The sequence below is a fragment of the Rattus norvegicus genome, chromosome 5 (genome assembly GCF_036323735.1).
Source record: "Rattus norvegicus strain BN/NHsdMcwi chromosome 5, GRCr8, whole genome shotgun sequence".
Taxonomy (NCBI): domain Eukaryota; kingdom Metazoa; phylum Chordata; class Mammalia; order Rodentia; family Muridae; genus Rattus; species Rattus norvegicus.
This window is the reverse complement of record NC_086023.1, coordinates 1099198-1171286: the sequence shown is the minus strand read 5'-3', so window position 1 is coordinate 1171286 and position 72089 is coordinate 1099198.

Genomic DNA, 72089 nt, shown 5'->3' with positions numbered 1-72089 from the left:
TTCTCGAATGGAATCAAAATTTCTAGGCGAATTCAGTGAGTCCCAATGGGACATGCTTGTATGAGTGTGCTTCTCCGTATATAGCAACATTTGAAGGAAAGGAATCTAAGTATCATGTTGAATTCAGTAGGTTCCCAATAGGATTCGCATGTAATAAGCTTGTTAATCTAGGTAGAGCAACGTTTTAACGAACTGAAACCCTGTTTCTTTCTGAATTCAATTAGTTCCCAGTAGCAGGCTCTTGTGATATGTGTCCTTTTAAAGATTTATCAAAATTTACTGAGCCGAATATCAGTAACTTGGTGAATTCGGTTAGTTCCCAATAGGCCGCAGTAGTAATAAGTGGACTGGTCGGGATATAGAAAAATTTTCACGAATGGAATCAAAATTTCTAGGCGAATTCAATGAGTTCCCAATATGATGTGCTTGTCTGAGTGTGCATTTCAATATATAGCAACATTTTAAGGAACGGAATCTAAGTATCATGGTGAATTCAGTAGGTTCCCAATAGGATTCGCATGTAATAAGCTTGTTATTCAAGATAGAGGAACGTTTTAACGAACCGAAAAACTGTTTCTTTCTGAATTCAGTGAGTTCCCAGTAGCAGGCTCTTGTAATATGTGTACTTTTAAAGATTTATGAAAATTTGGTGTGCCGAATCTCAGTAACTTGTTGAATTCGGTTAGTTCCCAATAGGCCGCAGTAGTAATAAGTGGACTGTTCGGGATATAGAAAAATTTTCTCGAATGGAATCAAAATTTCTAGGCGAATTCAGTGAGTTCCCAATGGGACATGCTTGTATGAGTGTGCTTCTCCGTATATAGCAACATTTGAAGGAACGGAATCTAAGTATCATGGTGAATTCAGTAGGTTCCCAATAGGATTCGCATGTTATAAGCATGTTGTCAAGATAGAGCAACGTTTTAACGAACTGAAACAACGTTTCTTTGTGAATTCAGTGAGTTCCCAGTAGCAGGCTCTTCTAATATGTGTACTTTTAAAGATTTATCAAAATTTGGTGATCCGAATCTCAGTAACTTGGTGAAATCGATTAGTTCCCAACAGGCCGCAGTAGTAATAAGCGGACTGTTCGGGATATAGAAAAATTATCACGAATGGAATCAAAATTCCTAGGAGAATTCAGTGAGTTCCCAATGGGACATGCTTGTATGAGTGTGCTTTTCAATATATAGCAACATTTGAAGGAACGGAATCTAAGTATCATGGTGAATTCAGTAAGTTCCCAATAGGATTCGCATGTAATAAGCATGTTGTTCAAGATAGAGCAACGTTTTAACGAATTGAAACACTGTTTCCTTGTGAATTCAGTTAGTTGTTAGTAGCAGGCTCTTGTAATATGTGTATTTTTAAAGATTTATCAAAATTTGTTGAGCCGAATCTGAGTAACATGGGGAATTCGGTTAGTTCCAAATAGGCCGCAGTCGTAATTAGTGGACTGTTCGGGGTATAGAAAAATTTTAACGAATGGAATCAAAATTTCTAGGCGAATTCAGTGAGTTTGCAATGGGACATGCTTGTATGAGTGTGCTTTTCCGTATATAGCAACAATTTTAGAAACAGAATCTAAGTTTCATGGTGAATTCAGTAGGTTCCCAATAGGATTCGCATGTAATAAGCTTGTTAATCTATATAGAGCATCGTTTTAACGAACTGAAACCCTGTTTCTTTGTGAATTCAATTAGTTCCCAGTAGCAGGCTCTTGTGATATGTGTCCTTTTAAAGATTTATCAAAATTTCCTGAGCCGAATCTCAGTAACTTGGTGAATTCGGTTAGTTCCCAATAGGCCGCAGTAGAAATAAGTGGACTGGTCGGGATATAGAAAAATTTTCTCGAATGGAATCAAAATTTCTAGGCGAATTCCATGAGTTCCCAATATGATGTGCTTGTCTGAGTGTGCATTTCAATATATAGCAACATTTTAAGGAACGGAATCTAAGTATCATGGTTAATTCAGTAGGTTCCCAATAGGATTCGCAAGTAATAAGCTCTTTTTTAAGATAGAGCAAAGTTTTAATGAACTGAAACACTGTTTCTTTGTGAATTCAGTTAGTTGCCAGTAGCAGGCTCTTGTAATATGTGTACTTTTAAAGATTTATCAAAATTTGTTTTGCCGAATCTCAGTTACTTGTTGAATTCGGCTGGATCCCAATAGGCCACAGAAGTAATAAGTGGACTGTTCTGGATATAGAAAAATTTTCACGAATGGAGTCAAAATATCTAGATGATTTCAGAGAGTTCCCAATGGGACATGCTTGTATGAGTGTGCATTTCAATATATAGCAACATTTAAAGAACTGAATCTAAGTATCACTGTGAATTCAGTAGGTCCCCAATAGGATTCGCATGTAATAAGCTTGTTATTCAAGATAGAGCATCGTTTTAACGAACTGAAACACTGTTTCTTTGTGAATTCAGTTAGTTCCCAGTAGCAGGCTCTTGTAATATGTGTACTTTTAAATATTTATCAAAATTTGGTGAGCCGAATCTCAGTAACTTGGTGAATTCGGTTAGTTCCCAATAGGCCATAGTAGTAATAAGTGGACTGTTCGGGATATAGAAAAATTATCACGAATGGAATCAAAATTTCTAGGAGAATTCAGTGAGTTCCCAATGGGACATGCTTGTATGAGTGTGCTTTTCAATATATAGCGTCACTTGAAGGAACGGAATCTAAGTTTCATGGTGAATTCACTAGGTTCCCAATAGGATTCGCATGTAATAAGCTTGTTGTTCAAGATAGAGCAACGTTTTAACGAACTGAAACACTGTTTCTTTGTGAATTCAGTTAGTTCCCAGTAGCAGGCTCTTGTGATATGAGTACTTTTAAAGATTTATCAAAATTTGGTGACTCGAATCTCAGTAAATTTGTGAAATCGGTTAGTTCCCAATAGGCCGCAGTAGTAATAAGTGGACTCTTCGGGATATAGAAAAATTTTCACGAATGGAATCAAAATTTCTAGGCGAATTCAGTGAGTTCCCAATGGGACATGCTTGTTTGAGTTTGCTTTTCAAAATAGAGCAACATTTTAAGGAACGGAATCTAAGTATCATGGTGAATTCAGTAGGTTCCCAATAGGATTCGCATGTAATAAGCATGTTGTTCAAGATAGAGCAAAGTTTTAACGAATTGAAACACTGTTTCCTTGTGAATTCAGTTAGTTGTTAGTAGCAGTCTCTTGTAATATGTGTATTTTTAAAGATTTATCAAAATTTGTTGATCCAATGTGAGTTACATGGGGAATTCGGTTAGTTCCAAATAGGCCGCAGTCGTAATAAGTGGACTGTTCGGGGTATAGAAAAATTTTAACGAATGGAATGAAAATTTCTAGGCGAATTCAGTGAGTTCCCAATGGGACATGCTTGTATGAGTGTGCTTTTCCGTATATAGCAACAATTTTAGAAAGGGAATCTAAGTATCATGGTGAATTCAGTAGGTTCCCAATAGGATTAGCATGTAATAAGCTTGTTAATCTATATAGAGCAACGTTTTAACGAACTGAAACCCTGTTTCTTTGTGAATTCAATTAGTTCCCAATAGCAGGCTCTTGTGATATGTGTCCTTTTAAAGATTTATCAAAATTTCCTGAGCCGAATCTCAGTAACTTGGTGAATTTAGTTCCCAATAGGCCGCAGTAGTAATAAGTGGACTGGTCGGGATATAGAAAAATTTTCACGAATGGAATCAAAATTTCTAGGCGAATCCATGTGTTCCCAATATGATGTGCTTGTCTGAGTGTGCATTTCAATATATAGCAACATTTTAAGGAACGGAATCTAAGAATCATGGTTAATTCAGTAGCTTCCCAATAGGATTCGCATGTAATAAGCTCGTTTGTCAAGATAGAGCAAAGTTTTAATGAACTGAAACACTGTTTCTTTGTGAATTCAGTTAGTTGCCAGTAGCAGGCTCTTGTAATATGTGTACTTTTAATGATTTATCAAAATTTGGTGAGCCGAATCTCAGTAACTTGTTGAATTCGGTTAGATCCCAATAGGCCACAGAAGTAATACGTGGACTGTTCCGGATATAGAAAAATTTTCACGAATGGAGTCAAAATTTCTAGATGATTTCAGAGAGTTCCCAATGGGACATGCTTGTATGAGTGTGCATTTCAATATATAACAACATTTTAAAGAACGGAATCTAAGTATCACTGTGAATTCACAAGGTCCCCAGTAGGATTCGCATGTAATAAGCTTGTTAATCTAGATAGAGCAACATTTTCACGAAGTGAAACCCTGTTTCTTTGTGAATTCAATTAGTTCCCAGGAGCAGGCTCTTGTTATATGTGTCCTTTTAAAGATTTATCAAAATTTCCTGAGCCGAATCTCAGTAACTTGGTGAATTCGGTTAGTTTCCCATAGGCCGCAGTAGTAATAATTATACTCTTCGGGATATAGAAAAATTATCACGAATGGAATCAAAATTTCTAGGAGAATACAGTGAGTTCCCAATGGGACATGCTTGTATGAGTGTGCTTTTCAATATATAGCAACATTTGAAGGAACGGAATCTAAGTATCATGGTGAATTCAGTAGGTTCCCAATAGGATTCGCATGTAATAAGCATGTTGTTCAAGATAGAGCAACGTTTTAAGGAACTGAAACACTGTTTCTTTGTGAATTCAGTTAGTGTTAGTAGCAGGCTCTTGTAATATGTGTATTTTTAAAGATATATCAAAATTTGTTGAGCCGAATCTGAGTAACATTGTGAAATCCGTTAGTTCCAAATAGGCCGCAGTCCTAATAAGTGGACTGTTCGGGGTATAGAAAAATTTTCTCGAATGGAATCAAAATTTCTAGGCGAATTCAGTGAGTCCCAATGGGACATGCTTGTATGAGTGTGCTTCTCCGTATATAGCAACATTTGAAGGAAAGGAATCTAAGTATCATGTTGAATTCAGTAGGTTCCCAATTGGATTCGCATGTAATAAGCTTGTTAATCTAGGTAGAGCAACGTTTTAACGAACTGAAACCCTGTTTCTTTCTGAATTCAATTAGTTCCCAGTAGCAGGCTCTTGTGATATGTGTCCTTTTAAAGATTTATCAAAATTTACTGAGCCGAATATCAGTAACTTGGTGAATTCGGTTAGTTCCCAATAGGCCGCAGTAGTAATAAGTGGACTGGTCGGGATATAGAAAAATTTTCACGAATGGAATCAAAATTTCTAGGCGAATTCAATGAGTTCCCAATATGATGTGCTTGTCTGAGTGTGCATTTCAATATATAGCAACATTTTAAGGAACGGAATCTAAGTATCATGGTGAATTCAGTAGGTTCCCAATAGGATTCGCATGTAATAAGCTTGTTATTCAAGATAGAGGAACGTTTTCACGAACCGAAAAACTGTTTCTTTCTGAATTCAGTGAGTTCCCAGTAGCAGGCTCTTGTAATATGTGTACTTTTAAAGATTTATGAAAATTTGGTGTGCCGAATCTCAGTAACTTGTTGAATTCGGTTAGTTCCCAATAGGCCGCAGTAGTAATAAGTGGACTGTTCGGGATATAGAAAAATTTTCTCGAATGGAATCAAAATTTCTAGGCGAATTCAGTGAGTTCCCAATGGGACATGCTTGTATGAGTGTGCTTCTCCGTATATAGCAACATTTGAAGGAACGGAATCTAAGTATCATGGTGAATTCAGTAGGTTCCCAATAGGATTCGCATGTTATAAGCATGTTGTCAAGATAGAGCAACGTTTTAACGAACTGAAACACCGTTTCTTTGTGAATTCAGTGAGTTCCCAGTAGCAGGCTCTTCTAATATGTGTACTTTTAAAGATTTATCAAAATTTGGTGATCCGAATCTCAGTAACTTGGTGAAATCGATTAGTTCCCAACAGGCCGCAGTAGTAATAAGCGGACTGTTCGGGATATAGAAAAATTATCACGAATGGAATCAAAATTCCTAGGAGATATCAGTGAGTTCCCAATGGGACATGCTTGTATGAGTGTGCTTTTCAATATATAGCAACATTTGAAGGAACGGAATCTAAGTATCATGGTGAATTCAGTAAGTTCCCAATAGGATTCGCATGTAATAAGCATGTTGTTCAAGATAGAGCAACGTTTTAACGAACTGAAACACTGTTTCCTTGTGAATTCAGTTAGTTGTTAGTAGCAGGCTCTTGTAATATGTGTATTTTTAAAGATTTATCAAAATTTGTTGAGCCGAATCTGAGTAACATGGGGAATTCGGTTAGTTCCAAATAGGCCGCAGTCGTAATTAGTGGACTGTTCGGGGTATAGAAAAATTTTAACGAATGGAATCAAAATTTCTAGGCGAATTCAGTGAGTTTGCAATGGGACATGCTTGTATGAGTGTGCTTTTCCGTATATAGCAACAATTTTAGAAACAGAATCTAAGTTTCATGGTGAATTCAGTAGGTTCCCAATAGGATTCGCATGTAATAAGCTTGTTAATCTATATAGAGCATCGTTTTAACGAACTGAAACCCTGTTTCTTTGTGAATTCAATTAGTTCCCAGTAGCAGGCTCTTGTGATATGTGTCCTTTTAAAGATTTATCAAAATTTCCTGAGCCGAATCTCAGTAACTTGGTGAATTCGGTTAGTTCCCAATAGGCCGCAGTAGAAATAAGTGGACTGGTCGGGATATAGAAAAATTTTCTCGAATGGAATCAAAATTTCTAGGCGAATTCCATGAGTTCCCAATATGATGTGCTTGTCTGAGTGTGCATTTCAATATATAGCAACATTTTAAGGAACGGAATCTAAGTATCATGGTTAATTCAGTAGGTTCCCAATAGGATTCGCAAGTAATAAGCTCTTTTTTAAGATAGAGCAAAGTTTTAATGAACTGAAACACTGTTTCTTTGTGAATTCAGTTAGTTGCCAGTAGCAGGCTCTTGTAATATGTGTACTTTTAAAGATTTATCAAAATTTGTTTTGCCGAATCTCAGTTACTTGTTGAATTCGGCTGGATCCCAATAGGCCACAGAAGTAATAAGTGGACTGTTCTGGATATAGAAAAATTTTCACGAATGGAGTCAAAATATCTAGATGATTTCAGAGAGTTCCCAATGGGACATGCTTGTATGAGTGTGCATTTCAATATATAGCAACATTTAAAGAACTGAATCTAAGTATCACTGTGAATTCAGTAGGTCCCCAATAGGATTCGCATGTAATAAGCTTGTTATTCAAGATAGAGCATCGTTTTAACGAACTGAAACACTGTTTCTTTGTGAATTCAGTTAGTTCCCAGTAGCAGGCTCTTGTAATATGTGTACTTTTAAATATTTATCAAAATTTGGTGAGCCGAATCTCAGTAACTTGGTGAATTCGGTTAGTTCCCAATAGGCCATAGTAGTAATAAGTGGACTGTTCGGGATATAGAAAAATTATCACGAATGGAATCAAAATTTCTAGGAGAATTCAGTGAGTTCCCAATGGGACATGCTTGTATGAGTGTGCTTTTCAATATATAGCGTCACTTGAAGGAACGGAATCTAAGTTTCATGGTGAATTCACTAGGTTCCCAATAGGATTCGCATGTAATAAGCTTGTTGTTCAAGATAGAGCAACGTTTTAACGAACTGAAACACTGTTTCTTTGTGAATTCAGTTAGTTCCCAGTAGCAGGCTCTTGTGATATGAGTACTTTTAAAGATTTATCAAAATTTGGTGACTCGAATCTCAGTAAATTTGTGAAATCGGTTAGTTCCCAATAGGCCGCAGTAGTAATAAGTGGACTCTTCGGGATATAGAAAAATTTTCACGAATGGAATCAAAATTTCTAGGCGAATTCAGTGAGTTCCCAATGGGACATGCTTGTTTGAGTTTGCTTTTCAAAATAGAGCAACATTTTAAGGAACGGAATCTAAGTATCATGGTGAATTCAGTAGGTTCCCAATAGGATTCGCATGTAATAAGCATGTTGTTCAAGATAGAGCAAAGTTTTAACGAATTGAAACACTGTTTCCTTGTGAATTCAGTTAGTTGTTAGTAGCAGTCTCTTGTAATATGTGTATTTTTAAAGATTTATCAAAATTTGTTGATCCAATGTGAGTTACATGGGGAATTCGGTTAGTTCCAAATAGGCCGCAGTCGTAATAAGTGGACTGTTCGGGGTATAGAAAAATTTTAACGAATGGAATGAAAATTTCTAGGCGAATTCAGTGAGTTCCCAATGGGACATGCTTGTATGAGTGTGCTTTTCCGTATATAGCAACAATTTTAGAAAGGGAATCTAAGTATCATGGTGAATTCAGTAGGTTCCCAATAGGATTAGCATGTAATAAGCTTGTTAATCTATATAGAGCAACGTTTTAACGAACTGAAACCCTGTTTCTTTGTGAATTCAATTAGTTCCCAATAGCAGGCTCTTGTGATATGTGTCCTTTTAAAGATTTATCAAAATTTCCTGAGCCGAATCTCAGTAACTTGGTGAATTTAGTTCCCAATAGGCCGCAGTAGTAATAAGTGGACTGGTCGGGATATAGAAAAATTTTCATGAATGGAATCAAAATTTCTAGGCGAATCCATGTGTTCCCAATATGATGTGCTTGTCTGAGTGTGCATTTCAATATATAGCAACATTTTAAGGAACGGAATCTAAGAATCATGGTTAATTCAGTAGCTTCCCAATAGGATTCGCATGTAATAAGCTCGTTTGTCAAGATAGAGCAAAGTTTTAATGAACTGAAACACTGTTTCTTTGTGAATTCAGTTAGTTGCCAGTAGCAGGCTCTTGTAATATGTGTACTTTTAATGATTTATCAAAATTTGGTGAGCCGAATCTCAGTAACTTGTTGAATTCGGTTAGATCCCAATAGGCCACAGAAGTAATACGTGGACTGTTCCGGATATAGAAAAATTTTCACGAATGGAGTCAAAATTTCTAGATGATTTCAGAGAGTTCCCAATGGGACATGCTTGTATGAGTGTGCATTTCAATATATAACAACATTTTAAAGAACGGAATCTAAGTATCACTGTGAATTCACAAGGTCCCCAGTAGGATTCGCATGTAATAAGCTTGTTAATCTAGATAGAGCAACATTTTCACGAAGTGAAACCCTGTTTCTTTGTGAATTCAATTAGTTCCCAGGAGCAGGCTCTTGTTATATGTGTCCTTTTAAAGATTTATCAAAATTTCCTGAGCCGAATCTCAGTAACTTGGTGAATTCGGTTAGTTTCCCATAGGCCGCAGTAGTAATAATTATACTCTTCGGGATATAGAAAAATTATCACGAATGGAATCAAAATTTCTAGGAGAATACAGTGAGTTCCCAATGGGACATGCTTGTATGAGTGTGCTTTTCAATATATAGCAACATTTGAAGGAACGGAATCTAAGTATCATGGTGAATTCAGTAGGTTCCCAATAGGATTCGCATGTAATAAGCATGTTGTTCAAGATAGAGCAACGTTTTAAGGAACTGAAACACTGTTTCTTTGTGAATTCAGTTAGTGTTAGTAGCAGGCTCTTGTAATATGTGTATTTTTAAAGATATATCAAAATTTGTTGAGCCGAATCTGAGTAACATGGTGAAATCCGTTAGTTCCAAATAGGCCGCAGTCCTAATAAGTGGACTGTTCGGGGTATAGAAAAATTTTCTCGAATGGAATCAAAATTTCTAGGCGAATTCAGTGAGTCCCAATGGGACATGCTTGTATGAGTGTGCTTTTCCGTATATAGCAACATTTGAAGGAAAGGAATCTAAGTATCATGTTGAATTCAGTAGGTTCCCAATAGGATTCGCATGTAATAAGCTTGTTAATCTAGGTAGAGCAACGTTTTAACGAACTGAAACCCTGTTTCTTTCTGAATTCAATTAGTTCCCAGTAGCAGGCTCTTGTGATATGTGTCCTTTTAAAGATTTATCAAAATTTACTGAGCCGAATATCAGTAACTTGGTGAATTCGGTTAGTTCCCAATAGGCCGCAGTAGTAATAAGTGGACTGTTCGGGATATAGAAAAATTTTCTCGAATGGAATCAAAATTTCTAGGCGAATTCAGTGAGTTCCCAATGGGACATGCTTGTATGAGTGTGCTTCTCCGTATATAGCAACATTTGAAGGAACGGAATCTAAGTATCATGGTGAATTCAGTAGGTTCCCAATAGGATTCGCATGTTATAAGCATGTTGTCAAGATAGAGCAACGTTTTAACGAACTGAAACACCGTTTCTTTGTGAATTCAGTGAGTTCCCAGTAGCAGGCTCTTCTAATATGTGTACTTTTAAAGATTTATCAAAATTTGGTGAGCCGAATCTCAGTAACATGGTGAATTCGGTTAGTTCCAAATAGGCCGAGTAGTAATAAGTGGACTGTTCGGGGTATAGCAAAATTTTTACGAATGGAATCAAAGTTTCTCGGCGAATTCAGTCAGTTCCCAATGGGACATGCTTGGATGAGTGTGCTTTTCAATATATAGCAACGTTTTAAGAAACGGAATCTAAGTATCATGGTGAATTCACTAGGTCCCAATAGGATTCACATGTAATAAGCATGTTATTCAAGATAGAGCAAAGTTTTAACGAACTGAAACACTGTTTCTTTGTGAATTCAGTTAGTTCCCAGTAGCAGGCTCTTGTAATATGTGTACTTTTAAAGATTTATGAAAATTTGGTGTGCCGAATCTCAGTAAATTGTTGAATTCGGGGAGTTCCCAATAGGCGACAGAAGTAATAAGTGGTCTGTTCCGGATATAGAAAAATTTTCACGAATGGAGTCAAAATTTCTAGCCGATTTCAGAGAGTTCCCAATGGGACATGCTTGTATGAGTGTGCATTTCAATATAAAGCAACATTTTAAAGAACGGAATCTAAGTGTCTCGGTGAATTCAGTAGGTCCCCAATAGGATTCGCATGTAATAAGCATGTTATTCAAGATAGAGCAAAGTTTTAACGACATGAAACTGTTTCTTTGTGAATTCAGTTAGTTCCCAGTAGCAGGCTCTTGTAATATGTGTACTTTTAAATATTTATCAAAATTTGGTGATCCGAATCTCAGTAACTTGGTGAATTCGATTAGTTCCCAACAGGCCGCAGTAGTAATAAGCGGACTGTTCGGGATATAGAAAAATTATCACGAATGGAATCAAAATTCCTAGGAGAATTCAGTGAGTTCCCAATGGGACATGCTTGTATGAGTGTGCTTTTCAATATATAGCAACATTTGAAGGAACGGAATCTAAGTATCATGGTGAATTCAGTAAGTTCCCAATAGGATTCGCATGTAATAAGCATGTTGTTCAAGATAGAGCAACGTTTTAATGAACTGAAACACTGTTTCTTTATGAATTCAGTTAGTTGTTAGTAGCAGGCTCTTGTAATACGTGTATTTTTAAAGATTTATCAAAATTTGTTGAGCCGAATCTGAGTAACAAGGGGAATTCGGTTAGTTCCAAATAGGCCGCAGTCGTAATAAGTGGACTGTTCGGGGTATAGAAAAATTTTAACGAATGGAATCAAAATTTCTAGGCGAATTCAGTGAGATCCCAATGGGACATGCTTGTATGAGTGTGCTTTTCCGTATATAGCAACAATTTTAGAAACGGAATCTAAGTATCATGGTGAACTCAGTAGGTTCCCAATAGGATTCGCATGTAATAAGCTTGTTAATCTATATAGAGCAACGTTTTAACGAACTGAAACCTTGTTTCTTTGTGAATTCAATTAGTTCCCAGTAGCAGGCTCTTGTGATATGTGTCCTTTTAAAGGTTTATCAAAATATCCTGAGTCGAATCTCAGTTACTTGGTGAATTCGGTTAATTCCCAATAGCCCGCTGTAGTAATAAGTGGACTGGTCCGGATATAGAAAAATTTTCACGAATGGAATCAAAATTTCTAGGCGAATTCCATGAGTTCCCAATATGATGTGCTTGTCTGAGTGTGCATTTCAATTTATAGCAACATTTTAAGGAACGGAATCTAAGTATCATGGTTAATTCAGTAGGTTCCCAATAGGATTCGCATGTAATAAGCTCGTTTTTCAAGATAGAGCAAAGTTTTAATGAACTGAAACACTGTTTCTTTGTGAATTCAGTTAGTTGCAAGTAGAAGGCTCTTGTAATATGTGTACTTTTAAAGATTTATCAAACTTTGGTGAGCCGAATCTCAGTAACTTGTTGAATTCGGTTAGTTCCCAATAGGCCACAGAAGTAATAAGTGGACAGTTCCGGATATAGAAAAATTTTCACGAATTGAGACAAAATTTCTAGATTATTTCAGAGAGTTCCCAATGGGACATGCTTGTATGAGTGTGCATTTCAATATATAGCAACATTTTAAAGAACGGATTCTAAGTATCACTGTGAATTCAGTAGGTCCCCAACAGGATTCGCATGTAATAAGCTTGTTATTCAAGATAGAGCATCGTTTTAACGAACTGAAACACTGTTTCTTTGTGAATTCAGTTAGTTCCCAGTAGCAGGCACTTGTAATATGTGTACTTTTAAATATTTATCAAAATTTGGTGAGCCGAATCTCAGAAAATTGGTGAATTCGGTTAGTTCCCAATAGGCCGCAGTAGTATTAAGTGGAGTGTTCGGGATAAAGAAAAATTTTCACGAATGGAATCAAAATTTCTAGGCGAATCCAGTGAGTTCCCAATGGGACATGATTGTATGCGTGAGCTTTTCAATATATACCAAAATTTTAGGTTCAGAATCTAAGTATCATGGTGAATTCAGTAGGTTCGCATTAGGATTCGCATGTAATAAGCTTGTTATTCAAGATGGAGCAACGTTTTAACGGACTGAAACACTGTTTCTTTGTGAATTCAGTTAGTTGCTAGTAGCAGGCTCTTGTAATATGTGTACTTTTAAAGATTTATCAAAATTTGATGAGCCGTCTCTGAGTAACATGGTGAATTCGGTTTGTTCCAAATAGGCCTCAGTAGTAATAAGGGGACTGTTCGGGGTATAGAAAAATTTTAACGAATGGAATCTAAATTTCTAGGCTTAAATTCAGTGAGTTCCCATGGGACATGCTTGTATGAGAGTGCTTTTCCGTATTAGCAACATTTTAAGGAACGGAATCTAAGTATCATGGTGAATTCAGTAGGTTCCCAATAGGATTCGCATATAATAAGAATTTTCTTCAAGATAGAGCAACGTTTTAACGACTGAAACACTGTTTCTTTGTGAATTCAATGAGTTCCCAGTAGCAGGCTCTTGTAATATGTGTACTTTTAAAGATTTATCAAAATTTGTTGTGCAGAATCTCAGTAACATGGTGAATTCGGTTTGTTACAAATAGGCCTCAGTAGTAATAATTGGACTGTTCGGGGTATAGAAAAATTTTTACGAATGGAATCAAAATTTGTTGGCGAATTCAGTGAGTTCGCAATGGGACATGCTTGCATGAGTGTGCTTTTCAATATATAACAACATTTTAAGGAACGGAATCTAAGTATCATGGTGAATTCAGTAGGTTCCCAATAGGATTCGCATGTAATAAGCTTGTTATTCAAGATAGAGCAACGTTTTAACGAACTGAAACACTGTTTCTTTGTGAATTCAGCTAGTTGCCAGTAGCAGGCTCTTGTAATATGTGTACTTTTAAAGATTTATCAAAATTTGGTGTGCCGTATCTCAGTAACTTGTTGAATACGGTTAGTTCCCAGTAGGCCACACAATTAATAAGTGGTCTGTTCGGGATATAGAAAAATTTTCACGAATGGAGTCAAAATTTCTAGACGATTTCAGAGAGTTCCCAATGGGACATGCTTGTATGAGTGTGCATTTCAATATAAAGCAATATTTTAAAGAACGGAATCTAAGTGTCATGGTGAATTCAGTAGGTCCCCTATAGGATTCGCATGTAATAAGCTTGTTATTCAAGATAGAGCAAAGTTTTAACGAACTGAAACACTGTTTCTTTGTGAATTCAGTTAGTTCCCAGTAGCAGGCTCTTGTAATATGTGTACTTTTAAAGATTTATCAAAATTGGTGAGCCGAATCTTAGTAACTTGGTGAATTCGATTAGTTCCCAATTGGCCGCAGTAGTAATAAGTGGAAGGTCGGGATATAGAAAAATTTGCACGAATGGAATCAAAATTTCTAGGAGAATTCAGTGACTTCCCAATGGGACATGCTTGTAGGAGTGTGCTTTTCAATATATAGCAACATTTGAAGGAACGGAATCTAAGTATCATGGTGAATTCAGTAGGTTCCCAATAGGATTCCCATGTAATAAGCATGTTGTTCAAGATAGAGCAACGTTTTAACGAATTGAAACACTGTTTCTTTGTGAATTCAGTTAGTTGTTAGTAGCAGGCTCTTGTAATATGTGTATTTTTAAAGATTTATCAAAATTTGTTGAGCCGTACCTGAGTAACATGGGGAATTCGGTTAGTTCCAAATAGGCCGCAGTCGTAGTAAGTGGACTGTTCGGGGTATAGAAAAATTTTAATGAATGGAATCAAATTTTCTAGGCGAATTCAGTGAGTTCCCAATGGGACATGCTTGTATGAGTGTGCTTTTCCGTATATAGCAACAATTTTAGAAACGGAATCTAAGTATCATGGTGAATTCAGTAGGTTCCCAATAGGATTCGCATGTAATAAGCTAGTTAATCTAGATAGAGCAACGTTTTAATGAACTGAAACACTGTTTCTTTGTGAATTCAGTTAGTTCCCAGTAGCAGGCTCTTGTGATATGTGTCCTTTTAAAGATTTATCAAAATTTCCTGAGCCGAATCTCAGTAACTTGGTGATTTCGGTTAGTTCCCAATAGGCCGCAGTAGTAATAAGTGGACTGGTCAGGATATAGAAAAATTTTCACGAATGGAATCAAAATTTCTAGGCGAATTCCTTGAGTGCCCAATATGATGTGCTTGTCTGAGTGTGCATTTCAATATATAGCAACATTTTAAAGAACGGAATCTAAGTATTATGGTTAATTCAGTAGGTTCCCAATATGATTCGCATGTAATAAGCTCGTTTTTCAAGATAGAGCAAAGTTTTAATGAACTGAAACACTGTTTCTTTGTGAATACAGTTAGTTGCCAGTAGCAGGCTCTTGTAATATGTGTACTTTTAAAGACTTATCAAAATTTGGTGAGCCGAATCTCAGTAACTTGTTGAATTCGGTTAGTTCCCAATAGGCCACAGAAGTAATAAGTGGACTGTTCCGGATATAGAAAAATTTTCACAAATGGAATCAAATTTTCTAGGCGATTTCAGTGAGTTCCCAATGGGACATGCTTGTATGAGTGTGCATTTCAATATATAGCAACATTTTAAAGAACGGAATCTAAGTATCACGGTGAATTCAGTAGGTCCCCAATAGGATTCGCATGTAATAAGCTTGTTATTCAAGATAGAGCATCGTTTTAACGAACTGAAACACCGTTTCTTTGTGAATTCAGTTAGTTCCCAGTAGCAGGCTCTTGTAATATGTGTACTTTTAAAGATTTATCAAAATTTGGTGAGCAGAAACTCAGAAAATTGGTGAATTCAGTTAGTTCCCAATAGGCCGCAGTAGTAATAAGTGGAGTGTTCGGGATATAGAAAAATTTTCACGAATTGAATCAAAATTTCTAGGCGAATTCAGTGAGTTCCCAATGGGACATGCTTGTATGAGTGAGCTTTTCAATATATAGCAACATTTTAGGAACAGAATCTAAGTATCATGGTGAATTCAGTAGGTTCCCAATAGGATTTGCATGTAATAAGCTTGTTATTCAAGATAGAGCAACGTTTTAACGAACTGAAACACTCTTTCTTTGTGAATTCAGTTAGTTGCTAGTAGCAGGCTCTTGTAATATGTGTACTTTTAAAGATTTATCAAAATTTGGTGAGCCGAATCTGAGTAACATGGTGAATTCGGTTAGTTCCAAATAGGCCGCAGTAGTAATAATTGGACTCTTCGGGGTATAGAAAAATTTTTACGAATGGAATCAAAATATCTTGGCGAATTCAGTCAGTTCCCAATGGGACATACTTTTATGAGTGTGCTTTTCAATATATAGCAAAATTTTAAGGAAAGGAATCTAAGTATCATGGTGAATTCAGTAGGTTCCCAATAGGATTCACATGTAATAAGCATGTTGTTCAACATAGAGCAACGTTTTAACGAACTGAAACACTGATTCTTTTGAATTCAGTTATTTCCCAGTAGCAGGCTCTTGTCATGTGTGTACTTTTAAAGATTTATCAAAATTTGGTGTGCCGAATATCAGTAACTTTTTGAATTCGGTTAGTTCCCAATAGGCCACAGAAGTAATAAGTGGTCTGTTCGGGATATAGAAAAATTTTCATGAATGGAGTCAAAATTTCTAGACGATTTCAGAGAGTTCCCAATGGGACATGCTTCTATGAGTGTGCATTTCAATATATAGCAACATTTTAAAGAACGGAATCTAGTTTCATGGTGAATTCTGTAGGTTCCCAATAGGATTCGCATGTAATAAGCATGTTGTTCAAGATAGAGCAACGTTTTAACGAACTGAAACACCGTTTCTTTGTGAAATAAGGGAGTTCCCAGTTGCAGGCTCTTGTAATATGTGTACATTTAAATATTTATCAAAATTTTGTCAGCCGAATCTCAGTAAATTGGTGAATTCGGTTAGTTCCCAAAAGTCCGCAGTCGTAGTAAGTGGAGTGTTCGGGATATCAAAAAATTTTCACGATGGAATCAAAATTTCTAGGCGAATTCAGTGAATTCCCAATGAGACATGATTGTATGAGTGAGCTTTTCAATATATAGCAACATTTTAGGAACAGAATCTAAGTATCATGGTGAATTCAGTAGGTTCCCAATAGGATTGGCATGTAATAAGCATGTTGTTCAAGATAGAGCAACGTTTTAACGAACTGAAACACTGTTTCTTTGTGAATTCAGTGTGTTCCCAGTAGCAGGCTCTTGTGATATGTGTACTTTTAAAGATTTATCAAAATTTGGTGAGCCGAATCTCAGTAAATTGGGGAATTCGGTTACTTCCCAATAGACCCCAGTAGTAATAAGTGGAGTGTTCGAGATATAGAAAAATTTTCACGAATGGAATCAAAATTTCTAGACGAATACAGTGAGTTCCCAATGGGACATGATTGTATGAGTGAGCTTTTCAATATATAGCAACATTTTAGGAACAGAATCTAAGTATCATGGTGTTTTCAGTAGGTTCCCAGTAGGATTCACATGTAATAAGCTTGTTGTTCAAGATAGAGCAAGGTTTTAACGAACTGAAACACTATTTCTTTGTGAATTCAGTGAGTTCCCAGTAGCAGGCTCTAGTGATATGTGTACTTTTAAAGATTTATCAAAATTTGGTGAGCCAAATCTCAGTAAATTTGTGAATTCGGTTAGTTCCCAATAGGCCGCAGTAGTAATAAGTGGAGTGTTCGGGATATAGAAAAATTTTCGCGAATATAATCAATATTTCTAGACGAATTCAGTAAGTTTCCAATGGGACATGATTGTATGAGTGAGCTTTTCAATATATAGCAACATTTTAGGAACAGAATCTAAGTATCATGGTGTATTCAGTAGTTTCCCAATAGGATTTGCATGTAATAAGCTTGTTATTCAAGATAGAGCCACGTTTTAACGAACTGAAACACTGTTTCTATTTGAATTCAGTTAGTTGCTAGTAGCAGGCTCTTGTAATATGTGTACTTTTAAAGATTTATCAATATTTGGTGAGCCGAATCTGAGTAACTTGGTGAATTCGGTTAGTTCCAACTAGACCGCAGTAGTAATTAGGGTACTCTTCGGGGTATAGAAAAATTTTAACAAATGGAATCAAAATATCTAGGGGAATTCAGTGAGTTCGCAAAGGGACATGCTCGTATGAGTGTGCTTTTCCGTATTAGCAACATTTTAAGGAACGGAATCTAAGTATCATGGTGAATTCAGTAGGTTCCCATTAGGATTCGCATATAATAAGCATGTTGTTCAAGATAGAGCAAAGTTTTAACGAACTGAAACACTGTTAATTTGTGAATTCAGTGAGTTCCCAGTAGCAGGCTCTTGTAATATGTGTACCTTTAATGATTTATCAAAATTTGGTGTGCAGAATCTCAGTAACATGGTGAATTCGGTTAGTTCCAAATAGGCCGCAGTAGTAATAATTGGACTCTTCGGGGTATAGAAAATTTTTACGAATGGAATCAAAATTTCTTGTCGAATTCAGTCAGTTCCCAATGGGACATACTTATATGAGTGTGCTTTTCAATATATAGCAAAATTTTAAGGAACGGAATCTAAGTATCTTGTTGAATTCAGTAGTTTCCCAATAGGATTCGCATGTAATAAGCTTGTTATTCAAGATAGAGCAACGTTTTAACGAACTAAAACCCTGTTTCTTTGTGAATTCAGTTATTTCCCAGTAGCTGGCTCTTGTAATATGTGTACTTTTAAAGATTTATCAAAATTTGGTGTGCAGAATCTCAGTAACATGGTGAATTCGGTTAGGTCCAAATAGGCCGCAGTAGTAATAATTGGACTCTTCGGGGTATAGAAAAATTTTTACGAATGGAATCAAAATTTCTTGGAGAATTCAGTCACTTCCCAATGGGACATACTTCTATGAGTGTGCTTTTCAATATATAGCAAAATTTTAAGGAACGGAATCTAAGTATCTTGGTGACTTCAGTAGGTTCCCAATAGGATTCGCATGTAATAAGCTTGTTATTCAAGATAGAGCAACGTTTTAACGAACTGAAACCCTGTTTCTTTGTGAATTCAGTTATTTCCCAGTAGCAGGCTCTGGTAATATGTGTACTTTTAAAGATTTATCAAAATTTGGTGTGCCGAATCTCAGTAACTTGTTGAATTCGGTTAGTTCCAAATAGGCCACAGAAGTAATAAGTGGTCTGTTCGGGGTATAGAAAAATATTCACCAATGGAGTCAAAATTTCTAGACGATTTCAGAGAGTTCCCAATGGGACATGCTTCTATGAGTATGCATTTCAATATATAGCAACATTTTAAAGAACGGAATCTAGTATCATTGTGAATTCAGTAGGTTCCCAATAGGATTCGCATGTAATAAGCATGTTGTGCAAGATAGAGCAACGTTTTAACGAACTGAAACACCGTTTCTTTGTGAATTCAGTGAGTTCCCAGTAGCAGGCTCTTGTAATATGTGTACTTTTAAAGATTTATCAAAATTTGGTCAGCCGAATCTCAATAAATTGGTGAATTCGGTTAGTTCCCAAAAGTCCGCAGTCGTAGTAAGTGGAGTGTTCGGGATATCAAAAAATTTTCACGAATGGAATCAAAATTTCTTGGCGAATTCAGTGAGTTCCCAATGGGACATGATTGTATGAGTGAACTTTTCAATATATAGCAACATTTTAGGAACAGAATCTAAGTATCATGGTGAATTCAGTAGGTTCCCAATAGGATTGGCATGTAATAAGCATGTTGTTCAAGATGGAGCAACGTTTTGACGAACTGAAACACTGTTTCTATTTGAATTCAGTTAGTTGCTAGTAGCAGGCTCTTGTAATATGTGTACTTTTAAAGATTTATCAATATTTGGTGAGCCGAATCTGAGTAACTTGGTGAATTCGGTTAGTTCCAACTAGACCGCAGTAGTAATTAGGGTACTCTTCGGGGTATAGAAAAATTTTAACAAATGGAATCAAAATATCTAGGGGAATTCAGTGAGTTCGCAAAGGGACATGCTTGTATGAGTGTGCTTTTCCGTATTAGCAACATTTTAAGGAACGGAATCTAAGTATCATGGTGAATTCAGTAGGTTCCCATTAGGATTCGCATATAATAAGCATGTTGTTCAAGATAGAGCAAAGTTTTAACGAACTGAAACACTGTTAATTTGTGAATTCAGTGAGTTCCCAGTAGCAGGCTCTTGTAATATGTGTACTTTTAATGATTTATCAAAATTTGGTGTGCAGAATCTCAGTAACATGGTGAATTCGGTTAGTTCCAAATAGGCCGCAGTAGTAATAATTGGACTCTTCGGGGTATAGAAAATTTTTACGAATGGAATCAAAATTTCTTGTCGAATTCAGTCAGTTCCCAATGGGACATACTTATATGAGTGTGCTTTTCAATATATAGCAAAATTTTAAGGAACGGAATCTAAGTATCTTGTTGAATTCAGTAGTTTCCCAATAGGATTCGCATGTAATAAGCTTGTTATTCAAGATAGAGCAACGTTTTAACGAACTAAAACCCTGTTTCTTTGTGAATTCAGTTATTTCCCAGTAGCTGGCTCTTGTAATATGTGTACTTTTAAAGATTTATCAAAATTTGGTGTGCAGAATCTCAGTAACATGGTGAATTCGGTTAGTTCCAAATAGGCCGCAGTAGTAATAATTGGACTCTTCGGGGTATAGAAAAATTTTTACGAATGGAATCAAAATTTCTTGGAGAATTCAGTCACTTCCCAATGGGACATACTTCTATGAGTGTGCTTTTCAATATATAGCAAAATTTTAAGGAACGGAATCTAAGTATCTTGGTGACTTCAGTAGGTTCCCAATAGGATTCGCATGTAATAAACTTGTTATTCAAGATAGAGCAACGTTTTAACGAACTGAAACCCTGTTTCTTTGTGAATTCAGTTATTTCCCAGTAGCAGGCTCTGGTAATATGTGTACTTTTAAAGATTTATCAAAATTTGGTGTGCCGAATCTCAGTAACTTGTTGAATTCGGTTAGTTCCAAATAGGCCACAGAAGTAATAAGTGGTCTGTTCGGGGTATAGAAAAATATTCACCAATGGAGTCAAAATTTCTAGACGATTTCAGAGAGTTCCCAATGGGACATGCTTCTATGAGTATGCATTTCAATATATAGCAACATTTTAAAGAACGGAATCTAGTATCATTGTGAATTCAGTAGGTTCCCAATAGGATTCGCATGTAATAAGCATGTTGTGCAAGATAGAGCAACGTTTTAACGAACTGAAACACCGTTTCTTTGTGAATTCAGTGAGTTCCCAGTAGCAGGCTCTTGTAATATGTGTACTTTTAAAGATTTATCAAAATTTGGTCAGCCGAATCTCAATAAATTGGTGAATTCGGTTAGTTCCCAAAAGTCCGCAGTCGTAGTAAGTGGAGTGTTCGGGATATCAAAAAATTTTCACGAATGGAATCAAAATTTCTTGGCGAATTCAGTGAGTTCCCAATGGGAAATGATTGTATGAGTGAACTTTTCAATATATAGCAACATTTTAGGAACAGAATCTAAGTATCATGGTGAATTCAGTAGGTTCCCAATAGGATTGGCATGTAATAAGAATGTTGTTCAAGATGGAGCAACGTTTTGACGAACTGAAACACTGTTTCTTTGTGAATTCAGTGAGTTCCCAGTAGCAGGCTCTTGTGATATGTGTACTTTTAAAGATTTATCAAAATTTCTTGAGCCGAATCTCAGTAAATTGGTGAATTCGGTTAGTTCCAACTAGACCGCAGTAGTAATTAGGGTACTCTTCGGGGTATAGAAAAATTTTAACAAATGGAATCAAAATATCTAGGGGAATTCAGTGAGTTCGCAAAGGGACATCCTTGTATGCGTGTGATTTTCCGTATTAGCAACATTTTAAGGAACGGAATCTAAGTATCATGGTGAATTCAGTAGGTTCCCATTAGGATTCGCATATAATAAGCATGTTGTTCAAGATAGAGCAAAGTTTTAACGAACTGAAACACTGTTAATTTGTGAATTCAGTGAGTTCCCAGTAGCAGGCTCTTGTAATATGTGTACTTTTAATGATTTATCAAAATTTGGTGTGCAGAATCTCAGTAACATGGTGAATTCGGTTAGTTCCAAATAGGCCGCAGTAGTAATAATTGGACTCTTCGGGGTATAGAAAATTTTTACGAATGGAATCAAAATTTCTTGTCGAATTCAGTCAGTTCCCAATGGGACATACTTATATGAGTGTGCTTTTCAATATATAGCAAAATTTTAAGGAACGGAATCTAAGTATCTTGTTGAATTCAGTAGTTTCCCAATAGGATTCGCATGTAATAAGCTTGTTATTCAAGATAGAGCAACGTTTTAACGAACTAAAACCCTGTTTCTTTGTGAATTCAGTTATTTCCCAGTAGCTGGCTCTTGTAATATGTGTACTTTTAAAGATTTATCAAAATTTGGTGTGCAGAATCTCAGTAACATGGTGAATTCGGTTAGTTCCAAATAGGCCGCAGTAGTAATAATTGGACTCTTCGGGGTATAGAAAAATTTTTACGAATGGAATCAAAATTTCTTGGAGAATTCAGTCACTTCCCAATGGGACATACTTCTATGAGTGTGCTTTTCAATATATAGCAAAATTTTAAGGAACGGAATCTAAGTATCTTGGTGACTTCAGTAGGTTCCCAATAGGATTCGCATGTAATAAACTTGTTATTCAAGATAGAGCAACGTTTTAACGAACTGAAACCCTGTTTCTTTGTGAATTCAGTTATTTCCCAGTAGCAGGCTCTTGTAATATGTGTACTTTTAAAGATTTATCAAAATTTGGTGTGCCGAATCTCAGTAACTTGTTGAATTCGGTTAGTTCCAAATAGGCCACAGAAGTAATAAGTGGTCTGTTCGGGGTATAGAAAAATATTCACCAATGGAGACAAAATTTCTAGACGATTTCAGAGAGTTCCCAATGGGACATGCTTCTATGAGTATGCATTTCAATATATAGCAACATTTTAAAGAACGGAATCTAGTACCATTGTGAATTCAGTAGGTTCCCAATAGGATTCGCATGTAATAAGCATGTTGTGCAAGATAGAGCAACGTTTTAACGAACTGAAACACCGTTTCTTTGTGAATTCAGTGAGTTCCCAGTAGCAGGCTCTTGTAATATGTGTACTTTTAAAGATTTATCAAAATTTGGTCAGCCGAATCTCAATAAATTGGTGAATTCGGTTAGTTCCCAAAAGTCCGCAGTCGTAGTAAGTGGAGTGTTCGGGATATCAAAAAATTTTCACGAATGGAATCAAAATTTCTTGGCGAATTCAGTGAGTTCCCAATGGGACATGATTGTATGAGTGAACTTTTCAATATATAGCAACATTTTAGGAACAGAATCTAAGTATCATGGTGAATTCAGTAGGTTCCCAATAGGATTGGCATGTAATAAGCATGTTGTTCAAGATGGAGCAACGTTTTGACGAACTGAAACACTGTTTCTTTGTGAATTCAGTGAGTTCCCAGTAGCAGGCTCTTGTGATATGTGTACTTTTAAAGATTTATCAAAATTTCTTGAGCCGAATCTCAGTAAATTGGTGAATTCGGTTACTTCCCAATAGGCCGCAGTAGTAATAAGAGGAGTGTTCGGGGTATAGAAAAATTTTAACGAATGGAATCCAAATTTCTAGGCGAATTCATTGAGTTCACAATGGGACATGCTTGTATGAATGTGCTTTTCCGTATTAGCAACATTTTAAGGAACACAATCTAAGTATCATGGTGAATTCAGTGGGTTCCCTATAGGATTCACATGTAATAATCTTGTTATTCAAGATAGAGCAACGTTTTAACGAACTGAAGCACTGTTTCTTTGTGAATTCAGTTATTTGCCAGTAGCAGGCTCTTGTAATATGTGTACTTTTAAAGATTTATCAAAATTTGGTGTGCCGAATCTCAGTAACTTGTTGAATTCGGTTAGTTCCCAATAGGCCAAAGAAGTAATAAGTGGTCTGTTCCGGATATAAAAAAATTTTCACGAATGGAGTCAAAATTTCTAGACGATTTCAGAGAGTTCCCAATGGGACATGCTTCTATGAGTGTGCATTTCTATGTATCGCAACATTTTAAAGAACGGAATCTAGTATCATGTTGATTTCAGTAGGTTCCCAATAGGATTCGCATGTAATATGCATGTTGTTCAAGATAGAGCAACGTTTTAACGAACTGAAACACCGTTTCTTTGTGAATTCAGTGAGTTCCCAGTAGCAGGCTCTTGTAATATGTGTACTTTTAAAGATTTATCAAAATTGGTGAGCCGAATCTGTGTAACATGGTGAATTCGGTTAGTTCCAAATAGGCCGCAGTAGTAATTAGGGGACTGTTCGGGGTATAGAAAAATTTTACGAATGGAATCAAAATTTCTAGGCGAATTTAGAGTTCCCAATGGGACATGCTTCTATGAGTGTGCATTTCAATATATAGCAACATTTTAAAGAACGGAATCTAGTGTCATGGTGAATTCAGTAGGTTCCCAATAGGATTCGCATGTAATATGCATGTAGTTCAAGATAGAGCAACGTTTTAACGAACTGAAACACCGGTTCTTTGTGAATTCAGTGAGTTCCCAGTAGCAGGCTCTTGTAATATGTGTACTTTTAAAGATTTATCGAAATTTGGTGAGCCGAATCTCAGGAATTTGGTGAATTCGGTTACCTCCCAATAGGCCGCAGTAGTAATAAGTGGAGTGTTCGGGATATAGAAAAATTTTCACGAATGGAATCAAAATTTCTAGACGAATTTAGTGAGTTCCCAATGGGACATGATTGTATGAGTGAGCTTTTCAATATATAGCAACATTTTAGGAACAGAATCTAGGTATTATGGTGAATTCAGTAGGTTCCCAATAGGATTCGCATGTAATAAGCTTGTTGTTCAAGATAGAGCAAGGTTTTGACGAACTGAAACACTGTTTATTTGTGAATTCAGTGAGTTCCCAGTAGCAGGCTCTTGTGATAGGTGTACTTTTAAAGATTTATCAAAATTTGGTGTGCCGAATCTCAGTAACTTTTTGAATTCGGTTAGTTCCCAATAGGCCACAGAAGTAATAAGTGGTCTGTTCCGGATATAGAAAAATTTTCACGAATGGAGTCAAATTTTCTAGACGATTTCAGAGAGTTCTGAATGGGACATGCTTCTATGAATATGCATCTCAATATATAGCAACATTTTAAAGAACGGAATCTAGGTATCATGGTGAATTCAGTAGGTCCCCAATAGGATTCGCATGTAATAAGCTTGTTATTCAAGATAGAGCATCGTTTTAACGAACTGAAACACTATTTCTTTGTGAATTCAGTTAGTTCCCAGTAGCAGACTCTTGTAATATGTGTACTTTAAAATATTTATCAAAATTTGGTGAGCCGAATCTCAGTAACTTGGTGAATTCAATTAGTTCACAATAGGCCACAGTAGTAATAAGTGGACTGTTCGGGATATAGAAAAATTTGCACGTTGGAATCAAAATTTCTAGGCGAAGTCACTGAGTTCCCAATGGGACATGCTTGTATGAGTGTGCTTTTCCGTATATAGCAACATTTGAAGGAACGGAATCTAAGTATCATGGTGAATTTAGTAGTTTCCCAATAGGATTCGCATGTAATAAGCTTGTTGTTCAAGATAGAGCAACGTTTTAACGAACTGAAACCCTGTTTCTTTGTGAATTCAGTGAGTTCCCAGTAGCAGGCTCTTGTGATATGTGTACTTTTAAAGATTTATCAAAATTTGGTGTGCCGAATCTCAGTAACTTGTTGAATACGGTTAGTTCCCAATAGGCCGCAGTAGTAATAAGTGGAGTGTTCGGGATATAGAAAAATTTTCACGAATGGAATCAAAATTTCTAGACGAATTCAGTGAGTTTCCAATGGGACATGATTGTATGAGTGAGCTTTTCAATATATAGCAACATTTTAGGAACACAATCTAAGTATCATGGTGAATTCAGTAGGTTCCCAATAGTATTGGCATGTAATAAGCATGTTGTACAAAATGGAGCAACGTTTTAACGAACTGAAACACTGTTTCTTTGTGAATTCAGTGAGTTCCCAGTAGCAGGCTCTTGTGATATGTGTACTTTTAACGATTTATCAAAATTTGGTGAGCCGAATCTCAGTAAATTGGTGAATTCGGTTACTTCCAAATAGGCCGCAGTAGTAATAAGTGGAGTGTTCGGGATATAGAAAAATTTTCATGAATCGAACCAAAATTTCTAGACGAATTCAGTGAGTTCCCAATGGGACATCATTGTATGAGTGAGCTTTTCTATATATAGCAACACTTTAGGAACAGATTCTAGGTACTATGTTGAATTCAGTAGGTTCCCAATAGGATTCGCATGTAATAAGCTTGTTGTTCAAGATAGAGCAAGGTTTTAACGAACTGAAACACTGTTTCTTTGTGAATTCATTTATTCCTAGTAGCAGGCTCTTGTAATATGTGTACTTCGGAAGATTTATCATAATTTCCTGAGCCGAATCTCAGTAACTTGGTGAATTCGATTAGTTCCCAATAGGGCGTAGTAGTAATAAGTGGACTGTTCGGGATATAGAAAAATTTTCACGAATGGAATCAAAATTTCTAGACGAATTCTGTGAGTTCCCAATGGGACATGATTGTATGAGTGAGCTTTTCAATATATAGCAACATTTTAGGAACAGAATCTAAGTATCATGGTGAATTCAGTAGGTTCCCAATAGGATTTGCTTGGAATAACCTTGTTATTCAAGATAGAGCAACGTTTTAACGAACTGAAACACTGTTTCTATTTGAATTCAGTTAGTTGCTAGTAGCAGGCTCTTGTAATATGTGTACTTCTAAAGATTTATCAAAATTTGGTGAGCCGAATCTGAGTAACATGGTGAATTCGGTTAGTTCCAAATAGGCCGCAGTAGTAATTAGAGGACTGTTTGGGGTATAGAAAAATTTTAACGAATGGAATCAAAATTTCTTGGCGAATTCGGTGAGTTCGCAATGGGACATGCTTGCATGAGTGTGCTTTTCCGTATTAGCACATTTTAAGGATCGGAATCTAAGTATCATGGTGAATTCAGTAGGTTCCCAATAGGATTCGCATGTAATAAGCATGTTGTTCTAGATAGAGCAAAGTTTTAACGAACTGAAATACTGGTTCTTTGTGAATTCAGTGAGTTCCCAGTAGCAGGCTCTTGTAATATGTGTACTTTTAAAGATTTATCAAAATTTTGTGTGCAGAATCTCAGTAACATGGTGAATGCGGTTAGTTCCAAATAGGCCGCAGTAGTAATAATTGGACTCTTAGGGGTATAGAAAAATTTTTACTAATGGAATCAAAATTTCTTGGCGAATTCAGTCAGTTCCCAATGGGACATACTTGTATGAGTGTGCTTTTCAATATATAGCAAAATTTTAAGGAACGGAATCTAAGTATCATGGTGAATTCAGTAGGTTCCCACTAGGATTCGCATGTAATAAGCTTGTTATTCAAGATAGAGCAACGTTTTAACGAATTGAAACCCTGTTTCTTTGTGAATTCAGTTATTTCCCAGTAGCAGGCTCTTGTAATATGTGTACTTTTAAAGATTTATCAAAATTTGGTGTGCCGAATCTCAGTAACTTGTTGAATTCGGTTAGTTCACAATAGGCCACAGTAGTAATAAGTGGTCTGTTCGGAATATAGAAAAATTTTCACGAATGGAGTCAAAATTTCTAGACGATTTCAGAGAGTTCCCAATGGGACATGCTTCTATGAGTGTGCATTTCAATATATAGCAACATTTTAGGAACAGAATCTAAGTATCATGGTGAATTCAGTAGGTTCCCAATAGGATTCGCATGTAATAAGCTTGTTGTTCAAGATAGAGCAAGGTTTTAACGAACTGAAACACTGTTTCTTTGTGCATTCAGTGAGTTCCCAGTAGCAGGCTCTTGTGATATGTGTACTTTTAAAGATTTATCAAAATTTGGTGAGCCGAATCTCAGTAAATTGGTGAATTCGGTTAGTTCCCAATAGGCCGCAGTAGTAATAAGTGGAGTGTTCGGGATATAGAAAAATTTTCACGAATGGAATCAAAATTTCTAGGCGAATTCAGTGAGTTCCCAATGGGACATGATTGTATGAGTGAGCTTTTCAATATATAGCAACATTTTAGGAACAGAATCTAAGTATAATGGTGAATTCTTTAGGTTCCCAATAGGATTTGCTTGTAATAAGCTTGTTATTCAAGATAGAGCAACGTTTTAACGAACTGAAACATTGTTTCTTTGAGAATTCAGTTACTTCCCAGTAGCCTGCTCTTGTAATATGTGTACTTTTAAAGATTTATCTAAATTTGGTGAGGTGAATCTGAGTAACATGGTGAATTCCGTTAGTTCCCAATAGGCCGCAGTAGTAATAAGTGGAGTGTTCGGGATATAGAAAAATTTTCACGAATGGAGTCAAAATTTCTAGACGATTTCAGAGAGTTTTCAATGGGACATGCTTCTATGAGTGGGCATTTCAATATATACCATCATTTTAAAGAACGGAATCTAGTATCATGGTGAATTCTGTAGGTTACCAATAGGATTCGCATGTAATAAGCATGTTGTTCAAGATAGATCAACGTGTTAACGAATTGAAACACCGTTTCTTTGTGAATTCAGTGAGTTCTCAGTAGCAGGCTCTTGTAATATGTGTACTTTTAAATATTTATCAAAGTTTGGTCAGCCGAATCTCAGTAAATTGGTGAATTCGGTTGGTTCCCAATAGGCCGTAGTAGTAATAAGTTGAGGGTTCGGGATATAGAAAAATTTTCACGAATGGAATCAAAATTGCTAGGCGAATTCAGTGAGTTTCCAATGGGACATGATTGTATGAGTGAGCTTTTCAATATATAGCAACATTTTAGGAACAGAGTCTAGGTATTATGGTGAATTCAGTAGGTTCCCAATAGGATTCGCATGTAATAAGCTTGTTATTCAAGATAGAGCAAAGTTTTAACGAACTGAAACACTGTTTCTTTGTGAATTCAGTTAGTTGCTAGTAGCAGGCTCTTGTAATATGTGTACTTTTAAAGATTTATGAAAATTTGGTGAGCCGAATCTGAGTAACTTGTTGAATTCGGTTAGTTCCCAATAGGCCACAGAAGTAATAAGTGGTCTGTTCGGGATATAGAAAAATTTTCATGAATGGAGTCAAAATTTCTAGACGATTTCAGAGATTTCCCAATGGGACATGCTTCTATGAGTGTGCATTTCAATATATAGCAACATTTTAAAGAACGGAATCTAGTATCATGGTGAATTCATTAGGTTCCCAATAGGAATCGCATGTAATAAGCATGTTGTTCAAGAAAGAGCAACATTTTAACGAACTGAAACACCGTTTCTTTGTGAATTCAGTGAGTTCCCAGTAGCAGGCTCTTGTAATATGTGTACTTTTAAAGATTTATCAAAATTTGGTTAGCCGAATCTCAGTAAATTGGTGAAATCGGTTAGTTCCCAAAAGTCCGCAGTCGTAGTAAGTGGAGTGTTCGGGATATCAAAAAATTTTCACGAATGGAATCAAAATTTCTAGGCGAATTCAGTGAGTTCGCAATGGGACATGCTTGTATGAGTGTGCTTTTCCGTATTAGCAACATTTTAAGGAATGGAATATAAGTATCATGGTGAATTCAGTAGGTTCCCAATAGGATTCACATGTAATAAGCTTGTGATTCAAGATAGAGCAACGTTTTAATGAACTGAAGCACTGTTTCTTTGTGAATTCAGTTATTTCCCAGTAGCAGGCTCTTGTAATATGTGTACTTTTAAAGATTTATCAAAATTTGGTGTGCCGAATCTCATTAACTTGTTGAATTCGGTTAGTTCCCAATAGGCCAAAGAAGTAATAAGTGGTCTGTTCCGGATATAGAAAAATTTTCACGAATGGTGTCAAAATTTCTAGACGATTTCAGAGAGTTCCCAATTGGACATGCTTCTATGAGTGTGCATTTCAAAATATAGCAACATTTTAGGAACACAATCTAAGTATCATGGTGAATTCAATAGGTTCCCAATAGGATTCGCATGTAATAAGCTTGTTGTTCAAGATAGAGCAAGGTTTTAACGAACTGAAACACTTTTTCTTTCTGAATTCAGTCATTTCCCAGTAGCAGGCTCTTGTGATATGTGTACTTTTAAAGATTTATCAAAATTTGGTGAGCCGAATCTCAGTAAATTGGTGAATTCGGTTAGTTCCCAATAGGCCGCAGTAGTAATAAGTGGATTGTTCGGGATATAGAAAAATTTTCACGAATGGAATCAAAATTTCTAGGCGAATTCAGTGAGTTCCCAATGGGACATGATTGTATGAGTGAGCTTTTCAATATATAGCAACATTTTAGGAACAGAATCTAAGTATCATGGTGAATTCAGTAGGTTACCAATAGGATTTGCTTGTAATAAGCTTGTTATTCAAGATAGAGCAACGTTTTAACGAACTGAAACACTGTTTCTTTGTGAATTCAGTTACTTCCCAGTAGCCTGCCCTTGTCATATGTGTACTTTTAAAGATTTATCTAAATTTGGTGAGGTGAATCTGAGTAACATGGTGAATTCCGTTAGTTCCCAATAGGCCGCAGTAGTAATATGTGGAGTGTTCGGGATATAGAAAAATTTTCACGAATGGAGTCAAAATTTCTAGACGAATTCAGAGAGTTCCCAATGGGACATGCTTCTATGAGTGTGCATTTCAATATAAAGCATCATTTTAAAGAACGGAATCTAGTATCATGGTGAATTCAGTAGGTTCCCAATAGGATTCGCATGTAATAAGCATGTTGTTCAAGATAGATCAACGTTTTAACGAATTGAAACACCGTTTCTTTGTGAATTCAGTGAGTTCTCAGTAGCAGGCTCTTGTAATATGTGTACTTTTAAAGATTTATCAAAATTTGGTCAGCCGAATCTCCGTAAATTGGTGAATTCGGTTAGTTCCCAAAAGTCCGCAGTCATAGTAAGTGGATTGTTCGGGATATCAGAAAATTTTCACGAATTGAATCAAAATTTCTAGGCGAATTCAGTGAGTTCCCAATGGGACATGCTTGTATGAGTGTGCTTTTCCGTATTAGCAACATTTTAAGGAACGGAATATAAGTATCATGGTGAATTCAGTAGGTTACCAATAGGATTCGCATGTACTAAGCTTGTTATTCAAGATAGGGCAAAGTTTTAACGAACTGAAGCACTGTTTCTTTGTGAATTCAGTTATTTCCCAGTAGCAGGCTCTTGTAATATGTGTACTTTTAAAGATTTATCAAAATTTGGTGAGCCGAATCTCAGTAACTTGTTGAATTCGGTTAGTTCCCAATAGGCCACAGAAGTATTAAGTGGTCTGTTCTGGATATAGAAAAATTTTCACGAATGGTGTCAAAATTTCTAGACGATTTAAGAGAGTTCCCAATGGGACATGCTTCTATGAGGGTGCATTTCAATATATAGCAACATTTTAGGAACACAATCTAAGTATCATGGTGAATTCAGTACGTTCCCAATAGGATTCGCATGTAATAAACTTGTTGTTCAAGATAGAGCAACGTTTTAACGAACTGAAACACTGTTTCTTTGTGCATTCAGTGAGTTCCCAGTAGCAGGCTCTAGTGATATGTGTACTTTTAAAGATTTATCAAAATTTGGTGAGCCAAAACTCAGTAAATTGGTGAATTCGGTTTGTTCCCACTAGGCCGCAGTAGTAATAAGTGGAGTGTTCGGGATATAGAAAAATTTTCATGAATGGAATCAAAATCTAGACGAATTCAGTGAGTTCACAGTGGGATATGATTGTATGAGTGAGCTTTTCAATATATAGCAACATTTTAGGAACAGAATCTAAGTATCATGGTGAACTCAGTAGGTTCCCAATAGGATTTGCATGTAATAAGCTTGTTGTTCAAGATAGAGCAAGGTTTTAACGAACTGAAACACTGTTTCTTTGTGAATTCAGTGAGTTCCCAGTAGCAGGCTCTTATGATATGTGTACTTTTAAAAATTTATCAAAATTTGGTCAGCCGAATCTCAGTAAATTGGTGAATTTGGTTACTTCCCAATAGGCCGCAGTAGTAATAAGTGGAGTGTTCGGGATATAGAAAAATTTTCACGAATGTAATCAAAATTTCTAGGCGAATTCAGTGAGTTCCCAATGGGACATAATTGTATGAGTGAGCTTTTCAATATATAGCAACATTTCAGGAACAGAATCTAAGTATCATGGTGAATTCAGAAAGTTCCCAATTGGATTCGCATGTAATAAGCTTGTTATTCAAGATAGAGCAACGTTTTAACGAACTGAAACACTGTTTCTATTTGAAATCTGTTAGTTGCTAGTCGCAGGCTCTTGTAATATGTGTACTTTTAAAGATTTATCAAAATTTGGTGAGCCGAATCTGAGTAACATGGTGAATTCGGTTATGTCCAAATAGGCCGCAGTAGTAATTAGGGGACAGTTCGGGGTATAGAAAAATTTTCACGAATGCAATCAAAATTTCTCGGCGAATTCAGTGAGTTCGCAATGGGACATGCTTGTATAAGTGTGCTTTTCCGTACTAGCAACATTTTGTGGAACGGAATCTAAGTATCAAGGTGAATTCAGTAGGTTCCCAATAGGATTCGCATATAATAAGCATGTTGTTCAAGATAGAGCAAAGTTTTAATGAACTGAAACACTGTTTCTTTGTGAATTCAGTGAGTTCCCAGTAGCAGGCTCTTGTAATATGTGTACTTTTAAAGATTTATCAAAATTTGGTGTGCAGAATCTCAGTAAATGGCGAATTCGGTTAGTTCCAAATAGGCCGCACTAGTAATAATTGAACTCTTCGGGGTATAGAAAAATTTTTAGGAATGGAATAAAAATTTCTTGTCAATTCAGTCAGTTCCCAATGGGACATTCTTGTATGAGTGTGCTTTTCAATATATAGCAAAATTTTAAGGAATGGAATCTAAGTATCTTGGTGAATTCAGTAGGTTCCCAATAGGATTTGCATGTAATAAGCTTTTTATTCAAGATAGAGCAACGTTTTAACGAACTGAAACACTGTTTCTTTGTGAATTCAGTTATTTCCCAGTAGCAGGCACTTGTGATATGTGTACTTTTAAAGATTTATCATAATTTGGTTAGCCGAATCTCAGTAAATTGGTGAATTCGGTTAGTTCCCAATAGGCCACAGTAGTAATAAGTGGAGTGTTCGGGATATAGAAAAATTTTCACGATTGGAATCAAAATTTCTAGACGATTTCAGAGAGTTCCCAATGGGACATGCTTCTATGAGTGTGCATTTCAATATATAGCAACATTTTAAAGAACGGAATCTAGTATCATGGTGATTTCAGTAGGTTCCCAATAGGATTCGCATGTAATAAGCATGTTGTTCAAGATAGAGCAACGTTTTAACGAACTGAAACACCGTATCTTTGTGAATTCAGTGAGTTCCCAATAGCAGGCTCTTGTAATATGTGTACTTTTAAAGATTTATCAAAATTTGGTCAGCCGAATCTCAGTAAATTGGTGAATTCGGTTAGTTCCCAAAAGTCCGCAGTCGTAGTAAGTGGAGTGTTCGGGATATAGAAAAATTTTCACGAATGGAATCAAAATTTCTAGGCGAATTCAGGGAGTTCCCAATGGGACATGATTGTATGAGTGAGCTTTTCAATATATAGCAACATTTTAGGAACAGAATCTAGGTATTATGGTGAATTCAGTAGGTTCCCAATAGGATTCGAATGTTATAAGCTTGTTATTCTAGATAGAGCAACGTTTTAACGAATTGAAACACTGTTTCTTTGTGAATTCAGTTAGTTGCTAGTATCAGGCTCTTGTAATATGTGTACTTTTAAAGATTTATCAAAATTTGGTGAGCCGAATCTGAGTAACATGGTGAATTCGGTTAGTTCCAAATAGTCCACAGTAGTAATTAGGGGACTGTACGGGGTATAGAAAAATTTTCACGAATGGAATCAAAATTTCTAGGCGAATTCAGTGTGTTCGCAATGGTACATGCTTGTATGAGTGTGCTTTTCCGTATTAGCAACATTTTAAGGAACGGAATCTAAGTATCACGGTCAATTCAGTAGGTTACCAATAGGATTCGCATGTACTAAGCTTGTTATTCAAGATACAGCAACGTTTTAACGAACTGAAGCACTGTTTCTTTGTGAATTCTGTTATTTCCCAGTAGCAGGCTCTTGTAATATGTGTACTTTTTAAGATTTATCAAAATTTGGTGTGCCGAATCTCAGTAACTTGTTGAATTCGGTTAGTTCCCAATAGGCCACAGAAGTAATAAGTGGTCTGTTCCGGATATAGAAAAATTTTCACGAATGGAGTCAAAATTTCTAGACGATTTCATAGAGTTCCCAATGGGACATGCTTCTATGAGTGTGCATTTCAATATATAGCAGCATTTTAGGAACACAATTTAAGTATCATGGTGAATTTAGTAGATTCTTTGTGGATTCAGTTACCTCCCAGTAGCCTGCTCTTGTAATATGTGTACTTTTAAAGTTTTATCAAAATTTGGTGAGCTGAATCTGAGTAACATGGTGAATTCCGTTAGTTCCCAATAGGCCGCAGTAGTAATAAGTGGACTGTTCGGGATATAAAAAAATTTGCACGAATGGAATCAAAATGTCTAGACGATTTCAGAGAGTTCCCAATGGGACATGCTTGTATGAGTGTGCTTTTCAATATATATCAACATTTTAAGGAACGGAATCTAAGTATCATGGTGAATTCAGTAGGTTCCCAATAGGATTCGCATGTAATAAGCTTGTTATTCAAGATAGAGCAACGTTTTAACGAACTGAAAAACTGTTTCTTTTTGAATTCAGTTAGTTCCTAGTAGCAGGCTCTTGTATTTGTGTGCTTTTAAAGATTTATCAAAATTTGTTGAGCCGAATCTCAGATACTTAGTGAATTCGGTTAGTTCCCAATAGGCCCCAGTAGTATTAAGTGTTCTGTTGGGGATATAGAAAAATTTTCACGAATGGAATCAAAATTTCTAGGCGAATTCAGTGAGTTCCCAATGAGACATGATTGTATGAGTGAGCTTTTCAATATAGCAACATTTTAGGAACAGAATCTAAGTATCATGGTGAATTCAGTAGGTTCCCAATAGGATTGTAATGTAATAAGCTTCTTATTCAAGATAGAGCAACGTTTTAATGAACTGAAACACTGTTTCTTTGTGAATTCAGTTAGTTGCTAGTAGCAGGCTCTTGTAATATGTGTACTTTTAAAGATTTATCAAAATTTGGTGAGCCGAGTCTGAGTAACATGGTGAATTCGGTTAGTTCCAAATAGGCCGCAGTAGTAATTTGGGGACTGTTCGGGGTATAGAAAAATTTTCAGGAATGGATTTAAAATTTCTAGGCGAATTCAGTGAGTTCGCAATGGGACATGCTTGTAAGAGTGTGCTTTTCCCTATCAGCAACATTTTAAGGAACGGAATCTAAGTATCATGGTGAATTCAGTAGGTTCCCAATAGGAGTCGCATGTAATAAGCTTGTCATTCAAGATAGTGCAACGTTTTAACGAACTGAAACACTGGTTCTTTGTGAATTCAGTTATTTCCCAGTAGGAGGCTTTTGAAATATGTGTCCTTTTAAAGATTTATCAAAATTTGGTGTGCCGAATCTCAGTAACTTGTTGAATTCGGTTAGTTCCCATTAGGCCACAGAAGTAATAAGTGGTCTGTTCCGGATATAGAAAAATTTTCACGAATGGAGTCATAATTTCCAGACGATTTCTGAGTTCCCAATGGGACATGCTTCTATGAGTGTGCATTTCAATATATAGCAACATTTTAGGAACACAATCTAAGTATCATGGTGAATTCAGTAGGTTCCCAATAGGATTCGCATGTAATAAGCTTGTTGTTCAAGATAGAGCAATGTTTTAACGAACTTAAACACCGTTTTTTTGTGAATTCAGTGAGTTCCCAGTAGCAGGCTCTTGTAATATGTGTACTTTTAAAGATTTATCAAAATTTGGTCAGCTGAATCTCAGTAAATTGGTGAATTCGATTAGTTCCCAAACGTCCCCAGTCGTAATAAGTGGAGTGTTCGGGATATCGAAAAATTTTCACGAATGGAATCAAAATTTCTAGGCAAATTCAGTGAGTTCCCAATGGGACATGATTGTATGAGTGAGCTTTTCAATATATAGCAACATATTAGGAACAGAATCTAAGTATCATGGTGAATTCAGTAGGTTCCCAATAGGATTCGCATGTAATAAGCATGTTGTTCAAGATAGAGCAACGTTTTAACGAACTGAAACACTGTTTCTTTGTGAATTCAGTGAGTTCCCAGTAGCAGGCTCTTGTGATATGTGTACTTTTAAAGATTTATCAAATTTGGTGATCCGAATCTCAGTAAATTGGTGAATTCGGTTACTTCCCAATAGGCCGCAGTAGTAATAAGTGGATTATTCGGGATATAGAAAAATTTTCACGAATGGAATCAAAATTTCTAGGCAAATTAAGTGAGTTCCCAATGGGACATGATTGTATGAGTGAGCTTTTCAATATATAGCAATATTTTAGGAACAGAATCTAAGTATCATGGTGAATTCAGTAGATCTCCAATAGGATTCACAAGTAATAAGCTTGTTGTTCAAGATAGAGCAACGTTTTAACGAACTGAAACACGGTTTCTTTGTGAATTCAGTGAGTTTCCAGTAGCAGGCTCTTGTAACATGTGTACTTTTAAAGATTTATCAAAATTTGGTCAGCCGAATCTCAGTAAATTTGTGAATTCGGTTAGTTCCCTATAGGCCGCAGTAGTAATAAGTGGATTGTTCGGGATATAGAAAAATTTTCACGAATGGAATCAAAATTTCTAGGCGAATTCACTGAGTTCCCAATGGGACATGATTGTATGAATGAGCTTTTCAATATATAGCAACTTTTTAGGAACAGAATCTAAGTATCATGGTAAATTCAGTAGGTTCCCAATAGGATTCGCATGTAATAAGCATGTTGTTCAAGATAGAGCAACGTTTTAACGAACTGAAACACTGTTTCTTTGTGAATTGAGAGTTCCCAGTAGCAGGCTCTTGTGATATGTGTACTTTTAAAGATTTATCAAAATTTGTTGAGCTGAATCTCAGACACTTTGTGAATTCACTATCTTCCAAATAGGGCTCAGTAGTAATAAGTGGACTGTACGGGATATAGAAAAATTTTCACGAATGGAATCAATATTTCTAGGCGAATTAAGTGAGTTCCCCATTTGACATGCTTGTATGAGTGTGCTTTTCATTATATAGCAACATTTTAAGGAACGGATTCTAAGTATTATGGTGAATTTAGTAGGTTTCCTATAGGATTCGTATGTAATGAGCTTGTTATTCAAGATAGAGCAACGTTTTAAGAACGGAAACACTGTCTTTGTGAATTCAGTTAGTTCCCAGTAGCAGGCTCTTGTAATTGTGTGCTTTTAAAGATTTATCAAAATTTGGTGAGCCGAATATCAGTAACTTGGTGAATTCGGTTAGTTCCCAATAGGCCGCAGTAGTGATAAGTGGACTGTTCGGGATATAGAAAAATTTTCAGGAATGGAATCAAAATTTCTAGACGAATTCAGTGAGTTCCCAATGGGACATGCTTGTATGAGTGTGCTTTTCAATATATAGCAACAGTTTAAGGAACGGAATCTAAGTATCATGGTGAATTCAGTAGATCTCCAATAGGATTCGCATGTAATAAGCTTGTTATTCAAGATAGAGCAACGTTTTAACGAACTGAAACACTGTTTCTTTGTAAATTCAGTTAGTTCCCAGTGCAGGCTCTTGTAATATGTGTACTTTTAAAGATTTATCAAAATTTGGTGAGCCGAATCTCAGTAAGTTCGTGAATTCGTGTAATTCCAAATAGGCCGCAGTAGTAATAAGTGGACTGTTCGGGATATAGAAAAATTTTCACGAATGAAATCAAAATTTCTAGGCGAATTCAGGGAGTTCCCAATGGGACATGCATGTATGAGTGTGTTTTTCAATATATAGCAACATTTTAAGGAACGGAATCTAAGTATCATGGTGAATTCAATAGGTTCCCTATAGGATTCGCACGTAATAAGCATGTTATTCAATATACAGCAACGTTTTAACGAACTGAAACACTGTTTCTTTGTGAATTCAGTTAGTTCCCAGTAGCAGGCTCTTGTAATATGTGTACTTTTAAAGATTTATCAAATTTGGTGAGCCAAATATCAGGAACTTGGTGAATTCACTTAGTTCCCAATAGGCTGCAGTAATAATAAGTGGACTGTTGGGGATATAGAAAAATTTTCACGAATGGAATCAAAATTTCTAGGCAAATTCAGTGAGTTCCGAATGGGACATGCTTGTATGAGTTTGCTTTTCAATATATAGCAACATTTTAAGGAACACAATCTAAGTATCATGGTGAATTCAGTAGATCTCCAATAGGATTCGCATGTAATAAGCTTGTTATTCAAGATAGAGCAACGTTTTAACGAAGTGAAACCCTGTTTCTTTGTGAATTCAGTTAGTTCCCAGTAGCAGGCTCTTTTCATATGTGTACTTTTAAAGATTTTCAAAATTTGGTTAGCCCAATCTGAGTAACATGGTGAATTTGGTTAGTTCCCAATAGGCCGCAGTAGTAATAAGTGGACTCTTCCGGATATAGAAAAATTTTCACGAATGGAATCAAAATTTCTAGGTGAATTCAGTGAGTTCCCAATGGGACATGCTTGTATGAGTGTGCTTTTCAATATATAGCAACAGTTTAACGAACGGAATCTAAGTATCATGGTGAATTCAGTAGGTTCCCAAAAGGATTCGCATTTAATAAGCCTCTTATTCAAGATAGAGCAACGTTTTAACGAACTGAAGCACTGTTTCTTCGTGAATTTAGTTAGTTCCCAGTAGCAGGCTCTTGTAATATGTATACTTTTAAAGATTTCTCAAAATTTGTTGAGGCGAATCTCACATACTTTGTGATTTCAGTTTCTTCCAGTAGGGCTCAGTAGTAATAAGTGGACTGTTCGGGATATAGAAAAATTTTCAGGAATGCAATCAAAATTTCTAGGCGAATTCAGTGAGTTCCCAATGGGACATGCTTGTATGAGTGTGCTTTTCAATATATAGCAACATTTTAAGGAACGGAATCTAAGTATCATGGTGAATTCAGTAGGTCCCAATAGGATTCACAAGTAATAAGTTTGTTATTCAAGATAGAGCAACGTTTTAACGTACTCAAACACTGTTTCTTTGTGAATTTAGTTAGTTCCCAGTAGCCGGCTCTTGTAATATATGTACTATTAAAGATTTATCAAAATTTCCTGAGCCGAATCTCAGTAACTTCGTGAATTCGGGTAGTTCCAAATAGGCCGCAGTAGTAATAAGTGGACTCTTCGGGATATAGAAAAATTTTCAGGAATGGAATCAAAATTTCTAGGCGAATTCAGTGAGTTCCCAATGGTACACTCTTGTATGAGTGTGCATTACAATATATAGCAACATTTTAAGGAACGGATTCTAAGTATCATGTTGAATTCAGTAGGTTCCCAAAAGGATTCGCATGTAATAAGCTTGTCATTCAAGATAGAGCAACGTTGTAACGAACTGAAACACTGTTTCTTTGTGAATTCAGTTAATTCCAAGTAGCAGGCTCTTGTAATTTTGTGCTTTTAAAGATTTATCAAAATTTGGTGAGCAGAATCTCAGTAAGTTCGTGAATACGGGTAGTTCCAAATAGGCCGCAGTAGTAATAAGTGGACTGTTCGGGATATAGAAAAATTTTCAGGAATGGAATCAAAATTTCTAGGCGAATTCAGTGAGTTCCCAATGGGACATGCTTGTATGAGTGTGTTTTTCAATATATAGCAACATTTTAAGGAACGGATTCTAAGTATCATGGTGAAATCAGTAGGTTCCCAATAGGATTCTCATGTAATAAGCTTGTTATTCAAGATAGAGCAACGTTTTAACGAACTGAAACACTGTTTCTTTGTGAATTCAGTAAGGCCCAGCAGCAGGCTCTTGTAATTGTGTGCTTTTAAAGATTTATCAAAATTTGGTGAGCCGAATCTCAGTAAGTTGGTGAATTCGGTTAGTTCCCAATAGGCCGCAGTAGTAATAAGTGGACTGTTCGGGATATAGAAAAATTTTCAGGAATAGAATCAAAATTTCTAGGCGAATTCAGGGAGTTCCCAATAGGATATGCTAGTATGAGTGTGCTTTTCAATACATAGCAACATTTTAAGTAACGGAATCTAAGTACCATGGTGAATTCAGTAGATCTCCAATAGGATTCACAAGTAATAAGCTTGTTGTTCAAGATAGAGCAACGTTTTAACGAACTGAAACACTGTTTCTTTGTGAATTCAGTTAGTTCCCAGTAGCAGGCTCTTGTAATATGTTTCCTTTAAAATTTATCAAAATTTGGTGAGCCGAATCTGAGTAACATGGTGAATTTGGTTAGTTCCCAATAGGCCGCAGTAGTAATAAGTGGACTCTTCGGAATATAGAAAAATTTTCAAGAATGGAATCAAAATTTCTAGGCGAATTCAGTGAGTTCCCAATGGGACATGCTTGTATGAGTGTGCTTTTCAATATATAGCAACAGTTTAACGAACGGAATCTAAGTATCATGGTGAATTCAGTAGGTTCCCAGTAGGATTTGAATTTAATAAGCTTGTTATTCAAGATAGAGCAACGTTTTAAAGAACTGAAACACTGTTTCTTTGTGAATTCAGTTAGTTCCCAGTAGCAGGCTCTTGTAGTATGTGTACTTTTAATGATTTATCAAAATTTGGTGAGCCGAATCTGAGTAACATGGTGAATTTGGTTAGTTCAAAATGGGACGCAGTAGTAATAAGTGGACTGTTCGGGATATAGAAAAATTTTCACGAATGGAATCAAAATTTCTAGGCGAATTCAGTGAGTTCCCAATGGGACATGCTTGTATGAGTTTGCTCTTCAATACAGAGCAACATTTTAAGGAACGGAATCTATTTATCATGGTGAATTCAATAGGTTCCCAATAGGATTCACATGTAATAAACTTGTTATTCAAGATAGAGCAAAGTTTTAACGAACTATAACACTGTTTATTTGTGAATTCAGTTAGATCCCAGTAGCCTGTTCTTGCATAAGTGTGTACTTTTAAAGATTTATCAAAATTTGGTTAGCCGAATCTGAGTAACATGGTGAATTCGGTTAGTTCCCAATGGGCCTCAGTAGTAGTAAGTGGACTGTTCGGGATATAGAAAAATTTTCACGAATGGAATTAAAATTTCTAGGCGAATTCAGTGAGTTCCCAATGGGACATGCTTGTATGAGTTTGCTTTTCAATATAGAGCAACATTTTTAGGAACGGAATCTAAGTATAATGGTGAATCCAGTAGGTTCCCAATAGGATTCGCATGTAATAAGCTTGTTATTCAAGATAGAGCAACGTTTTAATGACCTGAAACACTGTTTCTTTGTGGATTCAGTTAGTTCCCAGTAGCAGGCTCTTGTAATATGTGTACTTTTAAAATTTATCGAAATTTGGTGAGCCGAATTTGAGTAACATGGTGAATTCGGTTCGTTCCCAATACGCCGCAGTAGTAATAAGTGGACTGTTCGGGATATAGAAAAATTTTCAAAATGGAATAAAAATATCTAGGCGAATTCAGTGAGTCCCCAATGGGACATGCTTGTATCAGTTTACTTTTCAATATAGTGCAACATTTAAGGAGCGGATTCTAAGTATCATGGTGAATTCAGTAGGTTCCCAGTAGGATTCGCATGTAATAAGCTTGTTATTCAATATAGAGCAACATTTAACGAACTAAATCACTGTTTCTTTGTGAATTCAGTTAGTTCCCTGTAGCCTGCTCTTGTACTATGTGTACTTTTAAAGATTTATCAAAATTTGGTGAGCCGAATCTGAGTAACATGTTGAATTCGGTTAGTTCACAATGGGCCGCAGTAGTAATAAGAGGACTGTTCGGGATATAGAAAAATCTTCACGAATGGAATCAAAATTTCTAGGCGAATTCAGTGATTTCCCAATGGGACATGCTTGGATGAGTGTGTTTTTCAATATAGAGCAACATTTTAAGGAATGGAATCTAAGTATCATTGTGAATTCAGTAGGTTCCCAATAGGATTCGCATGTAATAAGCTTGTTATTCAAGATAGAGTAACGTTTTAACGAACTGAAACACTGCTTCTTTGTGAATTCAGTTAGATCCCAGTAGCCTGTTCTTGTAATATGTGTAGTTTTAAAGATTTATCAAAATTCGGTTAGGTGAATCTGAGTAACATGGTGAATTCGGTTAGTTCCAAATGGGCCTCAGTAGTAATAGGTGGACTGTTCGGGATATAGAAAAATTTTCATGAATGGAATCAAAATTTCTAGGCGAATTCAGTGAGTTCCCAATGGGACATTCTTGTATGAGTTTGCTTTTCAATATAGAGCAACATTTTGTGGAACGGAATCTAAGTATCATGGTGAATTCAGTAGGTTCCCAATAGGATTCGCATGTAATAAGCTTGTTATTCAAGATAGAGCAACGTTTTAAAGAATAGAAACACTGTTTCTTTGTGAATTCAGTTAGTTCCCAGTAGCAGGCTCTTGTAGTATGTGTACTTTTAAAGATTTATCAAAATTTGGTGAGCCGAATCTGAGTAACATGGTGAATTCGGTTAGTTCAAAATGGGACGCAGTAGTAATAAGTGGACTGTTCGGGATATAGAAAAATTTTCACGAATGGAATCAAAATTTCTAGGCGAATTCAGTGAGTTCCCAATGGGACATGCTTGTATGAGTTTGCTTTTCAATACAGAGCAACATTTTAAGGAACGGAATCTATTTATCATGGTGAATTCAATAGGTTCCCAATAGGATTCACATGTAATAAACTTGTTATTCAAGATAGAGCAAAGTTTTAACGAACTATAACACTGTTTATTTGTGAATTCAGTTAGATCCCAGTAGCCTATTCTTGCATAAGTGTGTACTTTTAAAGATTTATCAAAATTTGGTTAGCCGAATCTGAGTAACATGGTGAATTCGGTTAGTTCCCAATGGGCCTCAGTAGTAATAAGTGGACTGTTCGGGATATAGAAAAATTTTCACGAATGGAATCAAAATTTCTAGGCGAATTCAGTGAGTTCCCAATGGGACATGCTTATATGAGTTTGCTTTTCAATATAGAGCAACATTTTAAGGAACGGAATCTAAGTATCATGGTGAATTCAGTAGGTTCCCAATAGGATTCGCATGTAATATGGTTGTTATTCAAGATAGAGCAAGGTTTAACGAACTAAAACACTGTTTCTTTGTGAACTCAGTTAGTTCCCAGTAGCATGCTCTTGTAATATGTGTACTTTTAAAGATTTATCAAAATTTGACGAGCCAAATCTGAGTAACATGGTGAATTCGGTTAGTTCCCAATGGGCCTCAGTAGTAATAAGTGGACTGTTCGGGATATAGAAAAATGTTCACGAATGGAATCAAAATTTCTAGGCGAATTCAGTGAGTTCCCAATGGGACATGCTTGTATGAGTTTGCTTTTCAATACAGAGCAAAATTTAAGGAACGAAATCTAAGTAACATGGTTAATTCAGTAGGTTAACAATAGGATTCACATGTAATAAACTTGTTATTAAAGATAGAGCAACGTTTTAAAGAACTGAAACACTGTTTCTTTGTGAATTCAGTTAGTTCCCAGTAGCAGGCTCCTGTAATATGTGTACTTTTAAAGATTTATCAAAATTTGGTGAGCCCAAACTGAGTAACATGGTGAATTCGGTTAGTTCCCAATAGGCCGCAGTAGTAATAAGTGGACTGTTCGGGATATAGCAAAATGTTCACGAATGGAATCAAAATTTCTAGGCGAATTCAGTGAGTTCCCAATGCGACATGCTGTATGAGTTTGCTTTTCAATACACAGCAACATTTTAAGGAAAGAAATCTAAGTCTCATAGTGAAATCAGTAGGTTCCCAATAGGATTCGCATGTAATAAACTTGTTATTCAAGATAGAGCAACGTTTCTTCGTACTGAAACACTGTTTCTTTGTGAATTCAGTTAGTTCCCAGTAGCAGGCTCTTGTAATATGTATACTTTTAAAGATTTATCAAAATTTGTTGAGACGAATCTGAGTAACCATGTGAATTCGTTTAGTTCCCAATGGGCCTCAGTAGTAATAAGTGGACTCTACGGGATATAGAAAAATGTTCACGAATGGAATCATAATTTCTAGGCGAATTCAGTGAGTTCCCAATGGGACATGCTTGTATGAGTTTGCTTTTCAATATAGAGCAACATTTTAAGGAATGGAATCTAAGTATCATGGTGAATTCAGTAGGTTCCCAATAGGATTCGCATGTAATAAGCTTGTTAATCAAGATAGAGCAACGTTTTAACGAACTGAAACACTGTTTCTTTGTGAAGTCAGTTAGTTCCCAGTAGCAGGCTCTTGTAATATATGTACTTTTAAAGATTTATCGGAATTTGATGAGCCGAATCTGAGTAACATGGTGAATTCTGTTAGTTCAAAATAGGCAGCAGTAGTAATAAGTGGACGGTTCGGGATATAGAAAAATTTTCACAAATGGAATCAAAATTTCTAGGCGAATTCAGTGAGTTCCCAATGGGACATGCTTGTATGAGTTTGCTTTTCAATACATAGCAACATTTTAAGGAACGGAATCTATGTATCATGGTGAATACAGTAGATTCCCAGTAGGATTCACGTGTAATAAACTTGTTATTCAAGATAGAGCAATGTTTTAACGAACTGAAACACTCTTTCTTTGTGAATTCAGTTAGATCCCAGTAGCCTGTTCTTGTAATATGTGTACTTTTAAAGATTTATCAAAATTTGGTTAGCCGAATCTGAGTAACATGGTGAATTTAGTTAGTTCCCAATGGGCCTCAGTAGTAATAAGTGGACTTTTCAGGATATAGAAAAATTTTCACGAATGGAATCAAAATTTCTTGGCGAATTTTGAGAGTTCCCAATGGGACATGCTTGTATGAGTTGGCTTTTCAATATAGAGCAACATTTTAAGGAACGGAATCTATGTTTCAAGGTGAATTCAGTAGTTTCCCAATAGGATTCGCATGTAATAAGATTGTTATTCAAGATAGAGCAACGTTTTAACGAACTGAAACACTGTTTCTTTGTGAATTCATATAGTTCCCAGTAGCAGGCTCTTGTAATATGTGTACTTTTAAAGATTTATCAAAATTTGGTGAGCCGAATCTGAGTAACATGGTGAGCTCAGTTAGTTCCAAATTGCCCTCAGTAGTAATTAGTGGACTGTTCGGGATATAGAAAAATTTTCACGAATGGATTCAAAATTTCTAGGCGAATTCAATGAGTTCCCAATGGGACATGCTTGTATGAGTTTGCTTTTCAATACAGAGCAACATTTTAAGGAACGGAATCTAAGTATCATGGAGAATTCAGTAGGTTCCCAAAAGGATTCGCATGTAATAAGCTTGTTATTCAAGATAGAGCAACGTTTTAACGAACTGAAACACTGTTTCTTTGTGAATTCAGTTAGTTCCCAGTAGCCTGCCCCTGTAATATGTGTACTTTTAACGATTTATCAAAATTTGGTTAGCCGAATATGAGTTCATGTGGAATTCGGTTAGTTCCCAATTGGCCGCAGTAGTAATAAGTGGACTCTTCGGGATATAGAAAAATTTTCAGGAATGGAATCAAAATTTCTAGGCGAATTCAGTTAGTTCCCAAAGGGAAATGCTTGTATGAGTTTGCTTTTCAATATAGAGCAACATTTTAGGAACGGAATATAAGTATAAAATGAATTCAGTAGGTTCACAATAGGATTCTCATGTAATAAGCTTGTTATTCAAGATAGAGCAAAGTTTTAACGAACTGAAACACTGTTTCTTTGTGAATTCAGTTAGTTCCCAGTAGCAGGCTCTTGTAATATGTGTACTTGTAAAGATTTATCAAAATTTGGTGAGCCGAATCTGAGTAACATTGTGAGTTCGGTTAGTTCCCAATAGGCCGCAGTAGTAATAAGTGGACTGTTCGTGATATAGAAAAATGTTCACGAATGGAATCAAAATTTCTAGGCGAATTCAGTGAGTTCCCAATGGCACATGCTGTATGAGTTTGCTTTTCAATACAGAGCAACATTTTAAGGAAAGGAATCTAAGTCTCTTAGTGAATTCAGTAGGTTCCCAATAGGATTCGCATGTAATAAGCTTGTTATTCAAGATAGAGTAACGTTTTAACGAACTGAAACACTGTTTCTTTGTGAATTCAGTTAGATCCCAGTAGCCTGTTCTGGTAATATGTGTACTTTTAAAGATATATCAAAATTCGGTTAGGCGAATCTGAGTAACATGGTGAATTCGGTTAGTTCCAAATGGGCCTTAGTAGTTATAGGTGGACTGTTCGGGATATAGAAAAATTTTCACGAATGGAATCAAAATTTCTAGGCGAATTCAGTGAGTTCCCAATGGGACATGCTTGTATGAGTTTGCTTTTCAATATAGAGCAACATTTTAAGGAACGGAATCTAAGTATCATGGTGAATTCAGTAGGTTCCCAATAGGATTCGCATGTAATAAGCTTGTTATTCAAGATAGAGCAACGTTTAACGAACTAAAACACTGTTCCTTTGTGAATTCAGTTAGTTCCCGGTAGCATGCTCTTGTAATATGTGTACTTTTAAAGATTTATCAAAATTTGATGAGCCAAATCTGAGTAACATGGTGATTCGGTTAGTTCCCAATGGGCCTCAGTAGTAATAAGTGGACTGTTCGGGATATAGAAAAATGTTCACGAATGGAATCAAAATTTCTAGGCGAAATCAGTGAGTTCCCAATGGGACATGCTTGAAAGAGTTTGCTTTTCAATATAGAGCAACATTTTAAGGAACGGAATCTAAGTATCAGGGTGAATTCAGTAGGTTCCCAATAGGATTCGCATGTAATAAGCTTGTTATTCAAGATAGAGCAACGTTTTAACGAACTGAAACACTGTTTCTTTGTGAAGGCAGTTAGTTCCCAGTAGCCTGTTCTTGTAATATGTGTACTTTTATAGATTTATCAAATTTTGGTGAGCCGAATCTGAGTAACATGGTGAATTCGGTTAGTTCTCAATAGGCCGCAGTAGTAATAAGTGGACTCTTCGGGATATAGAAAAATTTTCATAATGGAATCAAAATTTCTTGGCGAATTCAGTGAGTCCCCAAAGGGACATGCTTGTATGAGTTTGCTTTTCAATACAGAGCAACATTTTAAGGAACGGAATTTATGTATCATTGTGAATTCAGTAGGTTCCCATAGGATTCACATGTAATAAACATGTTATTCAAGATAGAGCAACGTTTTAACGAACTGAAACACTGTTTCTTTTTGAATTCAGTTAGATCCCAGTAGCCTGTTCTTGTAATATGTGAACTTTTAAAGGTTTATCAAAATTTGGTGAGCCGAATCTGAGTAACATGGTGAATTCGGTTAGTTCCCTTTGGGCCTCAGTAGTAAAAAGTGGACTGTTCGGGATATAGAAAAATTTTCACGAAGGGAATCAAAATTTCTAGGCGAATTCAGTGAGTTCCCAATGGGACATGCTTGTATGAGTTTTCTTATCAATACAGAGCAACATTTTAAGGAACGGAATCTAAGTATCATGTTGAATTCAGTAGATTCCCAATAGGATTCGCATGAAATAAACTTGTTATTCAAGATAGAGCAACGTTTTAACGAACTGAAACACTGTTTCTTTGTGAATTCACTTAGATCCCAGTAGCCTGTTCTTGTAATATGTGTACTTTTAAAGATTCATCAAAGTTTTGTGAGCCGAATCTGAGTAACATGGTCAATTCGGTTAGTTCACAATGGGCCGCAGTGGTAATAAGTGGACTGGTCAGAATATAGAAAAATTTTCAGGAATGGAATCCAAATTTCTAGGCGAAATCAGTGAGTTCCCAAAGGGACATGTTTGTATGAGATTGCTTTTCAATATATAGCAACATTTTAAGGAACGGAATCTAAGTATCATGGTGAATTCAGTAGGTTCCCAATAGGATTCGCATGTAATAAGCTTGATATTCAAGATAGAGCAACGTTTTAACGAACTGAAACACTGTTTCTTTGTGAAGGCAGTTTGTTCCCAGTAGCCTGTTCTTGTAATATGTGTACTTTTAAATATTTTCAATATTTGGTTAGCCGAATCTGAGTAACATGGTGAATTCGGTTAGTTCACAATGGGCCGCAGTAGTAATAAGTGGACTGTTCGGGATATAGAAAAATTTTCACGAATGGAATCAAAATTTCTAGGCGAATTCAGTGAGTACCAAATGGGACATGCTTGTATGAGTTTGCTTTTCAATATAGAGCAACATTTTAAGGAACGGAATCTAAGTATCATGGTGAATTCAGTAGGTTCCCAATAGGATTCGCATGTAATAAGCTTGATATTCAAGATAGAGCAACGTTTTAACGAACTGAAACACTGTTTCTTTGTGAAGGCAGTTAGTTCCCAGTAGCCTGTTCTTGTAATATGTGTACTTTTAAAGATTTTCAATATTTGGTTAGCCAAATCTGAGTAACATGGTGAATTCGGTTAGTTCACAATGGGCCGCAGTAGTAATAAGTGGACTGTTCGGGATATAGAAAAATTTTCACGAATGGAATCAAAATTTCTAGGCGAATTCAGTGAGTACCCAATGGGACATGCTTGTATGAGTTTGCTTTTCAATATAGAGCAACATTTTAAGGAACGGAATCTAAGTCTCATGGTGAATTCAGTAGGTTCCCAGTAGGATTCGCATGTAATAAGCTTGTTATTCAAGATAGAGCAACGTTTAACGAACTGAAAGTATGTTTCTTTCTGAATTCAGTTAGTTCCCAGTAGCAGGGTCTTGTAATATGTGTACTTTTAAAGATTTATCAAAATTTGGTGAGCTATATCTGAGAAATGGTGAATTCGGTTAGTTCCCAATAGGCCGCAGTAGTAATAAGTGGAGTGTTCGGGATATAGAAAAATGTTCACGAATGGAATCAAAATTTCTAGGGGAATTCAGTGATTACCCAATGGGACATGCTTGTATGAGTTTGCTTTTCAATACAGAGCAACATTTTACGGAACGGAATCTATGTATCATGGTGAATTCAGTAGGTTTCCAATAGGATTCGCAGGTAATAAGCTTGTTATTCAAGATAGAGCAACGTTTTAACGAACTGAAACACTGTTTCTTTGTGAATTCAGTTAGATCCCAGTAGCCTGTTCTTGTAATATGTGTACTTTTAAAGATTTATCAAAATTTGGTTAGCCGAATCTGAGTAACATGGTGAATTCGGTTAGTTCCCTATGGGCCTCAGTCGTAATAAGTGGACTTTTCGGGATATAGAAAAATTTTCACGAATGGAATCAAAATTTCTAGGCGATTCAGTGAGGTCCCAATGGGACATGCGTGTATGAGTTTGATTTTCAATACAGAGAAACAATTGAAGGAACGGAATCAAAGTATCATGGTGAATTCAGTAGGTTCCCAATAGGAATCACATGTAATAAACTTGTTTATCAAGATTGAGCAACGTTTTAACGAACTGAAACACTGTTTCTTTGTGAATTCACTTAGATCCCAGTAGCCTGTTCTTGTAATATGTATACTTTTAAAGATTTATCAAAATTTGGTGAGCCGAATCTGAGTAACATGGTGAATTCGGTTAGTTCCCAATAGACCCCAATACTAATAAGTGGACTGTTCGGGATATAGAAAAATTTTCACGAATGGAATCAAAATTTCTAGGCGAATTCAGTGAGTTCCCAATGGGACATGCTTGTATGAGTTTGCTTTTCAATACAGAGCAACATTTTAAGGAAAGGAATCTAAGTCTCATGGTGAATTCAGTAGGTTCCCAAAGGATTTGCATCTAATAAACTTGTTATTCAAGATAGAGCAAAGTTATAACGAACTGAAACACTGTTTCTTTGTGAATTCACTTAGATCCCAGTAGCCTGTTCTTGTAATATGTGTACTTTTAAAGATTTATCAAAATTTGGTGAGCCGAATCTGAGTAACATGGTGAATTCGGTTAGTTCCCAATACGTCCCAATAGTAATAAGTGGACTGTTCGGGATATAGAAAAATTTTCACGAATGGAATCAAAATTTCTAGGCGAATTCAGTGAGTTCCCAAGGGCACATGCTTGTATGAGCTTGATTTTCAATATAGAGCAACATTTAAAGGAAGGCAATCTAAGTATCAAGGTGAATTCAGTAGGTTCCCAATAGGATTCGCATGTAATAAGCTTGTTATTCAAGATAGAGCAACGTTTAACGAAATGAAACACTGTATCTTTGTGAATTCAGTTACTTCCCAGTAGCAGGCTCTTGTAATATGTGTACTTTTAAAGATTTATCAAAATTTGTTGAGCCGAATCTGAGTAACATGGAGAATTCAGTTAGTTCCCAATGGGCCTCAGTAGTATTAAGTGGACTCTTCGGGATATAGAAAAATTTTCATAATGGAATCAAAATTTCTAGGCGAATTCAGTGAGTCCCCAAAGGGACATGCTTGTATGAGTTTGCTCTTCAATACAGAGCAACATTTTAAGGAACGGAATTTATTTATCATTGTGAATTCAGTATGTTCCCATAGGATTCACATGTAATAAACATGTTATTCAAGATAGAGCAACGTTTTAACGAACTGAAACACTGTTTCTTTTTGAATTCAGTTAGATCCCAGTAGCCTGTTCTTGTAATATGTGAACTCTTAAAGATTTATCAAAATTTGGTGAGCCGAATCTGAGTAACATGGTGAATTCGGTTAGTTCCCAATGGGCCTTAGTAGTAAGTGGACAGTTCGGGATATAGAAAAATTTTCACGAATGGAATCAAAATGTCTAGGCAAATTCAGTGAGTTCCCAATGGGACACGCTTGTATGAGTTTGCTTTTCAATACAGAGCAACAATTTAAGGAACGGAATCTAAGTATCATGTTGAATTCAGTAGATTCCCAATAGGATTCGCATGAAATAAACTTGTTATTCAAGATAGAGCAACGTTTTAACGAACTGAAACACTGTTTCTTTGTGAATTCACTTAGATCCCAGTAGCCTGTTCTTGTAATATGTGTACTTTTAAAGATTCATCAAAGTTTTGTGAGCCGAATCTGAGTAACATGGTCAATTCGGTTAGTTCACAATGGGCCGCAGTGGTAATAAGTGGACTGGTCAAGATATAGAAAAATTTTCAGGAATGGAATCAAAATTTCTAGGCGAAATCAGTGAGTTCCCAATGGGACATGTTTGTATGAGATTGCTTTTCAATATATAGCAACATTTTAAGGAACGGAATCTAAGTATCATGGTGAATTCAGTAGGTTCCCAATAGGATTCGCATGTAATAAGCTTGATATTCAAGATAGAGCAACGATTTAACAAACTGAAACACTGTTTCTTTGTGAAGGCAGTTAGTTCCCAGTAGCCTGTTCTTGTAATATGTGTACTTTTAAAGATTTTCAATATTTGGTGAGCCGAATCTGAGTAACATAGTGAATTCGGTTAGTTCACAATGGGCCGCAGTAGTAATAAGTGGACTGTTCGGGATATAGAAAAATTTTCGAGAATGGAATCAAAATTTCTAGGCGAATTCAGTGAGTACCAAATGGGACATGCTTGTATGAGTTTGCTTTTCAATATAGAGCAACATTTTAAGGAACGGAATCTAAGTCTCATGGTGAATTCAGTAGGTTCCCAGTAGGATTCGCATGTAATAAGCTTGTTATTCAAGATAGAGCAACGTTTAACGAACTGAAAGTATGTTTCTTTCTGAATTCAGTTAGTTCCCAGTAGCAGGGTCTTGTAATATGTGTACTTTTAAAGATTTATCAAAATTTGGTGAGCTATATCTGAGAAATGGTGAATTCGGTTAGTTCCCAATAGGCCGCAGTAGTAATAAGTGGAGTGTTCGGGATATAGAAAAATGTTCACGAATGGAATCAAAATTTCTAGGGGAATTCAGTGATTACCCAATGGGACATGCTTGTATGAGTTTGCTTTTCAATACAGAGCAACATTTTAAGGAACGGAATCTAAGTATCATGGTGAATTCAGTAGGTTTCCAATAGGATTCACACGTAATAAACTAGTTATTCAAGATAGAGCAACGTTTTAACGAACTGAAACACTGTTTCTTTGTGAATTCAGTTAGATCCCAGTAGCCTGTTCTTGTAATATGTGTACTTTTTAAGATTTATCAAAATTTGGATAGCTGAATCTGAGTAACATGGTGAATTCGGTTAGTTCCCTATGGGCCTCAGTCGTAATAAGTGGACTTTTCGGGATATAGAAAAATTTTCACGAATGGAATCAAAATTTCTAGGCGATTCAGTGAGTTCCCAATGGGACATGCGTGTAAGAGTTTGATTTTCAATACAGAGAAACAATTTAAAGAACGGAATCAAAGTATCATGGTGAATTCAGTAGGTTCCCAATAGGAATCACATGTAATAAACTTGTTAATCAAGATAGAGCAACGTTATAACGAACTGAAACACTGTTTCTTTGTGAATTCACTTAGATCCCAGTAGCCTGTTCTTGTAATATGTATACTTTTAAAGATTTATCAAAATTTGGTGAGCCGAATCTGAGTAACATGGTGAATTCGGTTAGTTCCCAATAGGCCCCAATACTAATAAGTGGACTCTTCAGGATATAGAAAAATTTGCATGAATGGAAACAGAATTTCTAGGCGATTCAGTGAGTTCCCAATGGGACATGCGTGTATGAGTTTGATTTTCAATACAGAGCAACAATTTAAGGAACGGAATCTAAGTATCATGGTGAATTCAGTAGGTTCCCAATAGGATTCGCGTGTAATAAACTTGTTATTCAAGATAGAGCAACGTTATAACGAACTGAAACACTGTTTCTTTGTGAATTCACTTAGATCCCAGTAGCCTGTTCTTGTAATATGTGTACTTTTAAAGATTTATCAAATTTTGGTGAGCCGAATCCTAGTAACATGGTGAATTCGGTTAGTTCCCAATAGGCCACAGTAGTAGTAAGTGGACTGTTCGGGATATAGAAAAAATTTCACGAATGGAATCAAAATTTCTAGGCAAATTTTGGGAGTTCCCAATGGGACATGCTTGTATGAGTTTGCTTTTCAATACAGAGCAACATTTTAAGGAACGTAATCTAAGTATCATGGTGAATTCAGTAGGTTCCCAATAGGATTCGCATGTAATAAGTTTGTTATTCAAGATAGAGCAACGTTTTTACGAACTGAAACACTGTTTCTTTGTGAATTCAGTTTCTTCCCAGTAGCAGGCTCTTGTAATATGTGTACTTTTAAAGATTTATCAAAATTGGGTGAGCCGAATCTGAGTAACATGGTGTATTCGGATAGTGCCCAATAGGCCGCACTAGTAATAATTGGACTGTTCGGGTTATAGAAAAATGTTCAGGAATGGAATCAAAATATCTAGGCGAAATCAGTGAGTTTCCAATGGGACATGCTTGTATGAGTTTGCTTTCCATACAGAGCAACATTTTAAGGAACGGAATCTAGGTATCATTGTGAATTCAGTAGGTTCCCAATAGGATTCGCATGTAATAAGCTTGTTATTCAAGATAGAGCAACGTTTTAACGAACTGAAACACTGTTTCTTTGTGAAGTCAGTTAGTTCCCAGTAGCAGGCTCTTGTAATATGTGTACTTTTAAAGATTTATCAAAATTTGGTGAGCCAAATCTGAGTAACAGGGTGAATTCGGAGAGTTCCCAATAGGCCGCAGTAGTAATAAGTGGACTGTTCGGGATATAGAAAAATTTTCGCGAATGGAATCAATATTTCTAGGCGAATTCAGAGAGTTCCCAATGGGACATGCTTGTATGAGTTTGCTTTTCAATACAGAGCAATATTTTAAGGAACGGAATCTATGTTTCATGGTGAATTAAGTTGGTTACCAATAGGAATCACATGTAATAAACTTGTTATTCACGATAGAGCAACGTTTTAACGAACTGAAACACTGTTTCTTTGTGAATTCTGTTAGATCCCAGTAGCCTGTTCTTGTAATATGTGTACTTTTAAAGATTTATCAAAATTTGGATAGCCGAATCTGAGTAACATGGTGAATTGGGTTAGTTCACAATGGTTCTCAGTAGTAATAGGAGGACTGTTCGGGATATAGAAAAATTTTTACGTATGGAATCAAAATTTCTAGGCGAATTCAGTGAGTTCCCAATGGGACATGCTCTATGAGTTTGCTTTTCAATACAGAGCAACATTTAAAGGAAAGGAATCTAAGTCTCATTGTGAATTCAGTAGGTTCCCAATAGGATTCGAATCTAATAAAGTTGTTATTCAAGATAGAGCAACGTTTTAACAAACTGAAACACTGTTTCTTTGTGAAGTCAATTAGTTCCCAGTAGCAGGCTCTTGTAATATGTGTACTTTTAAGGATTTATCAAATTTTCCTGAACCGGATCTTAGTAAATCGGTAAATGCGGTTAGTTCCCAATAGGCTGCAGTGGTAATAAGTAGACTGTTCGGGATATAGAAAAACGTTCACGAATGGAATCAAAATTTCTAGGCAAATTCAGTGAGTTCCCAATGGGACATGCTTGTATGAGTTTGCTTTTCAATAGAGAGCAACATTTTAAGGAACGTAATCTAAGTATCATGGTGAATTCAGTAGGTTCCCAATAGGATTCAAATGTAATAAACTTGTTATTCAAGATAGAGCAACGTTTTAACGAACTGAATCACTGTTTCTTTGTGAATTCAGTTAGTTCCCAGTAGCAGGCTCTTGTAATATGTGTACTTTTAAAATTTATCGAAATTTGGTGAGCCGAATCTGAGTAACATGGTGAATTCCGTTCGTTCCCAATTGGCCGCAGTAGTAATAAGTGGACTGTTCGGGATATAGAAAAATTTTCAAAATGGAATAAAAATATCTAGGCGAATTCAGTGAGTCCCCAATGGGACATGCTTGTATGAGTTTGCTTTTCAATATAGAGCAATATTTTAAGGAATGGAATCTAAGAATCATGGTGAATTCAGTAGGTACCCAATAGGATTCCCATGTAATAAGCTTGTTATTCAAGATAGAGCAACGTTTTAAAGAACTGAAACACTGTTTCTTTGTGAATTCAGTTAGTTCCCAGTAGCAGGCTCTTGTAGTATGTGTACTTTTAATGATTTATCAAAATTTGGTGAGCCGAATCTGAGTAACATGGTGAATTCGGTTAGTTCAAAATGGGACGCAGTAGTAATAAGTGGACTGTTCGGGATATAGAAAAATTTTCACGAATGGAATCAAAATTTCTAGGCGAATTCAGTGAGTTCCCAATGGGACATGCTTGTATGAGTTTGCTCTTCAATACAGAGCAACATTTTAAGGAACGGAATCTATTTATCATGGTGAATTCAATAGGTTCCCAATAGGATTCACATGTAATAAACTTGTTATTCAAGATAGAGCAAAGTTTTAACGAACTATAACACTGTTTATTTGTGAATTCAGTTAGATCCCAGTAGCCTGTTCTTGCATAAGTGTGTACTTTTAAAGATTTATCAAAATTTGGTTAGCCGAATCTGAGTAACATGGTGAATTCGGTTAGTTCCCAATGGGCCTCAGTAGTAGTAAGTGGACTGTTCGGGATATAGAAAAATTTTCACGAATGGAATTAAAATTTCTAGGCGAATTCAGTGAGTTCCCAATGGGACATGCTTGTATGAGTTTGCTTTTCAATATAGAGCAACATTTTTAGGAACGGAATCTAAGTATAATGGTGAATCCAGTAGGTTCCCAATAGGATTCGCATGTAATAAGCTTGTTATTCAAGATAGAGCAACGTTTTAATGACCTGAAACACTGTTTCTTTGTGGATTCAGTTAGTTCCCAGTAGCAGGCTCTTGTAATATGTGTACTTTTAAAATTTATCGAAATTTGGTGAGCCGAATTTGAGTAACATGGTGAATTCGGTTCGTTCCCAATACGTCGCAGTAGTAATAAGTGGACTGTTCGGGATATAGAAAAATTTTCAAAATGGAATAAAAATATCTAGGCGAATTCAGTGAGTCCCCAATGGGACATGCTTGTATCAGTTTACTTTTCAATATAGTGCAACATTTAAGGAGCGGATTCTAAGTATCATGGTGAATTCAGTAGGTTCCCAGTAGGATTCGCATGTAATAAGCTTGTTATTCAATATAGAGCAACATTTAACGAACTAAATCACTGTTTCTTTGTGAATTCAGTTAGTTCCCTGTAGCCTGCTCTTGTACTATGTGTACTTTTAAAGATTTATCAAAATTTGGTGAGCCGAATCTGAGTAACATGTTGAATTCGGTTAGTTCACAATGGGCCGCAGTAGTAATAAGAGGACTGTTCGGGATATAGAAAAATCTTCACGAATGGAATCAAAATTTCTAGGCGAATTCAGTGATTTCCCAATGGGACATGCTTGGATGAGTGTGTTTTTCAATATAGAGCAACATTTTAAGGAATGGAATCTAAGTATCATTGTGAATTCAGTAGGTTCCCAATAGGATTCGCATGTAATAAGCTTGTTATTCAAGATAGAGTAACGTTTTAACGAACTGAAACACTGCTTCTTTGTGAATTCAGTTAGATCCCAGTAGCCTGTTCTTGTAATATGTGTAGTTTTAAAGATTTATCAAAATTCGGTTAGGTGAATCTGAGTAACATGGTGAATTCGGTTAGTTCCAAATGGGCCTCAGTAGTAATAGGTGGACTGTTCGGGATATAGAAAAATTTTCATGAATGGAATCAAAATTTCTAGGCGAATTCAGTGAGTTCCCAATGGGACATTCTTGTATGAGTTTGCTTTTCAATATAGAGCAACATTTTGTGGAACGGAATCTAAGTATCATGGTGAATTCAGTAGGTTCCCAATAGGATTCGCATGTAATAAGCTTGTTATTCAAGATAGAGCAACGTTTTAAAGAATAGAAACACTGTTTCTTTGTGAATTCAGTTAGTTCCCAGTAGCAGGCTCTTGTAGTATGTGTACTTTTAAAGATTTATCAAAATTTGGTGAGCCGAATCTGAGTAACATGGTGAATTCGGTTAGTTCAAAATGGGACGCAGTAGTAATAAGTGGACTGTTCGGGATATAGAAAAATTTTCACGAATGGAATCAAAATTTCTAGGCGAATTCAGTGAGTTCCCAATGGGACATGCTTGTATGAGTTTGCTTTTCAATACAGAGCAACATTTTAAGGAACGGAATCTATTTATCATGGTGAATTCAATAGGTTCCCAATAGGATTCACATGTAATAAACTTGTTATTCAAGATAGAGCAAAGTTTTAACGAACTATAACACTGTTTATTTGTGAATTCAGTTAGATCCCAGTAGCCTATTCTTGCATAAGTGTGTACTTTTAAAGATTTATCAAAATTTGGTTAGCCGAATCTGAGTAACATGGTGAATTCGGTTAGTTCCCAATGGGCCTCAGTAGTAATAAGTGGACTGTTCGGGATATAGAAAAATTTTCACGAATGGAATCAAAATTTCTAGGCGAATTCAGTGAGTTCCCAATGGGACATGCTTATATGAGTTTGCTTTTCAATATAGAGCAACATTTTAAGGAACGGAATCTAAGTATCATGGTGAATTCAGTAGGTTCCCAATAGGATTCGCATGTAATATGGTTGTTATTCAAGATAGAGCAAGGTTTAACGAACTAAAACACTGTTTCTTTGTGAACTCAGTTAGTTCCCAGTAGCATGCTCTTGTAATATGTGTACTTTTAAAGATTTATCAAAATTTGACGAGCCAAATCTGAGTAACATGGTGAATTCGGTTAGTTCCCAATGGGCCTCAGTAGTAATAAGTGGACTGTTCGGGATATAGAAAAATGTTCACGAATGGAATCAAAATTTCTAGGCGAATTCAGTGAGTTCCCAATGGGACATGCTTGTATGAGTTTGCTTTTCAATACAGAGCAAAATTTAAGGAACGAAATCTAAGTAACATGGTTAATTCAGTAGGTTAACAATAGGATTCACATGTAATAAACTTGTTATTAAAGATAGAGCAACGTTTTAAAGAACTGAAACACTGTTTCTTTGTGAATTCAGTTAGTTCCCAGTAGCAGGCTCCTGTAATATGTGTACTTTTAAAGATTTATCAAAATTTGGTGAGCCCAAACTGAGTAACATGGTGAATTCGGTTAGTTCCCAATAGGCCGCAGTAGTAATAAGTGGACTGTTCGGGATATAGCAAAATGTTCACGAATGGAATCAAAATTTCTAGGCGAATTCAGTGAGTTCCCAATGCGACATGCTGTATGAGTTTGCTTTTCAATACACAGCAACATTTTAAGGAAAGAAATCTAAGTCTCATAGTGAAATCAGTAGGTTCCCAATAGGATTCGCATGTAATAAACTTGTTATTCAAGATAGAGCAACGTTTCTTCGTACTGAAACACTGTTTCTTTGTGAATTCAGTTAGTTCCCAGTAGCAGGCTCTTGTAATATGTATACTTTTAAAGATTTATCAAAATTTGTTGAGACGAATCTGAGTAACCATGTGAATTCGTTTAGTTCCCAATGGGCCTCAGTAGTAATAAGTGGACTCTACGGGATATAGAAAAATGTTCACGAATGGAATCATAATTTCTAGGCGAATTCAGTGAGTTCCCAATGGGACATGCTTGTATGAGTTTGCTTTTCAATATAGAGCAACATTTTAAGGAATGGAATCTAAGTATCATGGTGAATTCAGTAGGTTCCCAATAGGATTCGCATGTAATAAGCTTGTTAATCAAGATAGAGCAACGTTTTAACGAACTGAAACACTGTTTCTTTGTGAAGTCAGTTAGTTCCCAGTAGCAGGCTCTTGTAATATATGTACTTTTAAAGATTTATCGGAATTTGATGAGCCGAATCTGAGTAACATGGTGAATTCTGTTAGTTCAAAATAGGCAGCAGTAGTAATAAGTGGACGGTTCGGGATATAGAAAAATTTTCACAAATGGAATCAAAATTTCTAGGCGAATTCAGTGAGTTCCCAATGGGACATGCTTGTATGAGTTTGCTTTTCAATACATAGCAACATTTTAAGGAACGGAATCTATGTATCATGGTGAATACAGTAGATTCCCAGTAGGATTCACGTGTAATAAACTTGTTATTCAAGATAGAGCAATGTTTTAACGAACTGAAACACTCTTTCTTTGTGAATTCAGTTAGATCCCAGTAGCCTGTTCTTGTAATATGTGTACTTTTAAAGATTTATCAAAATTTGGTTAGCCGAATCTGAGTAACATGGTGAATTTAGTTAGTTCCCAATGGGCCTCAGTAGTAATAAGTGGACTTTTCAGGATATAGAAAAATTTTCACGAATGGAATCAAAATTTCTTGGCGAATTTTGAGAGTTCCCAATGGGACATGCTTGTATGAGTTGGCTTTTCAATATAGAGCAACATTTTAAGGAACGGAATCTATGTTTCAAGGTGAATTCAGTAGTTTCCCAATAGGATTCGCATGTAATAAGATTGTTATTCAAGATAGAGCAACGTTTTAACGAACTGAAACACTGTTTCTTTGTGAATTCATATAGTTCCCAGTAGCAGGCTCTTGTAATATGTGTACTTTTAAAGATTTATCAAAATTTGGTGAGCCGAATCTGAGTAACATGGTGAGCTCAGTTAGTTCCAAATTGCCCTCAGTAGTAATTAGTGGACTGTTCGGGATATAGAAAAATTTTCACGAATGGATTCAAAATTTCTAGGCGAATTCAATGAGTTCCCAATGGGACATGCTTGTATGAGTTTGCTTTTCAATACAGAGCAACATTTTAAGGAACGGAATCTAAGTATCATGGAGAATTCAGTAGGTTCCCAAAAGGATTCGCATGTAATAAGCTTGTTATTCAAGATAGAGCAACGTTTTAACGAACTGAAACACTGTTTCTTTGTGAATTCAGTTAGTTCCCAGTAGCCTGCCCCTGTAATATGTGTACTTTTAACGATTTATCAAAATTTGGTTAGCCGAATATGAGTTCATGTGGAATTCGGTTAGTTCCCAATTGGCCGCAGTAGTAATAAGTGGACTCTTCGGGATATAGAAAAATTTTCAGGAATGGAATCAAAATTTCTAGGCGAATTCAGTTAGTTCCCAAAGGGAAATGCTTGTATGAGTTTGCTTTTCAATATAGAGCAACATTTTAGGAACGGAATATAAGTATAAAATGAATTCAGTAGGTTCACAATAGGATTCTCATGTAATAAGCTTGTTATTCAAGATAGAGCAAAGTTTTAACGAACTGAAACACTGTTTCTTTGTGAATTCAGTTAGTTCCCAGTAGCAGGCTCTTGTAATATGTGTACTTGTAAAGATTTATCAAAATTTGGTGAGCCGAATCTGAGTAACATTGTGAGTTCGGTTAGTTCCCAATAGGCCGCAGTAGTAATAAGTGGACTGTTCGTGATATAGAAAAATGTTCACGAATGGAATCAAAATTTCTAGGCGAATTCAGTGAGTTCCCAATGGCACATGCTGTATGAGTTTGCTTTTCAATACAGAGCAACATTTTAAGGAAAGGAATCTAAGTCTCTTAGTGAATTCAGTAGGTTCCCAATAGGATTCGCATGTAATAAGCTTGTTATTCAAGATAGAGTAACGTTTTAACGAACTGAAACACTGTTTCTTTGTGAATTCAGTTAGATCCCAGTAGCCTGTTCTGGTAATATGTGTACTTTTAAAGATATATCAAAATTCGGTTAGGCGAATCTGAGTAACATGGTGAATTCGGTTAGTTCCAAATGGGCCTTAGTAGTTATAGGTGGACTGTTCGGGATATAGAAAAATTTTCACGAATGGAATCAAAATTTCTAGGCGAATTCAGTGAGTTCCCAATGGGACATGCTTGTATGAGTTTGCTTTTCAATATAGAGCAACATTTTAAGGAACGGAATCTAAGTATCATGGTGAATTCAGTAGGTTCCCAATAGGATTCGCATGTAATAAGCTTGTTATTCAAGATAGAGCAACGTTTAACGAACTAAAACACTGTTCCTTTGTGAATTCAGTTAGTTCCCGGTAGCATGCTCTTGTAATATGTGTACTTTTAAAGATTTATCAAAATTTGATGAGCCAAATCTGAGTAACATGGTGATTCGGTTAGTTCCCAATGGGCCTCAGTAGTAATAAGTGGACTGTTCGGGATATAGAAAAATGTTCACGAATGGAATCAAAATTTCTAGGCGAAATCAGTGAGTTCCCAATGGGACATGCTTGAAAGAGTTTGCTTTTCAATATAGAGCAACATTTTAAGGAACGGAATCTAAGTATCAGGGTGAATTCAGTAGGTTCCCAATAGGATTCGCATGTAATAAGCTTGTTATTCAAGATAGAGCAACGTTTTAACGAACTGAAACACTGTTTCTTTGTGAAGGCAGTTAGTTCCCAGTAGCCTGTTCTTGTAATATGTGTACTTTTATAGATTTATCAAATTTTGGTGAGCCGAATCTGAGTAACATGGTGAATTCGGTTAGTTCTCAATAGGCCGCAGTAGTAATAAGTGGACTCTTCGGGATATAGAAAAATTTTCATAATGGAATCAAAATTTCTTGGCGAATTCAGTGAGTCCCCAAAGGGACATGCTTGTATGAGTTTGCTTTTCAATACAGAGCAACATTTTAAGGAACGGAATTTATGTATCATTGTGAATTCAGTAGGTTCCCATAGGATTCACATGTAATAAACATGTTATTCAAGATAGAGCAACGTTTTAACGAACTGAAACACTGTTTCTTTTTGAATTCAGTTAGATCCCAGTAGCCTGTTCTTGTAATATGTGAACTTTTAAAGGTTTATCAAAATTTGGTGAGCCGAATCTGAGTAACATGGTGAATTCGGTTAGTTCCCTTTGGGCCTCAGTAGTAAAAAGTGGACTGTTCGGGATATAGAAAAATTTTCACGAAGGGAATCAAAATTTCTAGGCGAATTCAGTGAGTTCCCAATGGGACATGCTTGTATGAGTTTTCTTATCAATACAGAGCAACATTTTAAGGAACGGAATCTAAGTATCATGTTGAATTCAGTAGATTCCCAATAGGATTCGCATGAAATAAACTTGTTATTCAAGATAGAGCAACGTTTTAACGAACTGAAACACTGTTTCTTTGTGAATTCACTTAGATCCCAGTAGCCTGTTCTTGTAATATGTGTACTTTTAAAGATTCATCAAAGTTTTGTGAGCCGAATCTGAGTAACATGGTCAATTCGGTTAGTTCACAATGGGCCGCAGTGGTAATAAGTGGACTGGTCAGAATATAGAAAAATTTTCAGGAATGGAATCCAAATTTCTAGGCGAAATCAGTGAGTTCCCAAAGGGACATGTTTGTATGAGATTGCTTTTCAATATATAGCAACATTTTAAGGAACGGAATCTAAGTATCATGGTGAATTCAGTAGGTTCCCAATAGGATTCGCATGTAATAAGCTTGATATTCAAGATAGAGCAACGTTTTAACGAACTGAAACACTGTTTCTTTGTGAAGGCAGTTTGTTCCCAGTAGCCTGTTCTTGTAATATGTGTACTTTTAAATATTTTCAATATTTGGTTAGCCGAATCTGAGTAACATGGTGAATTCGGTTAGTTCACAATGGGCCGCAGTAGTAATAAGTGGACTGTTCGGGATATAGAAAAATTTTCACGAATGGAATCAAAATTTCTAGGCGAATTCAGTGAGTACCAAATGGGACATGCTTGTATGAGTTTGCTTTTCAATATAGAGTAACATTTTAAGGAACGGAATCTAAGTATCATGGTGAATTCAGTAGGTTCCCAATAGGATTCGCATGTAATAAGCTTGATATTCAAGATAGAGCAACGTTTTAACGAACTGAAACACTGTTTCTTTGTGAAGGCAGTTAGTTCCCAGTAGCCTGTTCTTGTAATATGTGTACTTTTAAAGATTTTCAATATTTGGTTAGCCAAATCTGAGTAACATGGTGAATTCGGTTAGTTCACAATGGGCCGCAGTAGTAATAAGTGGACTGTTCGGGATATAGAAAAATTTTCACGAATGGAATCAAAATTTCTAGGCGAATTCAGTGAGTACCCAATGGGACATGCTTGTATGAGTTTGCTTTTCAATATAGAGCAACATTTTAAGGAACGGAATCTAAGTCTCATGGTGAATTCAGTAGGTTCCCAGTAGGATTCGCATGTAATAAGCTTGTTATTCAAGATAGAGCAACGTTTAACGAACTGAAAGTATGTTTCTTTCTGAATTCAGTTAGTTCCCAGTAGCAGGGTCTTGTAATATGTGTACTTTTAAAGATTTATCAAAATTTGGTGAGCTATATCTGAGAAATGGTGAATTCGGTTAGTTCCCAATAGGCCGCAGTAGTAATAAGTGGAGTGTTCGGGATATAGAAAAATGTTCACGAATGGAATCAAAATTTCTAGGGGAATTCAGTGATTACCCAATGGGACATGCTTGTATGAGTTTGCTTTTCAATACAGAGCAACATTTTACGGAACGGAATCTATGTATCATGGTGAATTCAGTAGGTTTCCAATAGGATTCGCAGGTAATAAGCTTGTTATTCAAGATAGAGCAACGTTTTAACGAACTGAAACACTGTTTCTTTGTGAATTCAGTTAGATCCCAGTAGCCTGTTCTTGTAATATGTGTACTTTTAAAGATTTATCAAAATTTGGTTAGCCGAATCTGAGTAACATGGTGAATTCGGTTAGTTCCCTATGGGCCTCAGTCGTAATAAGTGGACTTTTCGGGATATAGAAAAATTTTCACGAATGGAATCAAAATTTCTAGGCGATTCAGTGAGGTCCCAATGGGACATGCGTGTATGAGTTTGATTTTCAATACAGAGAAACAATTGAAGGAACGGAATCAAAGTATCATGGTGAATTCAGTACGTTCCCAATAGGAATCACATGTAATAAACTTGTTTATCAAGATTGAGCAACGTTTTAACGAACTGAAACACTGTTTCTTTGTGAATTCACTTAGATCCCAGTAGCCTGTTCTTGTAATATGTATACTTTTAAAGATTTATCAAAATTTGGTGAGCCGAATCTGAGTAACATGGTGAATTCGGTTAGTTCCCAATAGACCCCAATACTAATAAGTGGACTGTTCGGGATATAGAAAAATTTTCACGAATGGAATCAAAATTTCTAGGCGAATTCAGTGAGTTCCCAATGGGACATGCTTGTATGAGTTTGCTTTTCAATACAGAGCAACATTTTAAGGAAAGGAATCTAAGTCTCATGGTGAATTCAGTAGGTTCCCAAAGGATTTGCATCTAATAAACTTGTTATTCAAGATAGAGCAAAGTTATAACGAACTGAAACACTGTTTCTTTGTGAATTCACTTAGATCCCAGTAGCCTGTTCTTGTAATATGTGTACTTTTAAAGATTTATCAAAATTTGGTGAGCCGAATCTGAGTAACATGGTGAATTCGGTTAGTTCCCAATACGTCCCAATAGTAATAAGTGGACTGTTCGGGATATAGAAAAATTTTCACGAATGGAATCAAAATTTCTAGGCGAATTCAGTGAGTTCCCAAGGGCACATGCTTGTATGAGCTTGATTTTCAATATAGAGCAACATTTAAAGGAAGGCAATCTAAGTATCAAGGTGAATTCAGTAGGTTCCCAATAGGATTCGCATGTAATAAGCTTGTTATTCAAGATAGAGCAACGTTTAACGAAATGAAACACTGTATCTTTGTGAATTCAGTTACTTCCCAGTAGCAGGCTCTTGTAATATGTGTACTTTTAAAGATTTATCAAAATTTGTTGAGCCGAATCTGAGTAACATGGAGAATTCAGTTAGTTCCCAATGGGCCTCAGTAGTATTAAGTGGACTCTTCGGGATATAGAAAAATTTTCATAATGGAATCAAAATTTCTAGGCGAATTCAGTGAGTCCCCAAAGGGACATGCTTGTATGAGTTTGCTCTTCAATACAGAGCAACATTTTAAGGAACGGAATTTATTTATCATTGTGAATTCAGTAGGTTCCCATAGGATTCACATGTAATAAACATGTTATTCAAGATAGAGCAACGTTTTAACGAACTGAAACACTGTTTCTTTTTGAATTCAGTTAGATCCCAGTAGCCTGTTCTTGTAATATGTGAACTCTTAAAGATTTATCAAAATTTGGTGAGCCGAATCTGGGTAACATGGTGAATTCGGTTAGTTCCCAATGGGCCTTAGTAGTAAGTGGACAGTTCGGGATATAGAAAAATTTTCACGAATGGAATCAAAATGTCTAGGCAAATTCAGTGAGTTCCCAATGGGACACGCTTGTATGAGTTTGCTTTTCAATACAGAGCAACAATTTAAGGAACGGAATCTAAGTATCATGTTGAATTCAGTAGATTCCCAATAGGATTCGCATGAAATAAACTTGTTTTTCAAGATAGAGCAACGTTTTAACGAACTGAAACACTGTTTCTTTGTGAATTCACTTAGATCCCAGTAGCCTGTTCTTGTAATATGTGTACTTTTAAAGATTCATCAAAGTTTTGTGAGCCGAATCTGAGTAACATGGTCAATTCGGTTAGTTCACAATGGGCCGCAGTGGTAATAAGTGGACTGGTCAAGATATAGAAAAATTTTCAGGAATGGAATCAAAATTTCTAGGCGAAATCAGTGAGTTCCCAATGGGACATGTTTGTATGAGATTGCTTTTCAATATATAGCAACATTTTAAGGAACGGAATCTAAGTATCATGGTGAATTCAGTAGGTTCCCAATAGGATTCGCATGTAATAAGCTTGATATTCAAGATAGAGCAACGATTTAACAAACTGAAACACTGTTTCTTTGTGAAGGCAGTTAGTTCCCAGTAGCCTGTTCTTGTAATATGTGTACTTTTAAAGATTTTCAATATTTGGTGAGCCGAATCTGAGTAACATAGTGAATTCGGTTAGTTCACAATGGGCCGCAGTAGTAATAAGTGGACTGTTCGGGATATAGAAAAATTTTCGAGAATGGAATCAAAATTTCTAGGCGAATTCAGTGAGTACCAAATGGGACATGCTTGTATGAGTTTGCTTTTCAATATAGAGCAACATTTTAAGGAACGGAATCTAAGTCTCATGGTGAATTCAGTAGGTTCCCAGTAGGATTCGCATGTAATAAGCTTGTTATTCAAGATAGAGCAACGTTTAACGAACTGAAAGTATGTTTCTTTCTGAATTCAGTTAGTTCCCAGTAGCAGGGTCTTGTAATATGTGTACTTTTAAAGATTTATCAAAATTTGGTGAGCTATATCTGAGAAATGGTGAATTCGGTTAGTTCCCAATAGGCCGCAGTAGTAATAAGTGGAGTGTTCGGGATATAGAAAAATGTTCACGAATGGAATCAAAATTTCTAGGGGAATTCAGTGATTACCCAATGGGACATGCTTGTATGAGTTTGCTTTTCAATACAGAGCAACATTTTAAGGAACGGAATCTAAGTATCATGGTGAATTCAGTAGGTTTCCAATAGGATTCACACGTAATAAACTAGTTATTCAAGATAGAGCAACGTTTTAACGAACTGAAACACTGTTTCTTTGTGAATTCAGTTAGATCCCAGTAGCCTGTTCTTGTAATATGTGTACTTTTTAAGATTTATCAAAATTTGGATAGCTGAATCTGAGTAACATGGTGAATTCGGTTAGTTCCCTATGGGCCTCAGTCGTAATAAGTGGACTTTTCGGGATATAGAAAAATTTTCACGAATGGAATCAAAATTTCTAGGCGATTCAGTGAGTTCCCAATGGGACATGCGTGTAAGAGTTTGATTTTCAATACAGAGAAACAATTTAAAGAACGGAATCAAAGTATCATGGTGAATTCAGTAGGTTCCCAATAGGAATCACATGTAATAAACTTGTTAATCAAGATAGAGCAACGTTATAACGAACTGAAACACTGTTTCTTTGTGAATTCACTTAGATCCCAGTAGCCTGTTCTTGTAATATGTATACTTTTAAAGATTTATCAAAATTTGGTGAGCCGAATCTGAGTAACATGGTGAATTCGGTTAGTTCCCAATAGGCCCCAATACTAATAAGTGGACTCTTCAGGATATAGAAAAATTTGCATGAATGGAAACAGAATTTCTAGGCGATTCAGTGAGTTCCCAATGGGACATGCGTGTATGAGTTTGATTTTCAATACAGAGCAACAATTTAAGGAACGGAATCTAAGTATCATGGTGAATTCAGTAGGTTCCCAATAGGATTCGCGTGTAATAAACTTGTTATTCAAGATAGAGCAACGTTATAACGAACTGAAACACTGTTTCTTTGTGAATTCACTTAGATCCCAGTAGCCTGTTCTTGTAATATGTGTACTTTTAAAGATTTATCAAATTTTGGTGAGCCGAATCCTAGTAACATGGTGAATTCGGTTAGTTCCCAATAGGCCACAGTAGTAGTAAGTGGACTGTTCGGGATATAGAAAAAATTTCACGAATGGAATCAAAATTTCTAGGCAAATTTTGGGAGTTCCCAATGGGACATGCTTGTATGAGTTTGCTTTTCAATACAGAGCAACATTTTAAGGAACGTAATCTAAGTATCATGGTGAATTCAGTAGGTTCCCAATAGGATTCGCATGTAATAAGTTTGTTATTCAAGATAGAGCAACGTTTTTACGAACTGAAACACTGTTTCTTTGTGAATTCAGTTTCTTCCCAGTAGCAGGCTCTTGTAATATGTGTACTTTTAAAGATTTATCAAAATTGGGTGAGCCGAATCTGAGTAACATGGTGTATTCGGATAGTGCCCAATAGGCCGCACTAGTAATAATTGGACTGTTCGGGTTATAGAAAAATGTTCAGGAATGGAATCAAAATATCTAGGCGAAATCAGTGAGTTTCCAATGGGACATGCTTGTATGAGTTTGCTTTCCATACAGAGCAACATTTTAAGGAACGGAATCTAGGTATCATTGTGAATTCAGTAGGTTCCCAATAGGATTCGCATGTAATAAGCTTGTTATTCAAGATAGAGCAACGTTTTAACGAACTGAAACACTGTTTCTTTGTGAAGTCAGTTAGTTCCCAGTAGCAGGCTCTTGTAATATGTGTACTTTTAAAGATTTATCAAAATTTGGTGAGCCAAATCTGAGTAACAGGGTGAATTCGGAGAGTTCCCAATAGGCCGCAGTAGTAATAAGTGGACTGTTCGGGATATAGAAAAATTTTCGCGAATGGAATCAATATTTCTAGGCGAATTCAGAGAGTTCCCAATGGGACATGCTTGTATGAGTTTGCTTTTCAATACAGAGCAATATTTTAAGGAACGGAATCTATGTTTCATGGTGAATTAAGTTGGTTACCAATAGGAATCACATGTAATAAACTTGTTATTCACGATAGAGCAACGTTTTAACGAACTGAAACACTGTTTCTTTGTGAATTCTGTTAGATCCCAGTAGCCTGTTCTTGTAATATGTGTACTTTTAAAGATTTATCAAAATTTGGATAGCCGAATCTGAGTAACATGGTGAATTGGGTTAGTTCACAATGGTTCTCAGTAGTAATAGGAGGACTGTTCGGGATATAGAAAAATTTTTACGTATGGAATCAAAATTTCTAGGCGAATTCAGTGAGTTCCCAATGGGACATGCTCTATGAGTTTGCTTTTCAATACAGAGCAACATTTAAAGGAAAGGAATCTAAGTCTCATTGTGAATTCAGTAGGTTCCCAATAGGATTCGAATCTAATAAAGTTGTTATTCAAGATAGAGCAACGTTTTAACAAACTGAAACACTGTTTCTTTGTGAAGTCAATTAGTTCCCAGTAGCAGGCTCTTGTAATATGTGTACTTTTAAGGATTTATCAAATTTTCCTGAACCGGATCTTAGTAAATCGGTAAATGCGGTTAGTTCCCAATAGGCTGCAGTGGTAATAAGTAGACTGTTCGGGATATAGAAAAACGTTCACGAATGGAATCAAAATTTCTAGGCAAATTCAGTGAGTTCCCAATGGGACATGCTTGTATGAGTTTGCTTTTCAATAGAGAGCAACATTTTAAGGAACGTAATCTAAGTATCATGGTGAATTCAGTAGGTTCCCAATAGGATTCGCATGTAATAAGCTTCTTATTCAAGATAGAGCAATGTGTTAACGAACTGAAACACTGTTTCTTTGTGATTTCAGTTAGTTCCCAGTAGCAGGCTCTTGTAATATGTGTATTTTTAAAGATTTATCAAATTTTCCTGAGCCGGATTTGAGTAAATCGGTAAATGCGGTTATTTCCCAATAGGCTGCAGTGGTAATAAGTAGACAGTTCGGGATATAGAAAAATGTTCACGAATGGAATCAAAATTTCTAGGCGAATTCAGTGAGTTCCCAATGGGACATGCTTGTATGAGTTTGCTTTTCAATAGAGAGCAACATTTTAAGGAATGGAAACTAAGTATAATGGTGAATTCAGTAGGTTCCCAATAGGATTCGCATGTAATAAGCTTGTTATTCAAGTTAGAGCAAAGTTTTAACGAACTGAAACACTGTTTCTTGTGATTGCAGTTAGTTCCCAGTAGCAGACTCTTGTAATATGTGTACTTTTAAAGATTTATCAAAATTTGGTGAGCCGAATCTGAGTAACATGGTGAATTCGGTTAGTTCCAAATGCGCCGCAGTGGTAAAAAGTGGACTGTTTGGGATACTGAATAATTTTCACGATTGGAATCAAAATTTCTAGGCAAATTCAGTGAGTTCCCAATGGGACATGCTTGCATGAGCTTGCTTTTCAATACAGAGCAACATTTTAAGGAACGGAATCTAAGTATCATGGTGAATTCAGTAGGTTCCCAATAGGATTCGCAAGTAATAAGCTTGTTATTCAAGATAGAGCAACGTTTAACAAAATGAAACACTGTTTCTTTGTGAATTCAGTTACTTCCCAGTAGCAGGCTCTTGTAATATGTGTACTTTTAAAGATTTATCAAAATTTGGTGAGCCGAATCTGAGTAACACGGTGAATTCGGTTAGTTCAAAATGGGCCGCAGTAGTAATAAGTGGACTGTTCGGGATATAGAAAAATTTTCAGGAATGGAATCCAAATTTTTAGGCGAAATCAGTGAGTTCCCAATGGGACATGCTTGTATGAGTTTTCTTTTCAATATAGAGCAACATTTTAAGGAACGGAATCTAAGAATCATGGTGAATTCAGTAGGTTCCCAATAGGATTCGCATGTAATAAGGTTGTTATTCAAGATAGAGCAAAGTTTTAACGAACTGAAACACTGTTTCTTTGTGAATTCAGTTAGTTCCCAGTAGCAGGCTCTTGTAATATGTGTACTTTTAAAGATTTATCAAAATTGGGTGAGCCGAATATGAGTAACATGGTGTATTCGGATAGTGCCCAATAGGCCGCAGTAGTAATAATTGGACTGTTCGGGATATAGAAAAATGTTCACGAATGGAATCAAAATATCTAGGCGAATTCAGTGAGTTCCCAATGGGACATGCTTGTATGAGTTTGCTTTTCAATATGGAGCAACGTTTTATGGAACGTAATCTAAGTATCATGGTGAATTCAATAGGTTCCCAGTAGGATTCGCATATAATAAGCTTGTTATTCAAGATAGAGAAACGTTTTAACGAACTGAAACACTGTTTCTTTGTGAAATCAGTTAGTACCCAGTAGCCTGCTCTTGTAATATGTGTACTTTATAGATTTATCAAAATTGGGTGAGCCGAATCTGAGTAACATGTCGAATTAGGTTAGTTCCCAATGGGCCTAAGTAGTAATAAGTGGACTGTTCGGGATATAGAAAAATGTTCACGAATGGAATCAAAATTTCTAGGCGAATTCAGAGAGTTCCCAATGGGACATGCTTGTATGAGTTTGCTTTTCAATAGAGAGCAACATTTTAAGGAACGGAATCTAAGTATCATGGTGCATTCAGTAGGTTCCCAATAGGATTCGCATGTAATAAGCTTCTTATTCAAGATAGAGCAATGTTTAACGAACTGAAACACTGCTACTTTGTGAATTTAATTAATTCCCAGTAGCCTGCTCTTGTAATATGTGTACTTTTAAAGATTTACCGAAATTTGGTGAGCCGAATCTGAGTAACATGGTGAATTCGATTTGTTCCCAATAGGCCGCACTAGTAGTAGTGGAGTGTTCGGGATATAGAAAAATTTTCATGAATGGAGTCAAAATTTCTATGCGAATTCAGTGAGTTCCCAATGGGACATGCTTGTATGAGTTTGCATTTCAATACAGTGCAACATTTTAAGGAACGGAATCTATGTATCATGGTGAATTCAGTAGGTTCCCAATAGGATTCCCATGTAATAAACTTGTTATTCAAGATAGAGCAACGTTTTAATGAACTGAAACACTGTTTCTTTGTGAATTCAGTTAGGTCCCAGTAGCCTGTTCTTGTAATATGTGTACTTTTAAAGATTTATCAAAATTTGTTGAGCCGAATCTGAGTAACATGGTAAATTCGGTTAGTTCCCAATAGGCCGCAGTAGTAATAAGTGGACTGTTCGGGATATAGAAAAATTTTCACGAATGGAATCAAAATTTCTAGGCGAATTCAGAGAGTTCCCAATGGGACATGCTTGTATGAGTTTGCTTTTCAATAGAGAGCAACATTTTAAGGAACGGAAACTATGTATCATGGTGAATTCAGTAGGTTCCCAATAGGATTCGCATGTAATAAGCTTGTTATTCAAGATAGAGCAATGTTTAACGAACTGAAACACTGTTTCTTTGTGAATTCAGTTAGTTCCCAGTAGCCTGCTCTTGTAATATGTGTACTTTTAAAGATTTATCAAAATTTGGTTAACCGAATCTGAGTAACTAGGTGAATTCGGATGGTTCCCAATGGGCCTCAGTAGTAATAAGTGGACTGTTCGGGATATAGAAAAATGTTCACGAATGGAATCAAAATTTCTAGTCGAATTAAGTGAGTTCCCAATGGGACATGCTTGTATGAATTTGCTTTTCAATACAGAGCAACATTTTAAGGAAGGGAATCTAAGTATCATGGTGAATTCAGTAGGTTCCCAATAGGATTCGCATGTAATAAGCTTGTTATTCAAGATAGAGCAACGTTTTAACGAACTGAAACACTGTTTCTTTGTGAATTCAGTTAGTTCCCAGTAGCAGGCTCTTGTAATATGTGTACTTTTAAAGATGTATCAAAATTTGTTGAACCGAATATGAGTAACATGGTGAATTCGGATAGTTCCCAATAGGCCGCAGTAGTAATAATTGGACTGTTCGGGATATAGAAAAATGTTCACGAATGGAATGAAAATTTCTCGGCAAATTCAGTGAGGTCCCAATGGGACATGCTTGTATAGTTTGCTTTTCAATATACAGCAACATTTTAAGGAACCGAATATAAGTATCATGGTGAATTCAGTAGGTTCCCAATAGGATTCGCATGTAATAAGCTTGTTATTCAAAATAGAGCAACGTTTTAACGAACTGAAACACTGC